Source organism: Canis aureus, chromosome 28 (genome assembly GCF_053574225.1).
Source record: "Canis aureus isolate CA01 chromosome 28, VMU_Caureus_v.1.0, whole genome shotgun sequence".
In the NCBI taxonomy this organism is placed as follows: Eukaryota; Metazoa; Chordata; class Mammalia; order Carnivora; family Canidae; genus Canis; species Canis aureus.
Genome location: NC_135638.1, coordinates 4,341,940 through 4,414,028, shown reverse-complemented (window position 1 = coordinate 4,414,028; position 72,089 = coordinate 4,341,940). Strand labels below are relative to the sequence as shown.

The 72,089-nt window shown below is 39.1% G+C and overlaps 1 long non-coding RNA gene across 3 annotated transcripts; it reads right to left on the bottom strand.

Annotated features, from left to right (window-relative positions):
- Positions 1-14,437: 14,437 nt before the first annotated feature.
- Positions 14,438-57,394, bottom strand: LOC144300163 (uncharacterized). 3 transcript variants are annotated; one of them, XR_013366759.1, is made up of 4 exons: positions 57,249-57,394; positions 56,761-56,886; positions 18,872-18,936; positions 14,438-14,847 (listed from the first exon to the last, which is right to left on the bottom strand). It is a non-coding gene; the product is annotated as an uncharacterized LOC144300163 (long non-coding RNA). The 3 variants fall into 3 exon arrangements; XR_013366757.1 differs by lacking the exons at positions 14,438-14,847; positions 18,872-18,936 and adding an exon at positions 38,465-39,248; XR_013366758.1 differs by lacking the exons at positions 14,438-14,847; positions 18,872-18,936 and adding an exon at positions 55,886-56,221.
- Positions 57,395-72,089: the final 14,695 nt, after the last annotated feature.

The following is a 72,089-nucleotide window of genomic DNA, read 5'->3' as shown; positions in this document are numbered from 1 at the left end:
TGTACCCCTTACAAAGGTGAAGTCTTACTCATCTTTGTACGCCCGGCCCCCAATCTAGTAAGTGATGAGGAAATGCTCCTTGAACCCAAGGAGATGATCTGACCCCATTATTTTATTTTCTGGAGAAGGAAACAGACCCAGAAGGTAAAGCCATTTGCCCAGGTTTCCAAAACAGTCAGTGGTAATGTCCCTTTCCCCTGCAGAAGAGTTTTAAAGAACAGTTTTTATTTTATTTTTTTTCTATCATAGACTATTTGCTCACTCAGTGCTGTGCACGCTCAGCCAGAGAGGAACACATTAAACATATGAGACCAATTGGAGACACCATAAGAGATTTTGGGCAGTGGGACCATCATTTGGCTGGTGATCCTTGGCTCTCCGCATTTCGTTCTCCTAGTCCCAGATGGTAGTGTGATTCCACATGCCCAGAGCCTGGCTCCGTGGGTTTGCCCCAATTCAGTATCACGAAGATAAAGTGATGCAATTTGGGTGGGACAAATAATCTGGAACCTTCAACATAAAGAATCCGGGCTCCTTTAATTAATGAAATGCATTCGTATCTTGCTTATACAAAGAAAGGCGAAGTGCAAATCCACTCTATATTTTTATATCTTCAAATCGAAGTGACTTAATAGTAATTGAAGACCTTTTGGTATTTAAAACCCTTTTTATTTATCCAACAAAATCCTATCAGTTCCCCGTTTGTACGTAGTAAACACGTACACACATACAGAAATATTAATTGTTTTAATAATGTTAAATGTCTTAAAATCAGTATTGCTATTTAGAAGTTTCTCGTACATGGGCTGGAATGTCAGTCACTATTTTGTTACTCTTAGTCTCCTAGGTGATACTATCTTCTAAGACATTATTTGGGAGTATTTCATTACAAGTTTATTCCCCTCGAATATGTAAAATGGTTTTCCTACATAACTAAAGGTTTGATTTACTTTCTATAAAAATAGGGTGTATTATTTGAAATAAAAGACGTTGGTTGTTTTCCAAAAAAATTGGTATCAACTCTTTAGTTCACATCCAAGCTATAATACAGCATTGTTCCTGTTTTGACTGCTGTTTTGACTTAAACAGAATCATTCCCTATTTAATGGCCAACAAATGTTGAATTTGGAGATAGAATTACATACATTGGATTAAATGCAGTATACAAATAAATACAGTATGCTGCTGTTTAAGGACTGCTGGTGCAATCTGCTGCCAATTCTTGCAACATGAAATCCTACTACTCCTCTACTAAATAATAATATAGGCTGGAGGTGCGCCGGAGAATAGGAGGTGATGCAGCTATTGAAATCAACAAAATCATGCATCCAGTCACCAATTTGGGCTGGAAACGTGCCAAGGTAGATTTTATTTTATTTCTTTAACTACTGTTAAAGCTGCCAGAATTAAAATGCACGCGCACACACGCACGCATCCTACCGATAAGGACAAAAATCAACAACAGTCAGGGGGTTATGAACTTTTTTTTTTTTTTTTTTTTTTTTTTTTTTTTTTTATTTATTTATGATAGGCACACAGTGAGAGAGAGAGGCAGAGACACAGGCAGAGGGAGAAGCAGGCTCCATGCACCGGGAGCCCGATGTGGGATTCGATCCCGGGTCTCCAGGATCGCGCCCTGGGCCAAAGGCAGGCGCCAAACCGCTGCGCCACCCAGGGATCCCGGTTATGAACTTTTGGATTCCAGTTTTTTTCCTCATATATTCTACCCTAAATTGCTGTTTGGATCATTTCTTTGTCTTCATTATCAAGATACCTATTTGAATGCAATGGAACTACTTTTAAAGATTTTTAGGCAGTATTTCTCTTTCTGGCTAAAGGCCAATATATAGGTTCAGGTCTATATTGCAGCTTCCCAGTTGGTAAAGCTCCATATCAAATTTGAATAATTTAAAACCAGGGGAAATCTTCATAGAAATAAAAAATGTTGGGGCACCTGGGTAGCTCAGTTAGTTGAACGTCTGACTCTTGATTTCTGCTCAGGTCATGATCTCAGGGTTGTGTGATTAAACCCTGCATTGATCTCTGAACCCAATGGAGAGTCTGCTTGAGATCCTCTCCCTCTCCCTCTGCCTCCTCGCCACTCTGCTTATCCACTTGCATGCTCTTGCTCTCTCAAATAAATAGAATAAATCTTTAAAAAAAAGAAGTAAAAAACGTTGCAAAACTATGCCTCCTTTTCCCCCTTAATAAGCAGGATATAATAGATTCAAAATGTATATCACCTTGAGTGCTTTGTGGTATTTGGGTAGGATTTAGCACAAACAGAGATTCTTGGCATTTCTATGAGCTTTTATTTCTATTATCTCCAATACTTTCAGATTTCAAAGACAGTTTTGGTGCTAATTACCAGATTTTGACTTTTATGAAAACCCCACACCACATGTCCTGATTTTATAGTTGCATGTGGAATCTGAAATGTGGTTTTATCAAAATAAACTCACACTTTGGTGTGTGGAATTTCACTTGTAAAGTAGAGATCATAATTTCAAAAACAAACACAATTTGCACTTGGTTTTGCTTGAAAAAATAAAACGCTTGGCTGTGATCAGATGAAAAATGTTTTACTCAAGTACTAGCTTTTCTCTGAAAAGCATCTCCAGTCAGAGCCAAGTGGTCGTGAACAGTATCATCTTCCATGCAAGCACCTTGGCATCTCCCTACTTAATCAGTATTTTAAAACAGAAGGTTCCCCCCCCGCCACCCTGCTCCTTACCATTATTTTTTTCTTTTTTAGACACTTAAACATCCATTATAACACTTTCTACTTGTTTGGGTCAAGAGAAGTGTTTGTAAGAACCCATTACAGGAAGAAAAGAAGATTATTAAATTACTAATTAAGTCAAAGAAAAGAACTGAATACACCACTGTCCAGTGCAGAAATACCCAGTTATTTCTCTGGCAGGCAGTTGGTATAGGGGAGGACAAATCTGTATTTGAATTCCAGCTCTGCCTCTTCCTAGCTTTTTTACCTTGAGCCAGTTACAAAACCCCGCAATACCTAAGCTTCCTTATCTAGGAAGTGGCAATAATTAAAAGAGTAATTTGGAAAATGAAATGAGAAATGAGACCTATAGCGTTTCTCTAGTTAAGTACCTGGAATAACTGACAGAGAAGCTCCTGGTGCTTGTGACAGCATTTTACATTCATGGAAAAAGAACACAAACAAATGTCATCAAAACACTTGAGTTTCTTAGAGTTTCAAGCTTATATATGTGAAATCTGAAAGCAGTTTTTGCCGGTTGTGCCTATTATCAACTCTAAAAAATTCTGATAGCGTATGCACAGACGCTGTTCCTAAGGAATTAGCCCTCGTGATCAAGCAGGCCCATACCCAAGAAGAGAAGAATGCAAGAAAAACCCCTACAAGAAAAGGGACATGCATTTGGGACTTGTTTTGTTGTCTATAACACACACACACCCCTGGAGGCCTCTGAGGGGAGTATAGAGAACGGAGAGGTATAGAGCGTGGTCCTATTGTCAACAGGTTTGGGTTGAGAGCCACTTCTACTACTTACTGCCATAAAGCTTTCAGCAGACCAATTAACCTCCCAAAGATGAATAGTAGCATTTATCTCAAAGAGTTATTTTAAGAATCAAATGAGATAACACATGTAAATTCTTAGCAAGGTCCCTGGCAGGTGATAAACACTCAAGAGATGGTTTAACTCTCAACACGATTATTAGTCCTTTTTTTCTTTATAGGGCTCTTTCTTGGAGGCACGTACTTGCCTTTCTGGAGGGAACATGAATGGAATAGAATATACTATTATGCTTTTGAAGTTTCTCTTTCTATGCAAGACCTTCTTCATTTTGCAATGATACTGTTCTAGGGTGCCCATGGCCATGTAGACAGTAACCTTCCATCTTGAGAGGACTTATTGGGTCTTAACTCATCGAATTATTTAAACATGATAATCAACCTTCAGTTTCCTTATTTCTTCATCTTTGACATCCTATAGCAGTGTGTACTAGGAGCTGTAGGCCTTTGGACTTCATCATGAACAACCTTTTTATGAGTCTGTTGTTAAACTCTTTATCTTTATGAGATTTATCAAAGTGAGTAACACTGCTAGTTCTGTAAGAGTCTCTTACTCCATGAATGATTTATAACAAAGAGGAGCTACTTTATTAAAAGGTTCTTGTGCTCCAGAGGCTCTTGTGAGCTCAAAGAGCTAAGAGTTGCCATTACTGCATTAGAAGAAATACATGTTTATTCATGAGAAATAAAGAAGCCATGGGAAGTTTATCAGTTGGTTGGGTAGTCCCAATTTTTTCTTAGCGTTCTCTCCCTTTGTTTCTTTTCCCTAATCGCTTTCATTTATTCATTCAGCAAATATTTCTTGAATGTTATAATGTCCTAGGCCTTGGGGGTACAGGTGGATAAAACTGGCAAAGGCTCTGTCCTAAACATGCTACTAACGGTTCTCAAAGTGGGCCGCACATTAGAATCATGTGGGGACCCACACCTCTGATGACATCAGAGTCATCTGGGTGTAGTGAAGAAGACCTTGATGCAGAAGGAGCTTATTTCTACTTGGTGGGGGGGGGTGGTTGAAAAGGAGGTCAGTAGGTTGGACTACAGTGTTCAAGAGGAAGATGGTAAAAGATGCGTGTAGAGGAAAAGCAGGGGGTTGATTTCAGTCCAATTTTCCCACATTCAGAACTGCTACTTAAAATAAAACTGGGTTTAACAAGGCATTTATTCAGATTATCGAGTGCAATCCTTTTTCAATTTTATAATGAGTGAGATATTAAAAAGAGATTTTTGAAGGACTCGTGCCTCATTTCAAATAAATGCTATAATTTGAAATTTGCATAATGTGGTCTTCACATTAATTTTTCAACACAGGGAAAAGGGGGTCTCAAATATCCAGAGTGAAATTTTTTTTAATCGCTTGAACTACAGATGCCAATTCTTTTTATCGCCCTTCCCTTGCAACATTTTGCTAGTAGAATATTTCTGATATCTAAATGCCATCAATTATTAAGTAAGGGCTATGAGCACGCATTTCCCTTTTACTTGGCTCTCTATGCATAGTTTTCTAAGTCCATTTGTTAATTTATCATGTGGCCTCAATGTCATCACTTAGTTACTATGAAGATAAGATGATAAATTAGAGAAACATGACTGTGCTAAAAGTGTGGGATTGGGGAGATTCATCAGTATCATTTTGCTATGTACATTTTCCAAGAATGTTACTTAAAATCATATCTGGATGAAATTATGAGTTGTGATGCTTTTAATCTGCAGCCATGATGTGAATCTGACTTTATTTGATTGCATGTTTAGAAGGATGGATGCATGCATGAAAAAAAATCATCTAATGGTCTATTAGAACATTGATTTGCTTGATTCATTAATACATAATGAAATCTACATTGCAAGGAACTACCGAAACGTATTTCTTTGGCTACAATTCAAGAATGCTTATACGATTGGAAGGATTATTTTTCCAGGAGAATAAAGTTTAATAGTAATCAGATGTTCACTCTGGAAGCACAGGGATAGACGTGATATTGTTGGAAGTGATATTTAAATGTTTACCTCAGCCTGTTGATTTTCCTGCTGCAGAACCACACCACTGTCCAGAATATTTAGAAGAGCAAGTCTTGTTTTTCTGCGTCTTTCTAAGTAAACTTCTTCCAGGGGTCTGAGAAGCCTGAGTGGCTGGCGTTCAATAGAGAAGCCCAAGGAAATCATGATAATACCTACTCACTGTTCTAGCAACATGAACCTAAGTGTGGGGCTTTGCATCATACAGCTCCGTTGGACTGTGCTTGAATTATGCCCCCATTTGTGCCATCCAACAGCGCTACTTAAGCAAAAGCATTTGATTTCTGTGATATATTCCAATCTGTGAGATTTTCACACTACTGCTAAGAGAGTTTTAATGTATTTTTAAATGTTGTACTGTAGTCAATTGGCTACCAGGTGAATCTATGAGCCATGTTTCCTCCATTTAACTGGAGGAAGTGTGAAAGAGACATACTTGATAATGGAGAGGATGCTAGGTTTTAGAAAAATAAATGGAAAAGAAAATCAAGGGAAAGGAATGTCTTGTGCTAGAAACTGACAGCAGGAAGAAAGAATGAAGTCTTGTCGATTCTGTCTCCTTAAATGTCTTGATTCTGATGGGATGGCTCCCCAGGCCCTCCTCTACTTGACCTCATTCATTCATTTATATGTAGACTCAGTGTAGACACTGGAATCTACATATTCCTGGGGTGAAAGTAATCCTACCTAGTGTTCTGTCTGTTTCTTTTCATACCTCCTTGATGCCACTGCTTCAGTTCTTCCAAATTTTTATCAATTATATAATTGTTCTTGCAGACTCCAGTGTTAATCTTATTTGCCCCACGCTCTGCTTCCAGAGTGATCCTCCAGGATAAAATCCAACTTACATTAGGGGTACACTGAGGTTCCTTTATAATCTGGGTCCGGTTACCTTTATGGCTTCTTTTGCTCCTGGCGGTCTAGGTTTCAGGAGTACTTATTGGACTTCCACCTAACACTGATGTTCCTCCTTCTTCCTGGTCCTTTGCAGACTCCGTACCCTCAGTTAATATAAGCAGAACATCACAACTTGATCAGAACATGAGAACATCACTTCCTCCAGGAAGTGCTCCCTGAGAACTCCCATCCCTCCCATAAGAGCTCTGTACAACCTTATTAGAATATCCACTTAGGGGCATTTTAGTCATCTATTGACTGGTGTGTCCTGCCTTACTAGATTTAATCTCTTGAAAACTTGGATTGTGTTTTTCTTTCATCTTAGACGACCAGAATCTCACATAGAGCTTGACATCTATTAATTGCTTAGAAGTCATTTGTAGAAAAAATGAGCAGATGACTGAATAGACAAATAAAGAGTGAATGAAGGAACCAGACAGGAATAGGAAGGTTCTGGAAAGCGAGAGAGAAGGGAAGAGAGAGAGAAAGACAGAAAGAGAGAGGGAGGGAACGAGCATGTGCATGTGTGTGTGAGGGAACAGATTTATTTTTAAGATTTAATTTTTCCCCTCAATTTCTTAGTTTAGAATTTCATAATATTTTTTATTGTGCTGTACAAATTACAGTATCTTTCTCTTGGTCTGAAGTTGGTAAGAAACACGTAGGCTACATACAGCCTAGATATAGCCTATGTGTCCTTCACCAGTTTGACCAAAAATAGCCCTTTCTTCCCTCTTTTGCTTTCTAGAATATATTATATATAACACATATATCTGTTATCAGAGACTTGTTCCATGAGCACAATAATAGTTGCACTGATTTGTCTTCTTCTGAGATAATTTTTTCTTCTTTTTTTATGATAATTTTTTAAAAAAGATTTTATTTATTTATTCATGAAAGACAGCGAGAGAGAGAGACAGAGAGAGAGAGACAGAGAGAGAGAGAGAGAGAGAGAGAGGCAGAGACACAGGCAGAGGGAGAAGCAGGCTCCATGCCCGGGAGCCTGATGCGGGACTCGATCCCAGGACTCCAGCATCACGCCCTGGGCCAAAGGCAGGTGCTAAACCGCTGGGATCCCCTGAAATAATTTTTCTGATGCATATTAATATTCTAGGACTCCCATTATTTCTTTTTTAAAAAAGATATTATTTATTTATTCATGAGAGACACACAGAGAGAGGTAGAGACACAGACAGAGGGAGAAGCGGGTCCCTGTGGGGAGCCTGATGTGGGACTCGATCCCAGGACCCCAGGGTCACACCCTGAGGTGAAGGCAGACGCTTAACTGCTGAGACACCCAGGCATCCTGACTCTTTATCTCGGGAAGAAGTATATGTTCGAGTTTCCAGATAACTTCAAAACAGAAAATACAGGACCTTCAGGACCTTTTAATAAACCACTATGCAACTGTTCATGTTTGGGTGTGGGCTGACCCAGACTGAACTCCCAAAGTATCATTGGGGTAATTGAAGAGGTAGCAATCAGTACCCCTCCCTTTTATCTTGTCCTGTCAATAATCTACGTTTCCTTTTTTTTTTTTGGATCTACATGAATCCTAGTATAGAATTGTTCAAATTATTAAATCTTTACTGGGAAAATTCTATCATGGAGCCAGCTGCCTGTGAAAAAGTAGATGGGGAGGCCAAAAAACGGTGAGAGACATCACTGAGAGGCAAAGCGCAGTGCTATCCCTATGTGCCCCAAAGATTGCTCTTTAAAAGACAGGCTGTTGAAAAGTGAGGATCAAGAAAGACCCCCCTGCTAAGAATGTGTAACAGATCAGTTTATTGGAAACTGCACAGTTTGAATGTGCTTGTGATGTACTACGAAACCCCACAAATGGCAGACGCACGCTTTTGGTTCTACCCACGACTGTGGGTTCTACCCTGATGAGGGTCATCCGGCTGCTTTGTTGTGCTATTTTGCACGTGCCGGACAGATCATAAAGGATGGTTCTAGCATAAAAGTTGACAAGAGTAGACTTGGACTCAGACAAACATTATTTTCACTTCTGTTTACTGCTGAACTAGTAACCATGCAGCCTGGGAGTGGGGGGGGGGTTGGGAAGATACACAAAAATGGACATAGCTTTTCAGTGGTTGCCCAGTTCCTCTCCTCTTGGAGGAGCACCTGAAATTCAGTGATCAGTGTATTTAGCCAAGAGGATTTTGCTCTGGAGCTTGGGATCAAAGGTGTCTGACTTGGCTCCCCCATGGGCTGGAGGTGTAGCTGTGTCAGCACTCAAGTGGCCTGACTCAATACTCTTGAAGACAATTCTTACTACTTGCTGTTATAAACTTCTGGGGCCGGTGCTGCGGTAATCTAACGACAGCTATACGCCTGCCCAGGTATTTCAGTAATATATTTTATTGCTCCAAAACCATCCCTGGGCCAGTGAATAGGACAGATATGAACAGAAATGGACCTCAGTTCCTAAGGTGGAAGTAGCCAAGGGAAACTCGATCCATTATATTTTTATTTTAGCTGGGTTTTTCTGGTTGCCTAGTAGCCTTACTTCTCAATTTTTGTTGGGGATATCTTGCTCACCCTGAATCTTGCCCCTGGCTCTGTGCTGATTGCTTTAGAAGGGGGGCCGCACTCTATTTGGCTGGTAGGACGTGGGGATCCAATCTCAGAACTTTCACTGGCGGCATCTCACTCACTCTTTCTTGCTGGCCTTGGACGGAGGGTGATATGGGGCTGAAGTTGTGTTGGCCAACTTGTCCAGAGGACACGAGTCTTTTTTAAGAACAAAGCCGGCACATTGGAAGAGGAGTCCCAGGGTGGAGACAGGACCCCTGTGGCATCATTTAAGCCTCAATCCAGTCAGTTCTACCCTTTTGCTTGTTCTTTCATGGGTTGATAAGTCTTGTATTGACTTAAGGAAGTTTGGGTTGAGTGTTTGTCCCAAGAACTCTACTTGTAGAGACCTATTGTATCTTAATAGGTGCAGAATGCCCACCCGAAGGAGTATCTGTGGGTCTGGGTCTTGCACAAAAGTGCTGTATACATGCACTATATTTGCTGTCTTACCTGTGACCCTGTCCATGTTCCCACCAATGGCAGCAATTGTGCACCTCCACCAACCATCATCCTATACACAAACTGCCCAAATGAACGGGCTTCATGGACTTTGTGACTCACCGGTCTTGCTGGTCTGCTGCTTGTAAGCTTTCAGAGCTTCAGGTGGCTTTACTTCCTACCAGGGCTGCCACAGCCAGCAGCCCAGGCCTCAAAGACCCCACCAAAGAGGCAGCAGAAGTGCTGGTGTGTTAAAACCCCAGCAATCATGTTCTATGAGAGCCAGAGATGATCCGAGTCATCTGAACAGTCCTCCAGTGCATCTGTCTCGTATGCTGCGTACGATTTGTGAGAAGTATCCCTCCAGTTTTCCTATAAAACTAACATCAGTGTTTACCTATAAACAGACACAGAAGTCACTGCCGACTGTACTCTGCTTTGTATACAATCCTATTATATAAAGAGCTCAAGCAGCATGTCTGTCTGCCTAGATGTGTGTGTTCTCCTTCTCCAGCTGCCAACCACCTAAATTATTCAGCAAGCCCTGATCATGCCAAGTTTTTAGTCAACAATGGAGATCCTGCCAAAGAGCTAATAATGTTAAAAAAAAAAAAAAAAAGCAATGTTTGTGACAATTAACAGAGCCTGCAGCCTGTAATGCGCGTTGGACTCATTTGTAAAGGAAAATTTAAATGATATGCTTCATTATAAATGGTCCCATGCAGCACATTGCTAATCAACCAAAGCAGCTTCTTCTTTCTTCTGCCCCCCACCCCCTCCCCACCCTTCTTTCCTATCTGATAAACCCAAATGGCAGCACTATGTCAAGGCTCTTGGCCACTGCTTGCTGTAGCTATAAACGTGGTGTGGTTATCTATCAGTATTCTAATCAGCTTAGATCAAACTGAGTAATTAGCTCTAACGTGGATGAATAGAGCACCAGCCTCTTATCTTGTCTATTAATAATCACAAGTATAACTTCACAGCCAAATCAAGAGGTATGTTACTGTTCCCCTGAGAGCCTGTTTGGGTAAAACCCCCTGTGACTGCACCAATCTAAGTAGTGCAGATGGGACAGTGAGCCCATAATGACGGGCTGACAGCTGCCAAACCGAGCCATTCCTCCCCCACTCTTGGCAGAGAGAGAGAGAGAGAGACAGAGAGAGAGAGGGAGAAAGAGATTGATTGGGGAAGTGGGGCTGATTCTCCATGCTAAATAACTATTATTTCCCAAATAACGGTTTGAGATAAAGGGAGAGGAAAAGGGAGGAGAGGGGGCAAGAAGACGGTTGCTAGAGCTCCAAATTCCAGACTCAGTGAATGAGATGAAGCTGCACAGCCCAGCCCGGCTCCTGCCGGGCACCTGAGCACCACGTGCCTCTGCTCGCTGTTCCTACCACTCAGACGTCTCACATAACTAGGTTTTCCAGGCCACGAGCGTGTTTCCTTTACAGAAGTGATCCCTCTGCAAGTGTGCCTTTTGAACGTAAAAGGTCACAGTAGTTTATAAGAAAGGACATCATATTTGTAGTGTCTTTCATTTGTACAAACAAGTTCTCTTGTTCACTGGGGCACCTCTCCCACCTTGCTTTAATTCGTACGTGTCAATTTGTTGAAAGCTGTAGGCCTTCTCCTCAGAAAAATAATGCTTATATGGAAATTTACACAAAAGTTTGCATAAGGATTCATGGGGGAGAGGGGTGGTAATCACAGTCTTAAGACCATCTGTGAATTTTTAAGGGGTCTATAGGCACCAGTGTAAGAACACCTGGCTTAAGCGTGGAAACTAATAACGAAGATTTCAAGAATAGAAGTAGAGTTCTTAATTGTGGTGTGAACTATATTTTCATGAAGCATTTGGTCCATGTAGCTTTGGTAAATCGGTGTTTCATGGGGTGATGAGATGGGGGCTGGGACTTCCTAGTCCGCCATCCTGTTGGTGCCACTCCTAGTCAACTGTGTTTTAAATGCTTACGTGTAATTTGAGTTTTAGAAATCGGGAAAGTATTTTCCATTGAAACAATATTGATGAAATTCCATCTGCCTATCCATCCATCCATCCATCCATCCATCCATTCATCATACTGCTCCCTCTCTCACCTGCTCTCCACTCCACATTCCTACTTGGACTGTGTGTTGGGCATACAGGGCTGAACATCTGGGTGATTAAGAACCTTACAGTCCAGTGGAGTTTAGCACCATGTTTAAACGTGTTTACAACATAACATGAGAAAGGTGATCGCTCTGCTAGTGTCCACCTGTTGCCACAGGAGGAAGTAATTCATTCTGCTCAATCATTGATGAGGGGAGAGAGAAGTGGGCGGGGGGGAGAGAGAGAGAGAGAGAGAGGAAGAGAGAGGTTACCATGAAGGGATTTCCAAAAAAAGAGCTAAGGTGCAAGTTTCCTTTTAAAGGACGAGCAGAAGTTCTCCAGGCCGACCAAGGGCATTCCTTCCATACAGAAGGAGCTTGAAGATATGCGCAAAGACGAGGAAATGGGACACAGCATGATGCACTCACAGAACTGTAGAGGGCTTGGCACCTGTGAAGGTGTGTGATGTGGTGCAGAGTGTTGAACAATGACACGATTCAGTAGTCAGGCTTAGACTGCAAGTGTCTCATATGCTTCGTCATCTCAGTAGGCCATTGAAAATTTACTACCGAGTTTTAAGCATACAAGGAACAAGTGTGTCTTGGAAAGATTATTTTGAAAACTGTGGAAAATGTTTTGGAGGCCATGGGTCTTTAAATAGGCTATAGCCCCAGGTCTTTCCTACACAGGTCTATTTAACCCCAGTAAATCCATAAGGAATCACGTTTGTTGGGTGTAGGGTCCAGTGTGAACAGCAGACAGATGATCGTGCTTGGGCAACAGGAGGGTGGTCAAGGACATTAACAGGTTGTCAGTGGCTTGGTGGGAGGAAAACCTGACTTAAGGGGGTTGAGAAGAGAAAGGGGTGAGAAAGTAAATGCAGATAGGAGAAATGACTGTGTCCTAATGATGGTGAGATGAACCAACAGAAAGGGGAAGATGATGATGCAGGAAAAGAATCTCTTTGTGGGAGTACAAACCTTGAGTTGAAAAGGGCCAGGGCTAGAGTCTGGTGTAGGAATATAGGGATTGGTTTTACTCGGGGTATATATGTATGTTTCGCCCATTCGTTATACCTAATGGAAAAAATCGGGTCTGGAGTTACAGATGAGAGAACGGAGAGAGAAAAATAAAGCATGACAAGAAGGTCATCTAGAAACTACAAGTGACTCTGACTTCCCCAGTGCCTAGCTAACCCTTCAAACTCTCCTGGGGTCCCCTCTCCACTCCCAGGTCCTCCCTCAGGCTAGGAGATTCACCATCAGTTACTGAGATTGGACTTGCTCAGAAAACTTAAAGTTTTCCAGATGTACATTATGGAGAAACTCAAGGTGAACCTGAATTTCTAACCCCTATTGATGATTTGATCTTTTAGCTGAGATGCTTAAGGGGATCTTTCTTTATATTTGAAATCCAGTTCCTTTACCAGACAATATTCATTTGTATCATTTTTTTTTTCCTGTCTGGAATATAGTTTGCCTTTTTTATCTAAAAATTCAAACCCTTTTTTCCTAGGACATTTTCTTGTTTTAAACTTTTGACATTTTTATTTCATTTGTTCGAATTTTTAATTTTTAAAAAGAATATCAGTGATTCATATATGGAATCCCCTTTTGTCATATTTGTACCTATTATTGTCTCTTTAATCATTTTTACATCCAAGTTCATTTCCACTTATTTTTGTTCAATTCTCTCACTTCTGATTTCCATATACCTAACAGTACCCTCATCACTATCTACCTTCTCTTGAGTTGCTTATCATGTGACCATTGGTTCTAGTTCTCTGTTCCATTCCTCATCTTAGGCTTTGTTGCATTATTTATATATCCTTCAGGTACGTTTTATCCTGTCTTTCCTAAGTTCTTCTACTGAGTTCATGGAAACATATTTAATTATGGTTTGATCTGTTCAATGGTACTTACAAATATGTAACCATATATATATAAATTATGTAACTATATATAAAATTATATAAACGTATAAAATTATATAAATATATATAAAATTATAAAATCATACATAATGATTATATGTAATTTTATGCTGATTGTTCTTTGCCCTTTCTATATCCTACTACTTATAGTATTTTTATGTAGATACTATTGTGATAATTTTGGATAGTCATTTTTGAATTATAGGAATACTACCTGAATCTTTTATTTATAGGAGCACAATGAGGGGAACAGATTTATGGGGTATTCTGGGCTGATGTTCTTGGCTTGTGTCGAAGACTCTTGTGCATATGTGTATGTGTTGGGAGTAGAGGTTGTCCTATATTTTATTCTGAGCCAATAAAAACATGTAACTCCAGGGATGCTTATAATTTAGAATCATAATCCTCTAGGAAGACTCACGTATAGACTGATTCCTAAAAAAAGAGGCTGAACATACATTTCTTCATCTGTCCACCTAGCTACTTTTCATACCACACTGCACATAGCACATCCATGCACAATGTATCTTTGGCCCAGTAAATACTTTTGCTTCCTTGTGCTCATCATCAGGGTATATTAACTATTTTGGAGAAGTGGGTTCCCCTTTTTTCCTTTGAAATTAGTAGTTGCCAATGCCTTGATTTTTACTTTTCTCACTTATTATATTTGGGGACAACACATAACAATCTCATTTGAGAGAGATTTTGTCTTTCTACTCCCACTCCCAGAGAACCTTAATCCTATGGAAATAAAAATTTCTTTGTACATTCTATTTTAAAAAAGCCTTCTAATTGTTTAGGAAGATTTCCAAGAGGAGAAGAAGACACATGGTATTTACTCCGACATCATCAAACCAGAAGTCAGAAATCTTTTCCTAATACTTGTTTATTGCAGGAGATAGTTATGCTTGAACTGGTATCTCAGAGTTTTCCCAGTGTCGTGGAAAACTGAGGGAGGAGAATATTTGGGCCAGGGGCACTTTTAATCTTTTTAACTTGACATCTGGCAGAGAGTAGCCATTATATTTATTCATCCAGTGGGTGTACTATGTTGTTCAGAATTTATTTTGCTTAAAGAGAAAGAAACCAAAGTCAAAATATTTTAGCCAAAATGAGGGATTTGTTGCTTCATATGATCAGATTATGGGGAGATCAGAAGTTGAGTTGGCCTTGTGAACAAATGGAGCTGGAGACTTGAATGCTATCAGGCTTTCTTTTGCTCCATCTCTCATCCTTGTTTCTTTTTGTGTCGGTTTCAATTTCCCAGACCAGCCAAAGCCATATAAAAGGATCAGTGATCAGTAGCTCAAACTTGCATCTTTATAGTATCTGAAAGAAAAAAAAAAAAAGACTATTTTTTTTCTGTCAACACCAGAGTGAAAATTCCCCTGGAGGAACAATTCTGATCAAGCTGGATGGATCCCAGTGCCTGTGTCTTGGAGCTCTTACTGTGGCCAGACTTTGCCTTATCTATTGTCCAACCTCTACTCAGGAGTGGCACTGTCTATTAGTGGAAGAAGGTAGGGGGGAGGAAGGGCTAAAAAGGCCATAGACAATAGCCACTGCACAAATCTAATTATGGTTGTAAGGCGCTGTTGAATTGTTGCGTGTTTTTTTCTCATGCTGCTTTTCCAAGAACCATGTTGTATTACTTCAAGTTTCCTCTGCGTACTTACACAAATACTTGCAGGAGCATACTTTATCGTTATCTCACACAAATGTGACAAAACTATTTTTCTTTGAGCTGATAGGAAAAGCATAAACACATAAATATGCATTCATTTGACGACTACTTTATTCCTTTTAAAACCACTTAAGGTTGTTTCTGGCCAGACTGACTATTCACTAATTGAGACAAATGCTGAAGGGGGCCCTCCAAAAGTACTACTCAGTCCCTAGAAATGTAAAGAAGTCCTTTACTAAATACACACACTTTAGTTTATCTCAGTAGATAAGAATTGAGCAAGAAAAAAATGGTTATACCATTGCAGGGACCTGGGGGTGGGGTGGGGGAAACTAATGCAAAAACCCACCCCGTTTAATTGCCCAGGATTCACTGAGAGATCAGAGTGTGTCTTTGCTTTTTTTTTTTTTTTTTGGTAAAGATAGATTTATTTATTTATTTATTTATTTATTTATTTATTTATTTTAATAATAAATGTATTTTTTATTGGTGTTCAATTTGCCAACATACAGAATAACACCCAGTGCTCATCCCGTCAAGTGCCCCTACTTTTTATGCTATCAAAACAAAAGGTGACCCATGGAATTTGTAAACCATCTTTATCTTTTAGAAATCTCTTTAAGTACATTTCCAAAGTATTGATGCCTATATGAAATACTCTAATTTCAGAGTGTGCGACAAATCAGCAGCTAAAAGAAGGCGAGATGATTGCTAGCTCTCAAAAGAAAGAAATATTTGAATTTTATTTTATTTTATATTGCTCCTTTGAATAGCAATGTAACTTCTTCCCAATCAGTCATGGAGTAGTTTCATTCTATTTATCAGGATAATGGAAGTCTCAAAATTTCTTCTTTCAGGGAAAAGCAGCTGGAAAGAAGTAAAGTGAGCAATGTTTTCTTGTTCTTTTGTGAATTTTATAGAGATAGTAACTTGGCACAGACCCATGTTTCCAACATCTTACCCCTAAGGAGCTAGTTAGTGTTAAAAAAGAGAAAGAGAAAAAGAAAAAAAACCCACTTGGGCAAATGCAAGCACCAATTCCCTCTCTCAAAAACAAGGGAAGGGGAAAATAATCCATTTTTTATGGTATATTACCTACAAGTGCAGACATGACTTTGGTAATCACGCTTTTGTTGCACACAGACTGTAAAATATTTATGGAGACAATGTGATTTGGGTCAAGACATTAAATAAAGTAAAAGTTGCTTTATTCAATATGTGATGAACAGTATCCATATTAAAAACCATTGGGAAAAGTGTTCAAATGAAAAAATATGCTTAAAACAAATTCATCTGTTCAATGTTCATAAATGTTTTAAGAAATGCAGACAAACAAGTCTTGAAATCTATATTTACTGTACACAGTTGAGAAACTAATAGTATTTATTTAATCCAGAGGGGGAAGTGACTCAAAATTTGGCTTTTAATGATCAACAGGAAATACTTTTCCTAAGAAATTACCGAAGTGTTTGTTGTCAACCAAGCTACAATAGGGTTATCACTCTTCTCCTGGCAAATTGCTAATGCTATTAGACTAGCATTGATTTACAAAGGAAAGGTTTCTTCCAGACCTGCAGAAAATCTTAAGTCCTGACTAAAAATACTGTCTAGATAGAAGGAATGTGTGTGAGGAATGCAAAGCCGAGTGTTTACTTGAGGTTTGGGTATTGCTCAATGGCTATTATGCAGCAAATTAAGTAATATATTCACTCAGGGATATTATCTAGTGCTGATTAGGGTCAAACTGTGAGGTCTTGGTTCTGCTGGGTCATTCTCTATGTGTGTTTAGGATGAAAAAGAAAAGCAGCTTGATAATTTAAAGAGAGAAGTAAAATACAGCCACCCAGCTTAACCGTCTATGAAATCCGTCCTCTGGAGCCTGAGCTCTGAGTTAGCCAGTGAATTTAAGGTCGAGTTGATTGTCACTGTTTCACTCATTCACTCATTCTGTGCTGGCTAATTATTTTTAAAGATTTCATTGATTTATTTGAGAGAGAGAGAGAGCTCACAGGCTGGAGAAGGGGCAGAGGAAGGGGAGAAGCAGTCTTCCCACTGAGTAGGAAGCCCGACGGCAGGGTGGGGGGAGCTCAATTCCAGGACCCCAGGGTTATGACCTGTGCAGAAAGCAGGCACTTAACTGACTGAGCCACCCAGGCATCCCAGGTATGCTAGTCATCGGTGAATTCCTTCTTTGAGAAAATCAGTTATCCATTTCCACCAAAGCCAACTTCACATAGGTGTGAATCCAAATTCAGCCTTAAGAACTATGCAAATCAGTGCATGCTTTACTTTCTTGCTTGGGTAAATAAAGATGTGGAATAGCCTATATGACTTGGTTCAGGCAAATTCGAGGCAAACTTTGAGAAATCATATCAATAATATAAGCCAACATTTATTAATAGCCAATAATATATTGCCTCTTGGGCTCATTCTACCTGTCAGGCACTGTTCTAGGTGATCAAAGCAGTTAAAAAAAAAAAAAAAAAGCAGTTCAAGTAATGTGCCTTGAGTGAATCATAAAATTTAACATAATATAACATAACAGAAATTATCCATTTTTTGGTCTACTCCTTACGGGTGCAATGAGACATTATCAACTAATCATAGGTGTGATGACTGACTGTCTGTGAGAGGTTTCATGGAAGAATAAGGTGAAAAGAAGCCTAAAGAATCCATGCAAAAATAACCAAAATTATTGGCACTCAAAGGAAATCTAAATATCAAGTCCTAGCAATTGTCCCTTAGCATTCTGAATACCATAAGGATCTGAGGTTAAAAAGTGAAGCGTGAAGAGACAGAAAATTTTTATAGTCTGCTTAAAAAAGACTTTCTGTCCCAAATCCTCCATGTGTCTGTGGTTCTCCCAGAAGAATTAGAACAAAGAGTGCAACAAAATACATTAGTATCTTTAATTTTCCTTTATTGGCAACTTTTTTTTTTCTATTCCGGAGGTTGGCAAACTATGGTTCATGAACCAAATCCAGCCTGACGCCTGCTTTTATGTAGCCTGTAGCTAGTCGTGGTTTTTAAAACTTTTTTTTTTTTAGTTTAAAAAATGGTTGGAAAAAATGCATTTCATTACATGTGAAATTAAAGATAATTCAAAATTCATTATCCATAAATAAAGTTGTATAAGAACACAACCATGCTTGTTCCTTTATGTATTGTCTATGGTGCTTTTGTTCTAGAACAGCAGAGTTAGGCAGCAGCAAAAGAGAATGTCAGGCTTGCAAAGCCCTAAAATATTTTCCTCTCTGGCTGGCCGTCTAAGAAAACATTGGCCAATCCCTAGTCTAACCCAATCAAGTGATAGGTTCATTACTCACTTGTACTAAATCCAGCTAGTTGTTTGGGATTCATCCTCAACGTGATGCATCTGGTTGTCAAGAACTGTGAAGTGTTAGATATTTTACTCCCCTTGTAAACTCATAAGTTGACCTGACACATTTCATTAATGCAGGTAGAAGCCATGACGCTCCTGGGTGGGGAGCAAAAGGCAGTTGATTCCTCACAGTTTTAGCAGGAGCCAGAGCATCAGCATTTCTGAGCTGGTTCTCCAGGCCCCCAAGGCTCAGGTGAGGTCTGCATGCACGGCCAGTGGGTTGCATTGCAGGGAAAGGACTCTGAGCTTAAGGAAACAGAGTCTCTTATAATTGGTGGTACATGTACCTGAGGTTTACTTCGGAGAAGAATGATATTTCTACCTCCCAAGGCTGGTCACACCACAACCATCCCTGAAAACAAAGGAACAAAGGGAAGTCAGTGCCTTCCTTGCCAGACATGGAGAAATACATGAGAGCTATGCTGCATCAGGTCCAACACTGATTCTTCTCATTACCTGTAGCGATGAGACCAAAGAAACATTGCAAAACTGTTTAGGAAAATAACTAAAAAAAAAAATTAAAATTGTACTTGACAAATTCCAACAATGCAAATACTTTTAATTTTTTTTTTTTTCTATAAACGTTTAGCACCTAAAGGGTAGGTAAAGCAAAGTGAGAATTGGATGTTTTTATAAACATAGTTGCAAATGCACATTCTGGCCAATAGAGCTCAAGATCAAATGTCTCACTATTTCTAATAGGTGGTGAGCTTTACAGTTTACATTATAGTGCAATTATTTCCCCTCCCTGTGGTTTTGTTTTCAGAGTGGAATTTTATTGTTTGGTAGAATTTAGCAGTCTTCCAAAAAAAAAAAAAAATGCAGGTTACTCTTATTATTGTATTTCCGTGTGGCTATTAGAATCCTCATAGAAATGTTTCAGTCTCTTTATCTCCAAAGTAGAAATTCATTGTTAGCTCATTGTTTACCAGCATGTGAGGGCACTAAACTACGGCCCCAGACTGGAATCCAGGAGCAGAGGAGTCAAGCTGGCAAGGCGGCTGCATCAGAATCAGAAAATTACAGGAGAAATGTCTTTCAAAAGTACAAATGCTTCCCTTCCCAAACACCACTTTCTGTCTTAGAAGGAAAAGAATCTTAAACCCAGATAGGTAAATGATATTAAGGGTTTGACAAAATAACTCTGGAGATTCAAGTCCATTTAAAGGAAGTGATGATTATTTCCTAAGTATGTTGAAAAATAATTTAATAACTTAAAATATAATAGAAAATGACTTTGCTAAACATGTTACCTGCTTATTGTCTGAGAAGCAGTCTTTTCTGGAGGAATCAGTCAATACATTTTATGTTCCTTTCCACTAACTAGATCGTCCTTAGTCTCTGAAAGGCTGACTGCCTTGAATAGATGCCATCAGGTATAACCCCAAACTTTTTGTGTATATTTTCATCTTTGTCTTCTTTTTTAACCAACGTTTTCTTTTCTGGTTAATTATTATTAAAAGTAAATAGAACAATTTTTAAGACAAGTTAGTCTCAATGATGAATAACTCACTACCCAAACTGTCCTTTTAAAATGGTCATTTCATTTTATTTTTACTGCAAATTTTTAAAAAAATGTTAAAAATTGAAACTGCCTGAAGTCATATAATTGGTGATGCAAATATATTTTCTTTCTTATCACTCTTACTGGATGGAAGGCGAGTTTTGAGATGCTTTAAATCACAAAGCATTTAAGATATGCTGAATTAAATTTTGGATCACCTTGGCGACAGTGTTCTGAAAGGAGGTTTTATATCATTAGTTCTAAGAAACTTAGTGGTAGGAATGGCTTCTGATCAGTTCTTTGAAACAGTGACAGGTGGAGGTGGAAGTGAGAAGTCTGGGACATCATAGAATGTATTTGGGGTAGTTTTTATTAATCTTGAATTTGAAGAATGTCATTTATACATAATATCTTGTATTTTGTGGTAACAAGAATTTGTGGTAGTATTTTCCAGTTAAATACATTGACCTCCTTTAACTCCCAGCAATCCTGCTCCATCCGACTGGCAGAGAATAGAAGCTGGATGACCAAGGCTTCATGTTTTTAACCTTCTAAAAGATAGAGGCTGTTCAACCTGGAGATCGCCATCAGCATCTGAAATTTCTTCTTCACCTACATTTTATTGGAGGATGTCATCTTGAAGTTGGTGATAGGGAGAGGATCTTAGCAATGTTACAGGATCAGAGTTGTTTTGTTTTGATATGAGCTTTGGTTCAGGTGCTAAGTAGTACACACACCATTTTCCACCCAGAAGACATTACAGTGGTAGACTATGATATATGGGAGCTTAACCATTCCAAATGGATTCCATTCTAGTCTTAAAAATTATGCTATTACTTGAGGATTAAAAATGACTTATAGTCTCAGTTTTTGGCTTCACATAGAGAATCTTAAGATGCACAATGATTTAAAAATATTGAGAGTTTACAGAGATAAAGACATTTTCTTATTACAAAATTAGTTGGTGGATTTCTCTTTTACCCTTAGCTAAATTTTCAAAAGAAATCTAGTTACATTCCCAAACCTAGCTGAAACTGTATAATTATCTTTGTAATATTCCACTGTTAGAGATTTAACATAGAGATGTTTGAGAATTGAGACAAGAAAGAGAAAGTAAAGTAGTAAGCAAGTATATTAAAGAAGTGTGCTTCTTACAACTCTTAAATTTTTTCTGATTTTGTATTGCTGATTTTACGATTCAGTAGTGTTGAACTGAATTTTAAAATATTGCGTTTTAACTATTTCTACTGTGTTGTTAGATTGTGCAATACAACGATTAATCAAAAATGGACTTTGCCTTAGGGGACCTGGGTGGCTCAGTCAGTTAAGCATTCAACTCTTGATTTTGGCTCAGGTCATGATCTCAGGGTCCAGATCAAGGCCTGCCTAGGGCTCGATGCTGGGTGTGGAGCCTTCTGAGGATTCTCTTTCTTCCTCTCCTTCTGCCCCTCTTCCCACCTTGCTCACGCAATACTCTCTCTTGCTCTCTTTCTCTCTCTCTAAAAAGAGGAAGAAGAAAGAAGGAGGAGGAGGAGGAGAGGAAGGAGAAGGAGAAGGCGAAGAAGAAATGGTCCTTGGCATTGGTGGGCTATTAGTCTAGGAAAATAGACAGATAGATACACAGATGAATAATTGCAATATATTAAATTTGTGCTAGCAGATAAATTCCCCTTTCTATATTTTTAATATTGTAGTAGGGACTCAAACAGTTGTGGAGGGACTGTTTAGGAACATGCTAAAAACATTGGTTAATTTGACATGGGGAGGGGAGTGCAGCCCAAATAGTCTTCAGAGAGGAGGTGCTGATTGAAGCCATTCTTGAGGGCTGGCTACAACAAGCTAGAAAATATACAGATGTTGATGGGGCGGGGCGGTTATCTAGGAGAGCACTGTAGGTAGAGAGAGAAGCAAAGAAAAAGACACAAAATAGGAAACAGTAGTGCAAATTCTCCAAGAAATTTAGTATAGTTTGAGCAGAGAGTCTGTGTTTGAGAGAGAAATAAGGCCTGAAAGGTGCCAGAGACAATAGCTTAAAGGGCCTTGTATCCCATTTAAATCTTTGGACTTAATCTTGAACGAGAAAAGGAAAACACTGAATTATTTTAAGTTTAGAAGGGATGTGATCAGCTTTATGTTTTAGAAAGTTTAATCATCATGTTGTCATGAAGGACAGATTGGAGAAGTGGCAAACCGAAAAGCTGGAAACTAACCGGGAAGAATTTGTAAAAACTCTGGCATGAACCAAGGAAGCACCAGCTACGATGGAAAGCATAGGTCATATGGAGGTATTTAAGAGCTAGAGTGAATGGGTTTTATGATTGGTTAGATGTGGGTGTTACAGAGAAGGACTAGGATTAATCCTAGGGCAGTAGCACCATTAACAAACTTGGGGAACCAGAAGTTGATCAATTTTGAGGGGAAAGTTGCATTATACGTTGTGGAGCATCAAAGTGCAACTATCCAGGCTGAAAAGACAATTGGAATGGAAGCAGTAGCAGTCAGACAGTTTAGGTTATGATGAGTAACAGACATCCCTGAAATCTTAGTGACTTAAAAACAACACTTCTATTTTCTGCTCGTGTTATGTATCCCTTTAGTCCTCACTCCTCAAAATCAGATGAAGGATTCTTCATCAACTGGAAAGTTGCTGGTCCTTGAGGAGGAGCTTTATAAAATTGCAGACTGTCTTTTACAAACGTCTCTCTAGAAGTCACTCTGGCTACAGTTCTACCGGCCAAAGCAAGTCCCACAGACAGGTGTAGCTTCAAAGGAGTGGAAAAACACAATCCCATTCATGTACATATATGCCTAGAGGAAAAGGGAGGAACCAGGACATACGTGGACAGTGACATAAATTGGAAACCATCAATACCAATAAGTATTTGAAGAAATTACAGTAGGTAAAATCATCTCTGGAATTATATATAGCTTGAAATTAAAGCCAAAAACAGAATTTTGGGGTGCACAGACATTTAAGTACAAGAAGAGTCCTTAGGGAAGGTGACTAAAAAAGGAGACACCAGAGAGCTAGATGAAAAATCAACCACAAAAACTCAAGTAAAACCATCAAATAGACGTGAGAAAGCAATTTTTATATAGGAAATTATTTCTTAATTCCCATTCAATAGTTTGAGACTCTAAGAGCTTGAATAATTAAATTTTATTCTACGGAGCTGAACTTGTGTGTTTCGATATTATCCAAGTGACTTGTTCTTTCACAGACTGTGAAAAGTAGGTATCATTAGGACAATGAAGCTTTTTTTTTTCTAAAAAACATAAAGAGCAGGTTTAATGAAAGATAAGAACGTATCACTAAATGTGCCAAAAACAAACAAACTCCAAGTAAATAAAGAAATAGGCACAAGAAATGATAGGGTTTGCCATTATATATATATATATATATATATATATATATATATATATATATATGATATCAGGGTGTCCCTTATATATTATTTATTTGTCTGCTCAGAAGTGGCCAGGGAGGGGTACCTGGGTGGCTTAGTGGTTGAGCATCTGCCTTTGGCTCAGGTCGTGATCCCGGGGTCCTGGGATCAAGTCCCACATCGGGCTCCCTGCAGGGCTCCTTGCTTCTCTCTCTGCCTGTGTCTCTGCCTTTCTCTCTGTGTCTCCCATGAATAAATAAATACAATCTTAAAAAAAAAATGGCCAGGGAATCACTCCATGAGTATATAGGTAGGATTTTTACAGTGATAGTAACCTTCCAGTACTATTTCCTTATGATAATTTCCCAGAAGTGAAATAATAAGGTAAAAGAATGGTATATTTTTACACTTCATATCTATATTTGTGAAGCCTCAAGGAAGATTATATTCATCTATGCTTATATCAATGGTATATGAAAGTGCCTATTCTTGAATTGTTGTAACACTAGTTTTCATGTTTTAAAAGTATAAATAATGGCATATAATGTTTTGAATGCCAACTAATACTTTAGTTGGCATTTCTAGTGAAATAGGACATTTGTGTATATGCTTTTGTTTGCCTGTATTTCTTTTTTTATGAGTACAATTGCCTGTTCGTGTTTTTCTCTGATTTTCTTTTGGGTTTCTATCATTTTTCTTTTGATTTTTAAAAGTTTTGATAAATACATAGTACATGTGGCAAATACACATATATATTTGTCTAATAATATGGAATATTAAAAATTAATATGGCATAAATTTTCATATATTTAAACAAAATATGTTTAGTCCACAGATTTCCAGATATGGAGATAGATATTGGGGATATGATGGTGAGCAAAGCAGAAATGGGCCCCGTTCTCATTGATTTGATGACCAAGAAGGGTAGATAGGTAAGAAACAAATAAGCAATTAAAATAAGTGATTGTAATTGTAACAAGTGCCCAGAGAGAAATAACAAAATACCTGATGAGAATAACTGAGGGGTTGAGGGACTCTTCTACAGATCATATGGTCAAGAAATCTTTTTTTGAGTAAAGGATATTTAAAATCAGAGCTGTGGGATGAGAGGTAGCGTACAAAGAACATTCCAGGTTGAAAGAACACTCTGTTCAAAGTTTCTAAAGTGGAGAAGAGAGGCTTAAAAAAATGTCCATGTGGCTGGAGTGTGGTACCTGAGCGGAAAGAGCCAATAAGTAAGGAGCTGGATACAAGGCAGGAGTCCCATGTCCAGAGTTTATAGGCCATGCGGAGAAAATTGAATTTTAGTCCAAAACAACAGGGAAGCCATCAAAATGTTTTACAGAGGAAAAGAACGGGATCTGATTTCCATTTTAAAAAGATTGCTCTGGGGATCCCTGGGTGGCTCAGTGGTTTAGCGCCTGCCTTTGGCTCAGGGTGTGATCCTGGAGTCCCAGGATCGAGTCCCATGTCAGGCTCCCGGCATGGAGCCTGCTTCTCCCTCTGCCTGTGTCTCTGCCTCTCTCTCTGTGTCTCTCTATGTATATCATGAATAAATTTATTTAACAAATAAATTTAATAAATAAATAAATATTAATTGATTTAATAAATATTAAATTAATTATTTACATTAATTTAATAAATAAATATAATCCTTTAAAAAATAAAAAGATTGCTCTGGTTGATGGATATAAAATAATAGAAGGGTGAAGAATAAGTTTAACGTTCGCATGCGGGTGCATGTGTGTGTCTCTCTCCGTGATAGGATGTTGTGTCAGCTTACTACTGCTGCATAATAAGCTTCCCTGAAATCTGTTTGCTTAAAACAACAACGGTCTCTCAAGCCTATAAAGAGGACTACTGGGAAATTCTGTTGAGTTGGGTCCATTTGCTTCAAGTTTGCTGCAGTCTACTAGCCTAAGCCAGTCACACAGCCAAATCCAGAGTCAGTGTGTGAAGGTGCAACAGAAGAGCACAAACACCGGGATGCCATGAAAAATTTGGGCCATATATTCCGCTTACAACAAATAGCTTTAAGTGAAAAAGGTACGCTATACTAAGGGAAAATAATAATCAAGCAATATATTTAAAGTGATATTTTAAAAGGAAATTTAAAAAACGAACTGGAAAGATATGTATCAATATGTAACTGTGATTATCTTTTGGGGGTGGGATGTGGGGTGGTTTGAATACTTTATTTTTCTGACAAATTTTCTGTGTTGAGTTGTATTAATTTTGTAATAAGATGCTACTTTAAAATTAAAAAAAAAGTTTTATCATGACAAGTGGAGATTTGGGAATAAAAAGGAAAGAAAGAGAAGAACTGGGTTCATTTCTCAGAGGTCAGCTTTATCCTGATGACATCCCAACTTCCTTATCTGTCAAATAAATCTACCCAAGTGCACGTATTACCTTATTATGTCAGCTTCCTATTTCTTGCAGGTAGCCCTACAAAAATCTACTCAACAAAATATGTTTATTTTATGGAGCAGAATCACAGTGTTTCTGCTTTCAGATTTCGGTGTATAATAAAATGACTCTCGGATGCATGCACCATAGGTACTATCAGCATACAAATTTTCATTGTCTGTGAATCAATTTGTCCATTATCTTGTTCTGAAATCCCCCCATGCCTCATCCATTAGCATCTGGAAGTGGGTGGTATTTATTAGAGGAGAAGCTGGTCAGTGCATTATGAGAAAAGTATGGTCTGCAGGGCGAGAAAGTCTGTGTTTGAACTATTTGATCACATAGACAACTATTTTTATCTCTGGGATCTCAGTATTTTTATTTGGAAAAAAGGAGGATAAAGGAATAATGAAACACCATCTACATATGGTTACTCAGAGGAACAAATGTGATTCCCATATGTAAAAATTATTTTTAAGTTAATGCTTTCAAAATCCTTAGTCTTTCTTGGTACCACCTATTATTTGAATTGACATTTATCGTTTTGTTGTCCTCCTAATTTTTTTTTAATTTTAAAGATTTTATTTATTTATTCATGAGAGACACACAGAGAAAGAGGCAGAGACTTAGGCAGAGGGAAAAGCAGGCTCCATGCAGGGAGCCCGATGTGGGACTTGATCCCAGGATCCTGGGGTCACGCCCTGAGCCAAAGGCAGAAGCTTAACCACTGAGACAATCATGGGCCCCTGTTGTCCTCTTTTAGAGGTCAAACAACCCTGAGAGGGGTAAGATCTTATGATGGATGTTACATAGTATGTCATACATATACATAATAATAAAGACCTTGCTATCAGAGAAGGAGAAATGTGCCACATTGGATTCCAAAGCTAAGAAGATAGAGAGCGGAGCCAAACTTTGCCTGATCTAAAGTTTTCTGAAGGCTGACTTTCACTTTCTTGGTCGAAATTTGGGGTGTTGGTTGGGAGTACATTCAGTAGAGGAGGTCAATGAAATTTATAGTGTTTTGGAGAAATTTGCTCTTGGTCAAGGCTGTCTTGCCTTATAGTTACACAATGATGTCAATGTCAATGGGTCTATCAACAAACAAATAATCTTTATAATTGCCAATTAGGTTCTGATGAGAGCATACAAAGCATTTTGAGGCCTGGCCCAGACAATCAGAAACGGTATGAAGTGTACACTGCACCATTAAATATACTTGAAGGCAGTTAAGTCAAACAAGTGCACTTTTTATTTTGACCTTGTTCTAGATATAAAGGAAACTCCAGGAGCCCTGCTATTCCCCATCAGCCCAGACGAAATGATTGATTTCTTTTCAGTTGCAGTGAAAGCTTGTTTTAATTATTTTTAAAATTGTCCAGACAATCATAACTTTCAAGCTATCAGAGAAAGCAGAACCGTGACAAGAAAAATAATGCTTAATTCAGGTGTTCTATTGTATGTAAGCATGTGCACCTTGGTTTTCATGGGGTAGGAGGGAGAAAAGAAGTAATATCGATGATGAAACACATGAACTGCTGATCTAATCCCAGATGGAAACTTCTCAGTGAGGTTGTAGGCGAGGAGACCTTCGGCAAAAATTAAATTCCTATATGAGAGGTTCACTGTCGAAGACCTGCGCTGACTGAATGTAGCCTGAGCACGGGGTTCCTCGATGCCTGTTATAGGCTGAGGTCTCCTTTGGGCCCTGTCATGTGCTAGCTTTGTGATGTGGGTCAAGTATTTAATTTCTGAAAAAGTCAGTTTCCTGCTCTGCAAAAATCTACTTATGGCACTACAAAAATACGGAGTGCCTGTGTACAAGGTTCCTGACATCCATTATTTCCTTTGACTCTCACAATAGTCCTAGGAGTACCGAAGTGGAGGCTGGATAGAAAATAAACTTGCCCAAGATCACAGAGCTGATAGGTGGCTAAATTGGATCAATCTTAATTTAAATCTTATGGCACTTTACTAGATCACACGGCCCATCAGGAACATGGCATAAAACAAACACTTCTCAAATGAAAAACATCTCTTTGTTCCCTCCTACAAAGCCCATCGTTATTGAGGTGAGATTCTCAGTAAGATTGTCTCAGGAGAAAAATCTGTGAGGGTGAGGAAAGAACACTCTTCCTGGGAGTCTCTGTGGGCTTCCTTCCAGAATACGCAACGTGAGGATGGATGGTGGTCAGAGAAGCCATCAGATACCCTAAGTATCTGACAGTGGGCCCCTAGGGTTGGTCGGTGGATGAACAAAACCCTTTAGAGATGGTAAGGAGTGACAGGACACTTGGAAGAAGCGAAGGAGCAAAGAGAGAGATAATATGAAAAGTATAGGGGTGGAGGGAGATGGTCAGGGATAAAGGAATATTTTAGCAGAAACTTTTGAGTTTGAAACTCTAGGGGAACAGAGCAATGTCTGAGGAGAAAATGTAAGCAGCTTCTCTGTGTGAAGAACTGCACGAAACCCCTACAACCCCATTTAAAAGAAGCTCAAAACAAGAATCTGCCTTATTGTCAGAGAATATGGACTTGAATTGTTGGGTTGAGTTGTCGTCGTTGTTGCTGCTGTTCAGTGAGCTTTGGGGCGGATGCTGGGCTAGTGCCTTCCTGTCTCACAGGGGGCCACCGCATGGTTTTGATCACCGACAGCAATACTTAAGGGGATATAACTGGAAAGGATGGGGAGGTAGTGGAGGAGCAGTGAGGGGAAGAGCAGACAGAGTTCAAGTCCCAGACTTTATTGTTAGAGCCACGTAATAGAGTCCTTTGTACACGGGGGTCGTAATATCTGTCCTAGAGAGATGTGAGGCTCAGGTGGGGTGATGGTGCTCTATGCACAGTAACTACTCCACGAATAGCAGTTCTGATTCCTCTGCAGCTCCTCCATTTATAGGTTTTCAAGCAGTTCTATGATGGCCAAGCACAGTCTTACTCAATGGTACACTTGGATTTTCCTGTGTCTCAGAACTCAGTGCTTTCTGTGACTTACCAGGTGTTCTATGTGTCTGTCTTCAATAAGGCCTGGAGAGGCAGGAAGTGTGGGGAATTGCGCTGTGGGAGCATGTTCTGATGGTAAGTCAGACGGCAATGATCACATTTTCTGAACCCAAATTGAAGACATATGGTCAGACAACAGAACAGAATATTTGAAACAGGGTGTGTCTGGAAAAATCTAGGATCATCGGTCACCAGAGCTATACACTGGCATTGCCAGCAAGGACTCTACAAGCCCTTCATTTTCAAGGTCTCTACTGGAGGGCAAAATTCCAAGTTTACAAAGGAGTGCACTACAAGGCTTTTAATTTCCCCTTCTGCACCCAGGGGGACAAATAATTAGTGCTTTCATAGGTCTAAAGAGGAGACCAGAGCCCAGAAATTCTGCTATCAATGCGTGCTTACTAGGGAAAGACATGCTTGTGCCATGCATCACTAAGGATTATAACAGATTAGCAACTAAATTTGAGTTAATTAAAAATAATCAACTATAATAAGAAGAGAGTTTCCAGAAAATTACCATATTGATCAAGTTGCTGTCTAAACAACTTGGAAAACACAGTACAAATTTTGGAGGCCCAATGCCAAGTATCTGAAGAGGCTCATTAAAATTTACTTAAAAATATCACAAAACTCAATTTTATTAATAATGATCATAAAAATACCTGACAAATAAATAGCTGGGGGGAAGTTTAAGCTTAACAGTCTACATAATTATGCAAAACTTAAAACATAATATGCAACATGACTTTAAGAACTTAGAAGTGAATCTGAAAAGGTGAAGATTTTCCTTTTAAATGGAAATAACAATGTTTGACAATAAATAAAACTGTTTGATGTGTTACGAAGTGCTTGAAAGGTGACCTACATCTTGAAGTAGACCATACTGTGTTTTAGAAAATGAATTCTCTTACATTAAGGGGCCACAAAGCTTATCATTAGATTATTCAGAGGGAAAAACCTATAAAAATGAATCTAAAGTGTTTTGATTACTAGTTACGATCTAGTTACAGATTTTTAAAAAGTCTTCTCTTAAAACGCAGTTACTTGGGAAACTTAATTTGTCATAGTGAATGTCTCCTCGACAAAATAAAATGTTTGTTATGTGAAGCTTTTAGGGTTTTTAAATGCATGAAAGTAGATTTGGTGAAATGGATTTCCTGGTTTCGTTTCCGAAATTGTCCTAAGACACATCGGATGACACAAATAAACCAAAGTTAAAATGTTCCTGCTGGTGTGAAATCTATTAATCTCCGTTTCATTTGTTGGATTTACTCCCATCCATCTATTTCCCCAAAGAATTTATGATTACTGCTTCCTTTATAGGTATGTCCTGAATACTGTTGGCTGCTCCCTTGTTTAATTTTTGTGACTCGAGTTCTCCTATTCAATAAAAATAGACACGGACAAAGTTGATTGAGAAAACAAGCTATCTAGGAAAGAAAGGCAGAAGCCAGCCTTGGAGGATAACCTCTGCCAAAAGTTATAAGCAAACTTTTCTTTTGCCCCAGCGGCTCGGAGCTCACTCATAACCCATAAAGTGAAGATATCCATCACTCAGCGAGGCGGTACCTGCACCAGCGGGAGGGTGAGAGCCAGTGATTGCTATTGCTGGCTGCTGAGCTCTGGCAATAATCTCATAACTATAATGGGAGTTAGGTGCCCAAAGGAGAAAAAGACAAATACAGACCCAGGACACCTTAGTAAGTTATTTCAGAAATAGGAGAAAGACTGATACAGAAATTAGAACTTGATATCATGAACAGATAAACAGTCAGTTCTCATTCCCTCCAAGTTGTCTAGGTGATTTGCAGAAGACTGGGGAATTGCTTGATTCCCCTTTACTTTCAGAAAGAGATGAAGTAATTAAAAATCTTCCCCAAGAGAAAGTTCTTGGCCCTGGTGGAGCTACAGGAGATTTCTATAAAACCTTTGGCTTAGCCCTCTCTGTACATTTGCTTGACGAGCTCAATCACTTGAGGGACTCAGGTGGATTCATCCTTGCCAGCCCTTATATCCAGATTATCTTAATTGCTAAAAGGGATAAAGATACAGAAGACTGTACCACATTTAGGTTCAAACCCCTGATTAAAGTGGATATCAACTCTTGGAAAGGATCCTGACAGCTCCCATCATTATTTGGAATCTGGGGCACGGTGATCAGGCAATTGTTTGAGAACGGGTCGTTTTTTGTATAAGATGATATATTTTTTTAAAACCTGGATCTCGGTTGTTAGAATCACAGGGCACTGGCCACTCTTTTCATTGTTTTTCTACTAAAGGATACTTTTTATTTTTTAGTAGCAGTGAGTATCAGGTATGTACCATGGGCTCAGAAATCCCAAGCCCTCATTATTTAATAATAGCTCTTTCTTGGTGTTCCAAATGAGCAGGACAATCTAAATTTCTCTAATTTCTCAATGTTCTTAGGGCTGAAGTGGGGAAGCTGACATTACATTATACCATTAACTTTTTTTTTTTTTATTGTCACACACACACACACGAAGGTGTGGAAGGATAAATAAAAATACATCTTGTAGGATGGTTCCAATCATATGACATTCTGGAAAAGGCAAAAGTATGCATATAGTAAAAAGATCAGAGGTTGCCAGGTGATAGGGTGAGGGAGGGATTAATAGGTAGAGCACAGAGGCTTTTTAGGGAAGTGAAACTATTCAGTGGGATTCTACAACTGAATTTATGTTGTTACAAATTTGTACAAATGTACAGACTGTACCACACCAAGAGTGAACTCTGAGGTAAACTACGGAGTTTGGGTGGGGGTGAATGGGTGACGGGCACTGAGGGGGGCACTTGACGGTATGAGCACTGGGTGTTATTCTGTAAGTTGGCAAATTGAACACCAATAAAAATAAATTTATTATTAAAAAAAGAAAAAAAAATTATGATGTGTCAATGTAAGGCCATCAGTTGTAACACATGTGCCACTCTGCTGGGGCTTATTGATGATGGAATAGGCTATGCAGTTGTGTAGGCAGGGACGTTTGGGAAATCTTTGTAACTTATACTCTAAACTGCTATGCGACTAAAACTTCTCTGAAAAATAAAGTCTATTAAAAACGCCTTGCAAAATATTGTTGTTCTTAAAAGTAAAATAGAACCCTCAGGCAACCTTCTGCGGAATGAATGTCAAAATATGTGTTTCCCAGACCATCCAGATGACTGAGGCAAAAGCTTTTTTTTACATGAAATTTCTATTTAATTGCATTTTTTTTCTCAGCATGATGCCCTGGCCGAGTATTCTAAAAAGACTTGCTTTACTAAAGAAGCGTCTCTAGATGCTCGTCATACCTACAGGCCTCTCCTCAGACATTGCCCCATCTACTCATGGGGGAAGCTATGCTAAGTGATTCCTTACATACGGTTGTCATCTTCTATGCCAAGTGACCCAATCATCCTGACTACATGTCATTTGAGCCAGGAAAGGTAACTCACCTGAGGACATTCAATGGCCAGTGGTCTTTAAAGAATCCCGGCATGAAAGTTCTACCCAACAAGGACAATAGGGGAATTTGGATGTAAGAAATTCAAAGGGAAAGCGAGGCGGTTGTAATGGAAACGTAAGATACGTGGAGAAGGGGAAACAGAAGAATAGCTGAGTTAACAGCTGACGTTTGAAATTACTGAATTTCAGCTGTTGATGGGATGACAAAATAAGTTACTAGCTATGGTGGATTCCCAACGATCTCCAAAAAGATGTCTAGGTTTTCATAAAACAAAGCAAAACAGAATAAAGCATTAAAAATAGTTTCTGTTTCTTTTTAAGGTCTTTCTGTGTGGGTATCCTGAGCTCCTGTGTGGAATGGTCATCCGACATGATTCCTCTCTCGTGGAGACTCTAGTCTAGTGAGCTTGGTGAGGCACATTACTAACTGGTGGATTTAGGACGGTGCTAGGAAGAAGTGTAGGCTATGAGGCTTTTGGCAGGATGCTCTAGCATAGTCAGGAGGGAAAGAGCTTTCTGAGGTTAAGATTCTTGTCTCTCTTAGCCCCATGAGATCCTTAGAATAAGCTCACTTTTACCTGAGTACTGACAAAGCAAAACCAATATGTTTGTCAATAAAATCATCAATTCATCAATAAATATAAAAAAGTACAAATTGGCAGTTAGGAAGACTTGGTGGGAATACCTCGATCTTACAAAGATAGCCAATATAGCAACATGAGAGGAATATTTCTAGTGGACATCTATTTCTGTGGCTCTTCAAAGTCAACACGAGGTTACCTTAAATGAAATAATCACCTTTCCCCTAAACGACCCTTCAACTTCTGTTTTACGAAGCTAGCATTACCATTTTCTCGTATTTCAAACATACCACACTCATTCTAGGCTCTGTCCTCTCACCCTCGCTAACCAGATGGGTTTCACCTCAACAACGAATCTCACAATCAGCCTCTCCTCTCCATCCTTGCTGTAACTTTAATCTAGACCAGAGGTCGATAAACTATAACCAGGCCAAATTTGGCCGTAATGCCTGTTTTTGTCAATAAAGTTTTATCAGAACGTTGCCATGTCCACTTAAATATTGTTTATGGCTTGTTTTCATGCCACAACAGCAGAGCTGAGTAGAGGCCATGAGACAGAGGCCATGAGGCCAACAAAGCCTAAAATATTTGCTATCTGGCTCTTTACAGAGAAGTTTCTGGACCCCTTGTCTAAGAACATCATCCGTTGCTTCAACTATTAAAGTATCTCAGTTCTTTCCTCCTGTCAGCATCTCTCCTCGCTCCATTATGGGTCCAACACTACGGTTTCTAAAACACTGATATGATTGTCACTTACCTTCTCCCAGTTCACCATGAGAACACTTTGCCAAAGGAAAATCACCCTAAAAGGCATGAGGGCCTTCAGGAGGAGCTTAAACAAGCCAAGTCAGCCTTGGCAGTTTCCCACTACCCTGCTCCTATTACAACGACCCCTTGGTACTCCTTCACTCCGCACGTGCTATTCATGCCACCAAGAATGTCCACTCCTCTTTCCATCTCCACCCAGCCCTTGAAAGGTCACCGGCAAGATTCATATTGTTTCTTAAAAATCAGATCAGCTGCCACTTCCCATGTGAAACCTTGACATCTGTTGCCTGGGCTTCCTCCCTAGGATCCCTTTGTCTTCTGGGCTTCTCTAGGGCCGAGTTCCCACATCTACCACCGCACTCACTATGCTCCTTGGTGATTTATTTAAGTGCTGCCTGCTTTCATGGATCTCATCTCACTTCGTTGTGCATCAAGAGCAGTTGGCATAGGGTCCAGCACCCCTCTGGCATCTAGTTAATACTTTCCTCTCTAGTGTGTTACTGATAGTACAACTCAACATTGTTTAGATTCACATTTTTCTTAGAATTCTGGAAAACCTGGAGAGATCAAAAGATATATAGATATTTTCTATTTATTTTTTTCCAGTCTTAATTACTAAGCTATAATAACTCAATTCAAGAAGTTAATTGATCTATTTGCAGAAATGAAATGGATCTAGATGTAAATAATCTAATATGAGAGAGAACTCAAATAAGAGATGGAGGGATTTTTTTTTTTTAAGATTTTATTTATTTATGAGAGACACAGAGAGAGAGAGGCAGAGAGAGAAGCAGGCTCCATGCACGGAGCCTGTTGTGGGACTCGATCCCAGAACCCCAGGATCACACCCTGGGCCACAGGCAGATGCTCAACTGCTGAGCCACCCAGATGTCCAGAGAGGGAGGGATTTTGAGGTGTGGGGGTTTCAGTGAGGACTGGATATGACGAAAATAGTTTTATAGAGGAGATATGACTGTTTTTCCAGCGCTTAATGGATAGCATTGGGCAAACATTCAGTTTAGAAAATGCTTCACCATTCATTCATTCATTCATTCATTCATTCATTCATTCATTCACTGTCTCCTCCTTTTGTTTTCCACACCTAAGTAGTATCTTTTTCTCCTACCCTAAACCGTGGAGTGTCTTTCTCTTCACTTGGCTTAGCTTGCTGTGTTATCTTCTTAACTTTCAATTTCAGCAAACCCAAGTTTTGAGTTCAGTGAACTTTTCCCTTCACAGAGAGATAGAAATAAATGCTTGCATGTTTGATTATCATCTCTCCAAACTGTAAAATGTGGTCAGGACCATGTTTTTCTAGTTTACCTAGAGTGACTGGCACATAGTGGACACATTTGATTCTTTTGCTTTTCATTCTTTTCACAGATCCTTATTGGGTACCTCCTATAGGCCAAGGCACTGGAGTTAATGTAGGTAAAGCTTTAGGGTAGGAACCGAATCTGTAGTAGGAGGAAAAGATTCTGGAAAACAGTTACATGGATAAGATGTACGTATGGCTGCAATGTAACTCTCTTTAAGCCAAGAAGAATCACATCTTGCACTCATAAAATCTTATTTGTCTTTATAACCTCTATTCGGGAATGGAATATGAAGAGACAGTGCTGGCAAGTGGTGGTTGAGTGAATGAGTTCATACACGAGGGTAGTTTTGTGGTCTTCAAAATTCCTGCCTCTAATTCCTGCCTCTATTCAGAGTCCCTCTTTTTATACCCACTCTGAAACAGCTGACAACTAGTAGAAATCTCAGAATCTGAGATTTTCAAGTTCTTACCCAAACTAGAATGGTTTGACAGGGGAGGGGCTACTGCTAGCCAGTTCTGTGTCACAAGTGATCCAGTGTTCCCAGCTCTGTTTTCAAAAGTTTTGGTGTTTTGTTTTGAAGCTAGAGTTAAAACACTGGCATAGAAATATGAGTGGAAAGGGAAAAGAATAAGCTAAAGACCAGAAACATCCGCTGCCACCAGCAAAACTGTTAACTATTTATAACTCTTTTCAAAATTTGTGAGATGCCAATAGCCATACCACTGGGGTTAAGGCTCGACAGATATAGGTATCTAAAAATGGTCTCACTTTATAAGCGTTTGGGGGGAGATTCTCCAAGGAGAAGCATGAAACACGAGGGATATAGTCTTGCTTAAAGAATCTTTTCTTAGGAATTTGGACTGTGAGCCACACAATTTTTTTTTTTTTTGAGAAATTATCTTTCAAATTGACATCAAATGGGTGTCGAGACGGTACGTGTGGGGATAATCTCAATCTTCTGTGTGGTTACCAAGTTCTCTAGGCCTTAGCTTGCAAAGGGATTTTTGTAGACACTGTTCCAAATTCCAAAAGTGAAGGGCTTTATCCAAGGCTCTGTGGTTTAATAAATTTGGCTCCAGAAACAGCATAAGACTTTTCTAGCTTGAGGACATAAGAGGCTAGTATGATTAATAAAATATTTATTTTTAAAGAGTGATTTGGTAGCACAGTCTAGATTCCCCTTTTGCTATAATATTCTGATTTTAATTATTTGTGTGAAGTTTCTGATTTTAACTATTTGTGTGAAGCCAACTGGATATTAGTTATAATTGGGCACAGAATAGACAAGGACTCAAATTTCAGGGGTGCAAGTTCTTCAGAGGTTGAGGCTAGATTCCAACTAGGGGAGGGCCTCTAAGGTAAGAGTTGGGGATGTAAGATCAAAATTAGAGCACGAATCTGGAGATTTGGAGAGCCAGTAAGGGAGTGAGAGCCAAATAAAAATTCAAAATGAGGCTGGGGTGTGGGAAATCCCACAAAATGGAGGGAAGGTTTTGGGGGATCAAGAACTTACTGTAACTAGGATGAGACCAGATGAATTTTGACAGTTCAGGACTTAACCGGAATGTTAGGCTCATTTAAATATTCCAAGTGGGGAAAAATCAGGCTTTTCATATATTGTTAAGTAAGTATTTTGAGGATATTCAAGGTTGAGAAGGGGTCTATTTACTCCCCTGGAAGGTTCCTCTGATGTTCTCCTCTGATCACTGGTATGTGATTCCTTTTAGGGACTAATCTGAATGAATGGGAACCTTGGGATCTAGTCCATTTATATATGAGCAAGTACGGCCTGCCTTGTCCTCACACCTTTTGTATTTAATCTCTTTCTGTTGGATTCTATTCCGTATGCTGCTGCCAGGAGCTCTTCCATCATAGGGCTGCTCAGCTCATGAACTTAAAGTGGCTTCCTATTGCTTCAAATCCAATATTCCCATAGCCAGGATCTCTGTGAACTCCAACGACTCTTTATTGGCTTCACAAGCTCTTCCACTCTAGCAAGGTGAGTGAGTCATTTTCTTTCCACCCGTTTGTACGTGTTCTCACGATGCTTTCCCCTGTACTGTCCTTCACCCAAAGCCTCCTTTTTGTTCAATGCTCAATTTTTGTGATTCTGAATAGTCTATAAAAATAATTCTATAAATTTCTATTGCTTGAAGTTATAGTGTACTTTGTCTTAGCATATGGATTTCAGAGTAAATTATTTTGATTTTGCCAACATCTCGGCCCTAAATATCTGACTAGCCATTTATTCGGGGTGAAGAAGAGTCAGGCAGTTGTTCTGGCAGTAGGAGTGTACCCCAGAATTTAATGAAGTTGGACTACATATAAGCATGAATGGATTTTAGATTAATTCAGTGGGGTATCATTTTCCAAAGCTAAGTGTCTGGATAGAAGGAGCTGTTGATCTATGGAACCCTATTCTAGGTGTATAGGATATAAGTAGGTAGGTATATAGATAGACAGATGGACATGGAATATAAACTCTTGTAGATGTCTATGAGGAGAACCTCTTTTTTCCTATGCAGCTGTCCTATTTGTTGTCAAATCTTTGGTTAGGCAAAAGGTTGTTGTGTGGTCTTTTATCAATGTCACTGAGACTCTAATAACTTTTTAAGGATGACTTGCTTCTATACCCCAGATCTTATTTCCTTGTGTTTCAACCCAACACTGAGTATTCTATTAATGACTGTTCTGCATATTGAATAGAGAGTGTTTTGTTGAGAGAGACCTATTTTTTTTTTTTCGAACCAGTAAGGATATCATGTGCCAGATGGTTAATTCCCATGGGTTAATGAGTGTACCCACACACTTCATGATTTGAAATATCCTGCGGACATTTCCTTTGGTGAAAGGATTGCTAGATTTTAATTTACATTTGTATGAAGTACACATTTGCTTTTTTCTGTTCATACCTAGAAAAATAGATTTTTATCCTTCTGATGTATGGGACTTAAATAATTTACAGAAATATAAGTTCTGGTAAAATTTTAATATTACATTTTAATTATCAATTGCATATAAATTAGAGAGAACCCAGCTTTCTGCTGTGCGTGTAAGGGGCAATAGTTGGTAGTATTCAAAGGAATCATTCTTGCATCCCTGTTTCAATAAGATTTATATTTTTAACTGATGGGAGTCCTTTATGTTGTCATGTCCAATTAATAGGCTAATAATTTATAACTATTTAAGAGGAAGGAGATTCTTGTAAAGCGGTAATGCTAAAATGTCCACAAAGATAGGCATAAGTAGAAAATTGCATTTGAATCTGCCTTGAGAAAAACCCCAAACAAAAGCCATCGTAATTTTATATATTTTCAAGTAGTTGGGTAATGATAGTTCATCCATATAGCTGAGTTATATCACAGTTTATGTTTTAGGGATTGCAAGATATAAACGGTAACCACAGAAACCAAATAAAGTCATAACACAAATTATTTGTACCAACAATACATTTATAGGTTTTTAAACATAAATAATAAAATGATATTTTTATAGCACTCTATAAACAACTATAATTTGTATATGCAACAAAATTATATGGGCCATTAGCAGCCCTGCCACGACCTCTGTTGCTGAGCAAGTTACTCAAAAGTTGCAGAGTCTCAAAGCGCCTGGGTGGCTCAGTCCATTAAGTGTCCGGCTCTTGTTTTCAGCTCAGGCCAGGATCTCAGGGTCATAATGTTGAGTCCCAGGTGGTCTCCATGCTCAGGTGGGGGGTCTGCTGGAGGTTCTCCCTCTCCCTCTGTCTCTGCTCTTCCCCTTGCTTTCTCATTCTCAATCTCTGTCTCTCTCTCTCTCTCTCTCAAATAAGCTAATAAATCTGAAAAAAAAAAAAAAGTTACAGAGTCTCAAGGCCAGAGTTACCTCTGGAAGTCACTTCAGGTGTTACATCCAGATTCACTTCATAGTAACTTAAACTGCTATTCTTTTGTTAGGTGAGAATGAAGAGGTGTCATCTTCTCATTAGATGAAGATGTGGTGGGTAATACCACCTAAATTTATTCAGTGCACTGACCAAGCAGTCCAGATTGCTGCTAGTCAGAGGATTTCAGGTAACCCAAAACCGGTAGGAGTCAATTAAAGCACTAGCTGAAGATGGGTCGACAGATAAAATAAAATCTGGGGTATTTCTTGGGTAAATAGTTGAGATGTGAAGTTCCTCCACCATTTTGCACATATAGGACAAACTCCAAATGAGAAATAATAACATGGTATCCTGTGTCTTATGCATCTGAAAATAAAGGACAGGAAAGAGAATTTGCAGATAAAGTTTGAGTTTAGGGAAAATAAATATAATAAATATAATAAATATAATGTAATAGAACTTTTCCAAGAAAAAAAGAGCACAGCTTAATGAAATTAAGTGATTCTCCTGAACATTTTAACATAGACATGTTAAAGGATGTGCTAAAGGTATTTAATAAGATAAAGTAAAATCAAGTAACATTCAGAGTAAAGTGGAAGAAAAATGCTTCACATTAGAGAACTTTAAAGTTATGAAATGTCATTCAGAGCAAAATGAATGAAACAGGATTTTTTTGGAATCCATTTAATGCTAGACTTTAAAAAAGATTGGTTAATAACTGGCTGGGGAGATAAAACTAGAAGCCACACGGGTTTTTTTTTTTTTTGACTCATCCATATCTCACATATCATGTAAGAATCAATTCACATATCTGCAAAGAGAACACATTATGATATCAAAGCTTTATTTTTTTCATATTTTTACTTTGCATTTAAAACCAAAATCAGATTATAGATATATCACATTAAAGAATCCATTTCCCACTGGATTCTGGCTATTTCGCTCTAATATTTTCAACTACTTTATTCCTCCCGTATTACATTTTACTTGTCTTTCATCTTCCCCACCCCCCATCTGTACATTTCTTTGCTTCATCCAGCTCAATTTACTCTGCTAATGTTTAGAAAGAATATTATAACTCAACCTCCATGTAATGGTTTATAACCTCTTGGTTTTGTGATCTTTTTAAGGGCTGTTATATTGACAAGTAAATTATACTTACTTCAGCCAATTGTATGTACTTATGTCACTTTAAATTTAACTTTATCACTATTTGTCAAATTCTCCCCTGTGGCCTTTTTAATGTTATGATGTATTTGGCAATATATTTTTTTATTGACATTTCAATTTTGTTTTGTAGCGTGCTAAAGTTACAAGAAAACAAATGACTAAGAGTTAAACCTGAGCCAATCTAGGCTAAAGTTAAGTTTTAGGAGATTCTTTGGGAGGTTGTTGCTTTTGCTGAATGCACTGACCTCTGGACCCACTAGCGCACAGAACCATTCCATCGAGATCTGGATGGTGAACCCTATTTGGTAGGGCATAAGAACAGGAAAAGAGATCTTCACAAAATAAGTCCAAGATTTAGATGTTCTTACTGGCTTTATGTTTTCGTTGCTTGTATTGTGGTCAGTGAAAGAAATCCCAAATCATTTAAACATTTAGGTTTGTTAGTATTTACCATTTTCCTTTAATGTGTTATTTTGTTTGTTTGCTATGTTTCTTATTCCTTGATCAATTCATCCCAGGTGCTATAAATTGTTTGTACAACCTTGTTTATCTTGATCTCTGTGATTTTCTCCTGCTCCTGGTACCATAGTGCCTACTAGATACTGGATACGTGTTTGATGACATACTGCGTCTGACACGGACAACCTACATGTAAGTAGATGTATAAACAGATATATGGAATGCACACTGTAGATTATCATTGGTATGTTTTTCCCTTAATTTTTATTAAATTGGGAAAACAAAAGCAGTGAACCCTTTCGATTTGATACTTGAATTGGCTAACTGTACTGTGTAAACTCCTTAGATCTGCACTAATACAGCAGTGACTAGTCACATGTGGCTATATAAATTTAATTAAAGTTAAATGAAATTTAAAATTCATTCTTTCTACTATACCTGACACATTTCAAATACGCAATAGCCACATGCGACTGTTAGTTACCATGTATTGAAGAATGCACCTTCATTGCTGTAGAAACTTCTTTTGGACAGTGTTGCCTTAGAATGCTCTTTAGAAGAGCACCCTGGGTAGATTACTGCAGAATGATAAAAAAAAAAAAAATTCTTTCCTTTATGGTTTCATATTGCTTTAGGAAATGTCTGCTAGCTCAGATCTTCAACAATATAGGCAGGACCATTCCTGGTGCTAAGTGGATCAAAATGACATTAAATGGACTGTTACCAAAATCACAGAGTAAGATTAAAATGCCAGGAGCTATAGCTGTCAAATGACTTTGTAGTGGCTCTCTTGGTTCTTTTCCTAGCAGTCTGAAACATACACCAATGTCTTTAGAAATTGGCTTGGCCTTTCTCTGTAAGGAATTGCTGTTGGATGATGGAGAACTTCATACACATGGCAGGTTTTCTGGATAGTCTGTCCTCAAATAGAGACAAAATTCACTGGGAATATAGACAGTAGATACCTCACTGCTTACCCTACCCCCCTTAGATGCTGCAGGCAAGCGTTCAAAGGAAGTGTTCTGGTATCCATGTCTCTGCCTCAGGAGAAGCTCATTTTCCAGTTTAGATTTGTATCAGGAAATTATGCTTCCTGCCAAAAGGAGATTTAAGGACTGCACCCTCCCTGTATCACCAAAAAGAAAACAGATCACCCACGACCCAGACAGAGATAACAAACAGATCACTCTAATTAAGAAAAAAAAAAAAAAAAAGATGCAGCATTCTACAAACAGAGTCCAAGCACTTCTGGGCTGTAAAAAAGAGTGAACTTTGGAGAGGTTTCTGGTTGAGGCCCTTAAAATGAATTTTTAATAAATTATACATGTTGACTAAGATTAAGGTCTTCATATGGAAAAGTGACTTTCTATGGCAGACCAGCAAAGGCCTAGAAAGGTGTGGGATGTTGAAAAATAAAAAGCAGGAAAAGATACAGATGGAACCAGAACATAAATGCTTCTGTTTGCCCTACGAGCTGCAAGGTTTTCACGAGTTCTCAGTGAGTCGGAGCTAGAGGTTGATATTAGAATTCCACCATTCTGTTGTTTATATTTATGCTGCTATTTCTAAAATGTGTTCTGAAGAACCGTTAACTGGCTACGGGAGAAAGTTTCCGTGGAAATAAGTTTAGGAAGTACCTGGGTTAAATAAGATTAAATATGTCTTAAAAATAATCACAAGACTTCTTAAGACTTTTACTATGTCACTATGTGTTGTGAGTCTCTAAAAGGTTGTGAGAGGGATAAAGAATTTGTTAAGCTTTTGTAATAAGCATTTGGGATTTTAGGTAAAGCCCCAAGGCAGAGAAAAAAATTGGTGTAAGTAGCGTCATATTATAAAGAGTAGCTACTAAACATGTGGCCGTAGGGCTGAAAGGGTGACAAAATGCAGATGATGGCGTGGACATTTGATGAGTGAATATTTACAAAACTTTTAGAGCACTGCCTTGCATGTGGTGCTTAAAAGGCAATAGTTATTGTATTGTTTTGGGACTTCATGGGCTATTAGTGGAGAAGTCCCTCTTGGCCTCCCTGTAGAAGATATTGAGACGCTCTTGGCCAATCGGAAGCAAGGATGCTGCACAGGCCCTAATGACATGAAGTCCAAGATTGCAGAGTGTCCTCACAGGGCCTGGCTCATGCCTGCTCTGGTAGTAATCACTACGTCCCCTCCCACGTGTGAGGCTGAGTGATGGTCGTGGATCGCCTAACGAGCCTAGTGGGGAGTAGCGGTTGGTGGTAGTTTGGGGGTAGCTGACTGGTGAGGAAACAAGCCAAGGGCTGCAACTAGAGGTGAGCTTAAAAGCCAATGGAAGTGATAAACTTTGACAGTAAAACTGACCTCATCTCTTGGCAGCAGTGAAAAAGCTCTCATCTAGTGATTTTAATATTGGAGCAAAATAAGCACGCCAGACTTTGGTATATATTTATCCCATGTTGAAACAGCAGGGGAAGAAAATCAGATATCATCTTCACATTTTTCTACTCTGATTTTTCAGTTTCAATTGCACTTGAGAAGTCTGACCCAATCTTTCACTCCCGAGTCGCCCTCACTGAGCCTCTCTAGGTGGGATGATTGGGGAACAAAGTTTTGGTTGAGATTTATTGGAGAGGAGTAAGCCCGGCTCCGTAACAGATCAGGCTCTGAAAGGGAAAAGCAAATGCAGCAGAAGGACTCCACAGGAATTCAGTCCTGGAGGGAAGGAGGGTAGCAGGATTCAGCGGGAGGTTGAGAACTGGGCCCAGGAATCTCTCTCTTTTCTTTCCTCCTCTTTTAAATATCCAACTGTATGTTCCTACGGCTTTCAGTATTGTCTTCTACCCATACGTCTTCTCCCCGTACTCTGGTCCTAAAGGCAATTCCTGCTCCAATTGATGTTGGCCCAATTGACTTGAGGAATTGAAAATGAATTATAAACATAAAAGATTCCCACCAACCTAAGAAATAAAAATCAAAACAATAAGATAACCTGAAAGTATCTTAAACAGATGAAAGATATCTTCAGAATGTTCTCTAAATGAGGACAAACTTGCTAAAATCAATATTGTATTGTAGCATTGACTCTCTGGGTGAGGCTAGAGGCATAAAGGATTTAGATTTTAGATTTTTTAATAAACAGAAGGCATAACATGGCACCAATAAAGATGATATTTTGGCACTTAAAGAGAGCATAAATACAGATGAGTAAGAACGAGGCTGGAATTGTTTCTACCACTGGCTCATGGATAGCCTTTAAATAAATGGTGATATTCCTTCTGTGTATTCTCTGTCTTGTTTTTTGACCCCTGTATCAGCTTTTTCTTGCAACGTGATAAACCAGCTCAAGCCACTGTTGCTTAAAATGTCAACAAGTCTTTACTTGTGTTGCCTGGGCAATTTTTTGCTGTCCTCACTTAGCTTCAGTTGGTTGCAGGACTGGGTTCAGTGGATGGTTGCAAGGGCTGGGGCTCTTCACATGTCATTGCACCCATGGTGTCGTCACCACATGGTGGTCTCAGGTTCCAAGCCAGCAAGGGCAGAAGCTTCAAGGTCTCCCTAGACAGAATTCCTTGGAATTCACACCACATCACGCCCACCATATTCCATTAATCAAAGCCACTCCAAATGCTGGCCCAGATTCAGAGGAAGGGGAAAGAGATTCTAACTCTTGATGAGAAGAGTCACAAAGCCACATTGCAGACTCACATGTCTAAGGAAAGAAAGATTTTGTGGTCGTCTTTCCAAATAGTTGACCACAGCCCCCAAACCATTACTGAGGAGTAGGAAGGGGACTTGAAAATAAGGAGATGGGTAGAGAGAAGTTTCTTTCTAAGCAACCATTTTGCCTCTGTTTGTCCTGAAAACCTGAAACTTTAGACCTTTAGCTTCAGAGGGTCATCCACATCTGATAATGCTGATTGTAATTTTTATATTGATGTGTAAGCAGTAGAACTGTAGTATCCATCTGTACCCAGGAAGGAGAAGAATTTCTTCCAAGTGTGTGCTGGTAACTTATATTTTATAAGAACGATGCAGTGGCCGAGTTAGTGCAGGAGAAGGAGAAGAGCTAAAGGCAGAGCTTTTGAAACTGGATCACTCATCGTAGGCATCGGAATCGCTTGGGGTGCTTGTTGAACATTGAGAACCTTGCATCCTCCTAAATCAGAATCATAAATGACCCACCAGCCTACGAGTCCTGAAGTAGATGGGAATTTGAGGACGTGTGCATCATGACATATTTCTTAAGTGTAACATTAAAAGGATTTTTAATTGAACACCCTACAGGTTAGGCAGAATTTGGAAAACACTGAGCATCACAAAGGTGCTTATAAACTTGCCCGTTAGTGAATTTTGTTAGATTGTAAGTTCTTTGAAGGAAAACCAAAAACATGGCATCTTCTAAACTCAACAACATTACAAAAAGCCAAAAACTAGACATTGAATTAAATTGTATTTCGATTCGGTAACTTTGAAAAGCAGAAATATCAGGTAGGGCACCTGCTATTTATACAGTAGATTTGTATTCTGGTCCTAAAGGCAATTCCTATAATCAATTAGTATTGTATGAAGAAGTAAAAATTCCATCAACTTCTAGCCCTAAGATTAATTGTATGTGTGGTTTAGCCAATTTTATAGCATTTCCTTGGGAAGCTTACCTATAAGAATTTCTATCTTAGGGGGTTACTGTAAATATTAAATAAGGTAGGATATGGAAAAAAGTTTAAAAAATAGCTTTTCTTAAAATACACTTTATAATAAAATCTGTATCAAAGTATCAATCACTTGTTTATTTTTTGCTCAGAAGCATTTAGTTAAGTGGGTGCTTATTTAAAATCTGTAAATCTTTTCTCTCTATTTAGACTCTTAATAACTATCCATTTAATGAGAGAATGATGTGATGTCGGACCCATTTCCTGCAAAATATGCAGCTGTTTTCATGGCACTCTGAGCCTTATTAAAGTGATATTTTGAGAATTATTTCACATTGCTATTCAATTACTATATGGTTTTAGAAAATACACTTTCACCTCATCAGGATGTTGCTGATTTATTTTATCAGGACAATAGCAAAACTAAAAAAAAATTACCCACCATCATTGGATTTAGTAACAAATTGATAATCTTATAGTTGCTCTTTTAATAGTGTATATAGATTCTCACCCTCCCTTAAAATTTCAGTTCTTAAAATACCCCTGTTTATCTTGCCTTTTGTTTTTTATGGGTGTTTGTTTGTTGGCTTTTCTCCCTTAATTCTGCTATATTTTCCGCAGGCCAAGACTAAAGAGGGTCCAATGTTATGCCTTCTGTCTGATGAGGAATACAGTTGGTCTGTCTGGACTTGACACTTTCCTACCCATACACAACCCCCAGGTGGACGCTGGGAGAGGAAAGGAAAGATAAAGAGTCACAGGTAGAAAGAGGGCAGAGCTACAACTTCCCCATGGCTCCCACTGGTTCCCTGGATGATTGAAGGGCACTGCTTTCTGGCCTCATCTGTCTGGAGGGGGAAGGGAGGAAGCTCTCAGGCAATGGCCATTCTTCCCTCTTCCTGGGGAATCACCTCAGGGGATACACCCCCCATCATGGGACCTACCCACGGCCCCATCACTGCTGCTCTATGGATCAAAACGGAAGTGTCAGAGGCCTTGGAGCAGGTTTCCTAGCTCTGACCTGTGCAAGATTGAGAGAAAAAGAAGGAAATTAACCAGGCATTGATGTTCTGCTATTGAATAGATAGTCTGCTAAGGGGTTTGCATATTTTGGCCACAGCCTTGTGAAGTGGCTATTCTTACTTTTTCATTGGTAAAGAGATAATCTAAGCTCAGAGTTTAATCAGCGTGGTTAAATCACACAGCTAGTAAGAAATAGAGCTATAATTAAACTAAATATAAGGACTGGAATCGTGGAGTGCCTGGGTGGCTCAATCGGTTGAGCCACCCACCGACTCTTGGTTTTGGCTCAGGTCACCATCTCATGGAGGGTGGGATTGAGCCCCACATCAGGCTTCATGGTCAGCAGGGAGTCTGCTTGAAGATTCTCTCCCTCTGCCCCTATCCCATTTGTGCTCTTTCTTTCATATATATATATATATTTTTTTTTAACTTAAAATAACTCCCAAAATTCTGATAGTCATACACACTCTGCAAAATGATCCAAGTAAGTAGCTTTTAGAATTGTGCATATAGTAAATGTTAATAGGCCCTGGCCAACGGCCAGGCTGCCCCTTCAATGAGTAAAGTTCTCATATACCAAAAACAAAGCAGACAAAACAAAACCCATAACTTTCAAGGCGCACGGTCTTTGGGTTATTGACCCTGTTTTCCATTTCAGGAACTGTCATGATACTAAGTCCAAACAATGTTTTTGTTTTACACTTAGCCAAGGATTATCAAGCATTTTTTTTTGGACTACAACCAGTGAATATTACACAGTATGTTACCTCATTATTCCCCCAACCCATGCCTGCCCCAAAGGGAATTTTACACCATTCATTGTATTGCTAGGAATAAATTCAATTTCAAAACCTGTGCCAGCATAGATACTTCTTTTGTTTTTAGGTGCCTGATTCCCATGCAGTCCTATAGTTAGCAATGTGTACTTAATGATTAATACAAAGCTTTTCCATTTATGAAAAGGAGGAAAAAAACTCATCTTCCATGTATTTAAGGTCTACACAAAGAAAACTATGCAGTGCATAGTGTTACATAATTTAGATAGAATACGTTTAGGGCTGACCCTTGGGGAAATTGGGAAGGGGTGAAACTCACCTTTCAACATTCTTAGCCTCCCACCTTCCAAATTCTTTGTAGCATCCTATGCCAGATATCATTATTTTTAATGACTGGCCCCTTGAGGCAGCCAAATGAATGAATCTCTACTTGTGAAATGCATCAAATAAAAGGAGATATTTGGGAAACGGTTAATTTGTTCTGAAATCACAGCAGGGAGGCAAGGATTTGTGAGAAAGGGTTATCCCTCAGCATTTGCCTCCCACTATCCCAGAGGTGAGATCCCACGTTTAAGCAGACAAGCAGATAACCAAGGAGAAGAAACACCGAAACAATTCTTCGGAAAATGGAACCCGGCCAAGGGGGCATTTGTTGATTCACTTCTAGCAGAGCTAGAGACAGAGGCCCCTCCCGTGTCCGTTCTGTTGGCCAAGGCACCCAGGGTTTTCTCTTTACAGTTGCTGTCAAAAATGCATGAGAAGAAACTCCACTCTTCTCCAAAAAATTTTCTTCTTATGGAGGTAAGAACGGAAATCTTAGTTCAAGGTCTTCTATTAATATTCCGGAATAAGTAGGTAGAGTTGTGAAAGGTTCTATAAACCTTTAAATTGCTATTAGCTAATCAGAATCATTGTTCAGTGATCATTATCTGTCATTAAATGACCACTGAATCAGAATGTTCATACTGCTTTTCAATTAAAATGTAGAATAGCCAGGACGGGCTCAATAGCACACAGAGCAGCAGCCATGGGACCCAGTGAGGCTGCCATTACCCAGAGGTAATTGACCACTTAAGAACTTAAGTTAACTTCTTGATGCAGCTGGCTATTTCTGCCAATGTCATTTCTAAAGGCTTTTCCTACAGAAAGAGCACTCGTATAAACAATATGCCTTGTAATGGGGTGTTCAAGATAAAAACCGCTCACGATTTTTAAAATTCCATCCAAGTATGATGCCCTGTCGGTTGTTAGGGATTCACGCAATAGCCTACAGAAGAAAGAGATGAAGAAATGTGATGGCAGGATAGAGGCCACGTAGGTAGCTCAGGTTATGATCAGGAAAGGATTTCGCTTTGAGCTAAAGTGTATTTACACACGCACTCACCCAGAGACACACACGACTGTGTGCGTGATCTATGAAACATCAAAGCAACTGATGGCTAAATGAAAAATTCAGTCCGTCAGTCAACTCAAACACGACAGTAGACGACGTTTGGCTATTTCTTTTTCTCTCACATGATTAACAATTTCCATGAAAAGCAGAGAGATCCTAAAGACAAGATAGGACGGGCTAGTTATGGAAGAGTTAAGTTTTCCATAAGAAAGAGAAACACAGTTAAATACTACATCACAAATTACCATTTTTATGTCACTACCCCACGATGACTTTAGCACTAAGCCTGCTACATCTTCACACTCTCATTAGGATATAATGCATATTCATGGTCCTGATTATATAGCCACTTTCTTGACTTGTTTTAATTGTGCATAAAGACACTGTGACAGGAGACCTGACCTTTTCAAGATCATTTTCTCTCCATTGCTTTTCACAAAGCTATTAACTTGTCTCCTTCCCAAAGATTGCAATAATTTATTTCCCATTAATAAAAAATTCCTGGTGCCATGCAAATTAAAATTTATTCAGCAAATAGAATTCTTTGGATTATTTTCTAATGGCTTTAAATACTTCCAGCTTAGAAAGAAAAATAATATTAATGGGTACAGGCTGAGTGGATAATTGCATACATCGGAGAAAAACGAATATACAGCCAATGCTGTAGCTTACCTCACATCAATTACCTAGAAGAGTTGCTTTACTTCTTTTTTCAAAAAATATATTAAATAATTTATTTCAGGGGGTATCATTATGGTCTTGAAATGATCCCTATTACATGAAAAGCTCAGCAACTTACACGTATAAACAACACATGTTGGTATAAGAAAACCAGACCAAGTTAAAAAAAAATAAAAAAGAAGTGTGTAGGTGTAAATGACATTATTTAAGGGGGTCACTTAGCTGAAGTGGCAGTGAATTACAATATAACATGAGCAAGGAATAAATGAAATGCAAGGAATTAGATTCCTTTTCTTACTAAATGGCACCTGTCTTGCTCTTTGTAATTGGTACTCTGTGAGAGAACCAAATTTCCAGAGGATGTTGCCTTTGAACTTCATTATTCTGACAGAAGTTAAGAATATCTTCTTCGTGCTACGTACTTTTCCCCTGTTCTTTGCATTTTAGGTTAATTGATGAAAATCGGGTGTTAAAATGTTTATATACAAAATGTTTTAGACCTAAAGTTCTGTGGGTAGCACATAATAATTACTGTCAACCTATTTGCTCCATATAAAAATAATGCCAGTGCCTAAAGGTTGACATTTTAACTTTGGGCCATCATAAACATAACTCTTTCTGGTTCTTGACGTAGTAATTGCATTGGACAGGAGGGATTAGAACACCCAGGAGAACTTTGTGGGTTTGAAATTTTCCAATGGAAACAAAGCTCTTTGAGTATTTTCTTCATAGTCTAGGAAATTAGAAAAGGAAGGAGTGGGTGGGCAATCTAGTTAACCTGCCAAATGGGGCAATTTTTCCCCTTAAATAGAAGACTTCATTGTCTGTTCCAATCTAATTTTAAAGATTTCTTTTCCTGTCCTCTCTATAATCCAAAAGGGAAAAAAAAAAGATCGGAGAAAAGAACTACTATTTTGATGCTATTTGGTAGATAATGAGATTTTTATACCGATTATTTCACTGGACCCTCAGATGATTTTTTGAGCCCGGTAAGGTCATTTTTCACACCTTGCTTCACAGGAAAGGAAACTGAAGGCCCATAGAAATGAAACTATGTGCCCAGAGTTACAGGCTAATAAATTAAGAAGCCAGGACTCAACCTAAGATTCTGTGGCTCTTCCTAAGCGCCTACCAAATTAACTCAAATAAGCTAGACTTAACCTCTGTAGTGATGGTTGTCAAGTGGGGGCAATATTGCCCTCCAGGAAACATTAACAATGTTTGGAAATGTTTTTGGTTGTCACAACTTGTATATGTGTGTTAGAGGCTGCTGTTGGCAGCTAGTGGGTAAAAGCCAAGGTAAACACCTCACATTGCCCAGAACAGTCTTCCAAAAGTCAGAATTATTTGGTTCAAAATGTAATGGTACCCTTGCTAAGGCATTCTGTTCTATAAACATGCGATAAAAAAAAAAAAAAGAAGTAAACAACTTTATAGATACTTGCATTTTTAGTTTGAAAGCATTGGGTTATCTCTCTACAACAACGGAAAGAAAAGTAGGAGAGAGCCAAAAGCAAACAAAGCCAGAAAATAAGGCAAAAACAGTCCTTAGGTGAAGACAAAAATTAAAATAATTCTATAATTATTAAACGATTCATCATTGAATGACATAAATATTAAATGTTTAATCACTTAATTCAATAATTATTAAATGATTAATCACTTAATTAATTAAAATAAAATAGTAAAGGGAGAATGTTTAGATGAAGGACGCAGGAAGGTCCTAGAGCACACAGCAGATGAGAAAGCTCTAAAATGCATCCGGAAATAAACACCAAAGATGATGCGGATCACTGGATGGCGAGGAAAGGACACTGTCATAAAAATACAAATAGTTGACACCTGCCATGAGACACCCAGTAACTGTGTTAGGCGAGCCAGTCAGAGAAATGCTCAGAAGGAGAGCAGAGAGACTCTAGAAAATACTCCTCAATGCAGGACACAGAATCAGCATTTCTAGTGTGAAAAGCTTGACGATGAGTGAAAAAGAGAGCAGTTCCCTGGACTACCAATAACGGTAAGGCTGGAAAATCAAGAGAGGAGTTTAAATAGGAGTTTAAACTCAGCACAGAGCACTCTTTCTCTGGGAATTCATCTTCCTTGTTCTGAAACCTTTAGCTGCTATGTATTGTAATCAACGTAGGAGGAGGAGTATATTTTACCCTGTTCAGTCATTTTAATAAAACGAAGCATTACAGAATATTCCGGTGTTTTGTGAAATTTAAGGCAGTCCTGGGATTTCCAGCCTTACTAGGAAATTAAAATTAACAAGGCTCAATAAAATTATGATGTGTGTGTGTGTGTGTTTTTTAAACAAGGCAGAGCAGCTTCGTCGAAAAAAGATTCTCAACAACGGGTAGCTCTTTTGGGTTTCTGGACCCAATTGCAACATGTGGGGCGGGCACCCCCCAAACTATCAGCAATTCTTCATCACCTGCAGGAAGATACAGCATCACGACACTCCCTGAACACAGCACCAGATTCCACAGGTTGAGGGCTCAGCCTTACGAGACCGGCCTCCACCAGCCCCAGTTCGGCTGCCAATGGCAAGCCCGAGCTGCTACTTTTCCTTCTGACCAACCGGGTATAAATCGGAGGTTCCAACCACCCTCTCCAACTCAGGATGCCAATCTCAAGACCGTACTGCTGACCCCCTTGGTATAAATCAGCACAACCACAACCTGCTCCTCGGGTTTGATTAATTTGCTAGAGCAGCTCACAGAACTCAGAGAAACATCTTACTTACTGGATCACTGATTTATTAGAAAAGAATATAACCTGGGAACAGCCAGATGGAAGAGACGCATAGGGCAGTTCACAGAGCTTCCATGCCCCGTCCGGGGCACCATTCTCCCAGTAGCTGCATGTGTTCACCAACCCAGAAGCAATCTGAACCCCGTCCTTTTTGGAGTTTTATGGAGAATTTATTCAATAGGTACAATTGATTAAATCATTGGCCTCTGGTGACTGAACGCAATCTCCAGCCCCTCCCCCTTCCCAGGAAGTCAGGAGACTGGACTGGAGGCTCCAACCCCTTTAATCACAAGGTTGGCCATCCTGGCAGCCAGTCCTCTGCTCTTCGGTGCTTTCCAAATCTCACCTCATTAACACAACACTACGCATCTTTATTGCTCTCATCACAAGGGTTTCAGGGGCTCTGTGCCAGGCGAGGGGACAAAGACCAAATATATAGTTCTTGTAAATCATAATATCACGGCAACCTCAGCTAAACCTTAGTTGCCTCTTAGCAATCTTGTTGAAAACTATGAGAAAAAGCTGATGAAAGATGAATAGTTTAGGAGTCAGACAACCTGAGAAGAGGATTTGAAGTCTATCTCTCCAGCTCTTACTGGCTTACCTATGGCAAAGATTCCCAAACTTTGCAAACATCAGTTTCCTATTTGGCAGACGAGGAACAATAACAACTATCTCTCGGGTGGTATTAAAAATACTTCACGACTAGCAAACCATGGATCCGGATCAAAAAGAATGGGTGCACTGACCAATGAGAATGGACACGAGCTATAAACAACCAATATGACCACAGGGGTCACTGATGGTCATCCCTGCCTTGCACACAGAGTTCTGTAGAGAATTACATAATTTTGTTTATTTAGTTATTCATCTATTTATTACACGTGTACCGGGATCTAGATGCCCGCCATATTGGGTCCTGGGGATATAGAAGTGATCAAACACAATTTCATGTCTTTGAAAGACTTAAAGTCTAATGAGACCAATAAGATTAATATAATTGCATATGTGTTGGGTATTATTAATATTGAGCTTTATTCAGTTATAGGTCTTTTGAGGTTCTACCCACTTGCAAGTCTCCAGCCTTAACTTTTTCTGGGTGTCTAGTCCTGGGCTTTCAGCTGCCTGTTGGACATCTGTGGCTGGATGCAGGTATCTCAAACAACACAACCATCCCAAACCAAATTTGCCACTGTCTGTGCCAAACAATTTTTTCTACCTCATGCCTCAGGATGATCCTATTATTTGCCTCTGTTGCCAGGCCTCAAATTGTGAGGTCATTACTGAGAATTTGCTATATCATTCAGGGCCCCTGTATCATTCTCAGCCAATCCTGTGGACACATCTGATCTGATTCCCTCCATGCCTTTCCCAGGCTCATACTAATCCAAAATATGTTACCTCCTACCTGGCTTCCTTGCTAGGCCCTCTGCTTTTGCTTCTATGACATATACTCCTAATTCCTAACTTTTTTTTCTATCACCAATGACTAAATTCTGTTTGTTCTTTAAGACCTGTCATATCACTGTGTGCTGTTTTCTATGGATTACTGCTTTCTGAAATGAACTTGTTCATGTATTTTCTTACATGGTCAGGTCTTCTCATCCTCTTTCCCCTCCTGAGCTACCTATTAGCTACATGACTGCAAAAACTGAGCTCATCATAGACATTCGGTAACTATGTGTTGAACAAAAGGAAAGCCCCGCTCTGGGTTCTCACAGGTTAGTGTCTCTTAGCATCTTGCCAATTGTTGCTTTTAGGATCAAGAACCACACCCAAAGTCAATGGCACAAATAGTTCTCCCTATAACTAAAAAATATGTTGTGTCACTAGTTTTTTTTTTTCTACCTGTACCTACCCATTGCTGCTGAACCAAAACTCTGTGACTTTAAAAATTGTTTAGCTTCGACAGTAAAAAGAAACCTTAGCTTTAGTCCATTAGAACAACCTGCCCAAACCTCATTTTCTCCTGCACCTAGATGAAAGTAAATTAAAGAATGTAGATTAAAACAAAAGTGCGTAAACCCTGCTGTTTCTCATTTGCTGTGTTAATCAAGGCTGCAGGAAGAACTTTCTGCCTCCATTAGCCTATGTTTTCATTTTCTGTTTCTCCCTCCTTTCTCTCTGTTCTTGTATTCTCTGCCACCCATCTGAGCCTTTGATACCTTTCCAGAATAAAAATGGATCTTATTCAAACATAAACTATTCAAAACACTTGTGTTAATTGTACAGTAACAGAGAATCATTGTACGTCACAGAGTAAACTGTTTTCTTTTTATTAACTTCTTTTCCCCTGAATGAAAAAAAAAACTGTTAATTTTTTAGGAAATCTGAAGACTTACAAAGAAGGGACCATTTCAGACGGTACATCAGAAGGGCCAGATTCCTGGTGCTGACAGTGAATATTTGGGCAGTACTTTGATGATTGATTTCCAAATAAATTGAACATGAATTGATGCTATGAAGTTCAGAGGAAAGGGAACCCTGACCTGTACTACCCGGAAGGAGACACCTCTGGCCTCACCAATCTTAATTTACCTACATTCTAATCGCATTTCAAAAAAAGTTCCCTACTTAGCTCCCTTTTTTTTTTCCTTTTTTTTTTTTTCAGCTCCCTTTCTTACTCTTCATTTTCTCATAGCTTTTGACTCATTGCATAATTTTATATTAGTGTTAAACAAAATCCTCCTTATCACAGAAACTGAGTTGCAAGATGCCACAGTGACTTAGTGCATCTGTTTGGGAAATTTATTTCATCAAAGGCAGAGCTACCATGGGTCATTTTTGTTGAAAGTGATTTTGCAATCATTATTCAGGAGATAGTCATGGAATATTTTTTTTCCCAGCAGGCTCTTATGGTACCCTAATTTATGTGGCCATTTAAATGTATTGATTATTGCCTAGTGGCACTGGAGATATGCATCCTGAAATCAGGACTGAGTTATGGATTAGTTAGCTGAAAATTTATGCTGTGGATGCATATCTGCTTAATTAAATAGAAGTCATATCCTCTTAAGTGAGACACTCTTTAAAGCTGTGCCTATCAAAACAAGAATAAAAAAACAAAGATATCCCCTTATGTAGAGGAAAGGCATCTTACTATAAGAAAACTGTAGCTGTTGGTCAGCCTCAAGCACAGAAACCCCATGTCATCTGATGCACCCAGCTGAGTCATTACTGTTGGAGTTCCACTCTTACCTCTGCTGGGAATTGCCTTAGCACTTCCTGATGTACCTGAATAATGAGGTTGTTGCACCTGTGAAATAATCATCACACAACCCACAACCACCCATGGGATGCTCGGCACAGCAGATGTTCCAACTCATCATCTACTGGTGGGCTGTCTTCCTCCTCAGACCTTGTCCCACTTCTCTCCAGCGTGGAGCATGTTATTTAACCAAATGAAGACTAAACTCAGCAAACAGCATGAAATTCAGCTGCACTGTCTTCAAACCAACACTGTGTTCAACTGTCCCCATCTCCAGTGTTCTGTTTGAAATATGGAATGAGTATAGGACAGTCACAGTTATCGGCACCCAAACCGCTCTACCAAAGAGAAAGTGTGTCAAATCGTATTATTTGTAAAGAGAATCAACAAATAATGAAATCATTTTGTTCTCTTACCCTGAGAAAATGGCAATTTAGTTCAAGACTAAAATTTAGAGTGATCTAAACATTTCCATTCAGTTCTCATGAAAACTTTCTACACACAAATGGGATGTTTTTGAACTCCAGGACATGAAAAGCTCCATTGTTAGCTTAATTTTCACATGCACATACATGGAAAATAGTGATGTTTTATGTTCACAGTGATGGCTTTAGTGCTGTAGTAACTGTAGTAACTGCAATAAATAACAGTAACTGCAATAAATGCGTGCGGTAGAAACTGTTTGAATGTTAACCCATTCTGAATTTCTGAAAATTAATTCGTAATAATACATCAATGGTTGACGTTCTGAGGATCCTTCCTTGTCCATTATAACCTTCTAGTTGGGGGATTAGAAAGTTGAAAACTACATTTCTTATGCTGCCTCACCACCATGGTTCCAGTTGCAAATCAGTTTCTACCCTTTATATTCAATAAGACATGTGAAAGGTAGACTTGAGGGGATGGCCACCTTCTGATATCTCTAGGCCAGTGGTTCTCTGAGTTTGGTCCCTGGACCACCAGCAGTACTAGGGCTAGGGACTTAGTAGATATACAAATTCCTGAGCCCACTTTCAACCTACTGAATCAGAAATTGTTGAGGTGGGTTTAGCAAACGGTGTTTTAATATGCCATCCATTGGATTCTGAAGCATATTCAAATTTGAAATTCACTACTAGGCTTCTGGCTACTGATTAACAAGATGGTGGATACCAGAGGCTTCCTTGCACAGCACTTCATTCCCCAACTTCCTGACTGTGGAGATGTGGTGGCGGCAGTGACATCTTGATTTTGATCTTCTTTACTTCCTAATGGAAAATATGGGTGTCCATTATCTGGTTTCGATCCATTATCTGGATGTGAGAGATGGTTATGCCCCTTGCACTGATGTCCTGTGTTTAGCACAGCTCTAGAGGCAGCCTCCAGAATAGGAGTTGCTTTAGTAGATCACCTGTATTGTTTTGGAAGTCATTTGGGGAAGACTTGCTCCTTCTGTCTTTCCTGTAATCTCATGAGCATCTGCCTACACTAAACTTTCTGCTTCAAATATCTAGAACAGGGTCTGTTTCTTACACAAAACCATGTCTGAGACATTGTTTCAGGCAGTTTTGAAACATGGCCCCAGATTCTTTGAACCGCTTCTCATCAAGAGGCGGGATGTCTGTGCCTTTGAAGCCCTTGAATTTGGGCTCCAGGACTGCTTGACCAGTTACATACAGTAGAAGTGATACAGTGCTCAGGTTTTAAGAAATTAGCAACTTCTACTTCCTGTCTCCAGGGACATTCGCTCTTGTGACCCAGACACTAGTCTGTGAGGAAGCCAAACTATAGCCAGAAACCAACTTACCAACCATATAAGGGAGACATTTTGGATGTGGCTTCTTCAGGCCCAGGCAAGCTGCCCCAACTGATGGCACAAATGACAGAAATTAATCTTCCCTGCGGAGCTCTGCCCAAAGAGAAGATTCATGAGCTAAAAATCAATAAATCAATAAATCAATAAATCAATAAAATCAATAAAATCAATTAAATAATATTAAAAAAGGTTATTCAGTTGATAGCAAATGTCATTTTTCCTAAAAGTCTGATGTTCTTTGATTTGTTTATTATAACTAATTACAGGGTTTAAAAAAATATTGTATTTATTTATTCCTGAGAGACACAGAGAGAGGCAGAGACATAGGCAGAGGGAGAAGCAGGCTCCCTGTGGGGAGCTCAGTGTGGGACTCGATCTCAGAACCCTGGGATCAAGCCCTGAGACAAAGGGAGATGCTCAACCGCTGAGCCACCCAGGTGCCCCTAATTACAGGATATTGTAATGGACATTACACTTACATAAGGTGAAACTAACTGAATGTGAACATTTTGTTCTTCTTCTTCAGATAAAGATCTCAGAAGACCCTGTGGTTGCTTTTAGCCACTGGGTTTTGCCGTGATCAGTTATGCAGCAATAGATATCTGGAAGAGTCCCTAAGCCAGAATATTTGTAGAATCAGAACAAAGATTTCAAATCTAGGCCAAAGTGATGTCACAGTTAGAATTTCCCTAAAGCAGATCCAGATGTGAGGTGGTTGGGGTACGATGATAAGAACTAGACAGTAGGGAATTTTGAAGACGTGAGGCCCTCCTGTCAATTTCACATCCTATCACAGAACTGGTTTCAGTATTTTCCCCGTTTAAGTTTGATGATGTAAAAATATCATGTTTTCTGCCATGGAGACTCTTACATAAAAGAAAGAACTTATATATACACATATGTACGTTTTTAATCTTTCAGCTTTATATTTAAGTGTGAATTTATAGAACAAAGCACTGGAATTAGGGGCAATACAAGGCAAATCAAGGGATGTCAACTTTTTTACCAGCAAGAGGTCATTTGCTGTAACCTGAGCTACTTCTCAGCTGTTCAGTCTTACAATGTCACATTTCCCCATGCAGGACCTGATTGTCCTACTAGATTTTTCTTTATAGATAAACATCTCACATATTTTTAAGTAAGAATGATTATTCTCTTTTCCAGATGAAGAAGTGGAAGCACAGTGGTGAGATAACTCTTACAACATCATATAGTCAATTGGGGAATGAAATGATTAGGTCCCTGGCCCTGGTCTCTCCATATCCTAAGCAATATTCAATCATACAGAAAACAGTGAGGTAGAGACTTGACCATTCTTACTGAAACTATAGATTTTCCTAGGGTGATTGGGCAAAGGAGATGATTCAAGATTATAATATTAAAACAAATTATTTATATTTATAAAGCATTATCATTTTAAATAATTCACACATATTTTATTTGGTCTTCACAAAAACTTTATGGGATAGGTAGGGCAGGGATTGAGTTTCATGTAACTTTTTTTTTTTTTGTAGTTTAGAATAATAAGACTCAGAATGTATATGTGATTTGTCCAAATCAATGTTTGACCTGTGTCATCTATTTTGATTATGAACATGGAGCAAATTTCCTGGATAATTTCTAATTTTCCACCATCAAGGCATAACAAATAGGTCATTTTAGAATGCTTTGTTAACAATTCACTGCTTTATATTTTAATGACTTTTTCCTTTGAAATTCTTTACTTAATTCACTGAAGTCAAGGATTAAGTATAATAGTAATTTGGAACTCTTAATTTCTAAAAGTTTTTTTTTTAAATCCAAGAACCTTAGAACTTTAAAATTTGGAAAACAGCTTTAAGAAAATATTTGAAAATGCTCCTTTTTACAAATGAAGACATGAGAACGAAGTGATGTTTCAGCAGTCATGGCTAGTCTATGCAGAGTTGGATCTAGGTCCCACACTTTCTGTTTCCCTCAAAGACAGCTACCCTCACATGCTGTGATCTTCAGTGCTGTGTGCCGCGGCACCTGCTGCAATGTGGGGTCTGGGATGTTTGCTGGATAAATATGCACCATCAGAACTGACTTGGCTTCTATCATAAGCCACTTGAAGGCAAGAATTATGTTTTATTTACTTTATATTTCCTACCCTTCCTAGGACAGATTTTAAGTTCGAATCAAATACCCAAGAAGATGGGTGGGATTTGGTTTGGCAATGAGGATGACGGCATCAGACGGATGGTAGACAATAGTAAACCATTTTTTTCTCTTCCTTCCCTCAAGAAATTTGCATTTTAATGTACGCCGTCTCCACAAGCACTTGTAGTTGCCACAGAATAGTAACAATGAACATTTGTGTGTCTCCTTCCAAAATGCTCTTGCAAACATGCTTTTATTTGATTGTGTTGTAGCCACGTGAAGGTTTATATGTGAAGGGAGCGCATTTGGGAGAGGTCAATGGGTTTGTTCAAAGCCTTACAGGGTACACACGTAGAGCAGGGGATTGGAAGTTGGGCTTCCCACTCCAGAAGTCATGCTCTTTTCAGGTCCTATCTTGAACCAAGGGACCACCTAGGAGATCAGCCAGTTAGGAGGATGGCTAAAAAAAATCAAGAAGTCACATTTGAAAGACAGTTTTATCAAACATATTCTGTAACCTTCGGCAATCTTTGATGTTCCTAATTCGTTCACGGAAAAACATCTCTTCAGACAATCCCAGGAGGACCAAAAACAAGTGTGGAACAAATAGATACTTTCCCCCTTTGTATGTGGCAAATACCACCCTTTGTTTCTAAACACTTCAGTGCAAGATGGGAAACCCTAAATCTCCCGAAGGGCCTTGACATTTCAAACTATTCTCGAACACAGGTACCCGATTCAATTCGAAATAGGAAATGATATCGTATGTGGCCATTCGATTCTAGCCAGATACTTTTTTTTTTTTTAACAAAATAAAAATGTGAGAATACTAGTTCATGGTTTGTGTTGCAAGAATATTGCTTTCATTTCTTCCAGAGGATAAATAGGTGCACATCCGTGTTCCATCTACTCCGCTGTTATCACTTGATTTGCAGTATGTAATAAAACCCAAGGAGACAACTCTTTTGTTCACAGTGTGACTCTGCGAAAGAGAGAACGTATCTGTTGGCCACTCTGATATTCCAATGGAGAAGGGCTGTCATTAAAATCTTGCATACTATCAAGTAGGAAAGCAGACTTATATTGCAATTACTTTCCTATTAGCTGCTGCCCATTGCTCCTGACAGGTATAAATTAGATCTCGCTAGGTTGCCTACAGATTAATGAGTTCCAGAATTGGCATTCAATTGTTTGGGAGTGAAAGGCAGAAAAGGGAGGTAGATGCCAAATCTTTATACACCTGTGATTAGAGGATATTTTCTTTCATTTCATATTTTTCTTCCTTCCTCGGCATCGCTTGGGTGATAACTGACACTTCTAGCAGAGGATTCCTTTCCGCGCAGCAGAAACTTGCAGCTGAGGCGAGGCCAGAATTAATAATTTGCGTGAGCAAACACACAGCTGCTGTTTGTGGAGAGAGATTCTATTAACGAACAGTGAATTCTCATAATTAGCCGAGCGGTTTCTGCAGCTGCCCGCCTGACCCCCAGACTACACAAATTGTGGGTGGTGTTCGGCCTCGAAATCAATCTTACCTAATTACTATAAGCATGTTCCTCCAGTCCTAATGACTGCAAAAAATTAGACATTTCTTACTCATTCAAATGCTCTTCTTATTAGATTTTCCTTTGTACCTAAATTTATATTTGTCTATTAGCATTTCTAAGAGTGTACAGGTGTAGTTACAAATCAGACGCAGAGAAGTATAATTCGCGTTCCTGCAAGCTTGCACCCAAAACCGTCAGCTCTACAAACAGAAGCAAGGGCTGCGCTCCCCTGAAAGCCGCATTTCCCCAGCAGCATGTAGACACCGCTCGGTGGGTTCCTTGAAGAGCTGCTTCTCTTCTGTGCCTCGGCCCCCTTGCATTCATCTGCCACTGCTCTCTGGCCCCCCACCCCGCCCAACTTTCCAAAACTCTATTCAATTAAAATACAAGAAATTGTGCACGCCACCTAAGCCCTGATCTCAGGGGAACCGGCCTTCTATTTGCCATTCTGGCACCCTGAACTCAGACCAACTTATTTGACATTGAGTTGCTTGACGAGGGTGTGGCCTAGTGTCGCCTGCTCGGTCCTGCCCACCTACCCTGCAGCGATTTATGAGGCAGGTCTAGGGTTCACTGGTGCCGGGAACTCACTGCATTTTCTCTGCAGATGCAGACTTTGAACAAAGTCCGTTGTCCTCCACATGCATAGCACCGGGAGTTCCATCTGCTACTACAGTGGGGCACATGCCCACAGCCTGGGCGTGTCTCAGCTACAGCACTTTCCCCTGAACTTTCAGATGTAAAAGTGCTGTTGTGAAGTAAGGTGGTTACACCCGGGCTGCGTAGCGCAGGTTGGGCCATATCTTCAATCTACACTTGGAAAATGGGGTTTGAGTTTTTTCCTCCATGCACAATATCATCCAGGTCTGAGATGAATGAGGCTAGGGTGCTTGCTCCTGGAGCCATAACCTCTTTTTGGTCATCTACCAAATCATTCAGTATTGATTTAGTTGGTTTTTTTCCTTCCTTCCTTCCTTCCTTCCTTCCTTCCTTCCTTCCTTCCTTCCTTCCTATTCCTCTTCCATCCTTTCTTCCTCCCTTCATTAAGTGCCTATCTCTGCCAAATATTATGCTAGGTAAGATGTATACATTAAGGGACAGAACCAATAAAACCCCTCACCTTATGGTACTTCTACTCATGAGAGGGAGACAGACCATTATCAAGTAAATAAATACATACATATACAATTACCAATGGCGAGAGACCGTGGTGTTATGTGAAGAGTATGAGTTTTAGAATCAGATTCTGTGGGTTCAGCTTGTGGATCTAAGATTTATTTGCAGTTTGATTTTGAACAGGTTATTAACCCTTTCATTCCTTAATGTCTTCCTTTTCAACATAATAAAAATAGATATATTCTTATGGTTAAGGTGAGAATTAAATAAACTGATATTTGAAAAAAAAAAAAAAACTTGGAACCTGGTCTGGTGTATAGGAAGGACACATTCCATGTTACCTATTATTTTAATTGTCAGGCAGGAATAAAATAATTTCCTGTAAGAAGTAACAGGGGGATCTGTCATAAATTGGATGAAAAGGGAAGACCTCTTGTTGGAGCTAACATCCAGCAGAGTCTTGGAGACTGTGGAGAAGCTAACTGTGAGGAGAGCAATAGGTGTGTTCTAAGCATTGAATCCACATATGCAACGGTTCTGAGGGAGGATATGCTTAGTGTGTTCCCAGAACAAATCAAAGGCCAGAGTGGCAAGGAATCCAACACAGGTTAGATTATGAGATTTGGAGGACCAAATGCTCCAAAGAGTAAGCATGAGGAATGCTTTCAAACATCCTTTTGAGAAAACAATGTCACAAATCCATAGTTATTACAAACTCTATTAGAATCTTTGGTCTAAGGATGAAAGACCTCAGAATCCTCCAAAATGGCGCCCTGAGAGAAATGGATGTGATTTGATAAAGCAGGTAGTCAAGTTATTACTTTTTTTTTCTTTTTCATTAAGCCCTAAGTCCATTTGTCTTAATGGCAGCTACATATAAAGAAAGTTTGTGTGATAAGTCTTTACTGAAGTAAAGAGTTGAAAATCACATCAGAGGGATGCCTGGATGTGCAGTGGTTGAACATCTGCCTTCGGCTCAGGTCGTGATCCTGGGGTCCTGGGATCGAGTTTCACATCAGGCTTCCCACAGGGAGCCTGCTTCTCCCTCTGCCTATGTCTCTTCCTCTCTCTCTGTGTCTGTCATGAATAAATAAATAAAATCTTAAAAAAAAAAAAAAGAAAATCACATCAGAACTCAAAGGGAAGGAACAGAAGGAATTTTGCAAATCAGATCTAGTAAACCCTCGGGTGTGGAAGAGAGAACATCCCCTTCTCCCAACCCAAGTCAAAGGCTAGCACTCACAGCCTGAATCTTGAGAGCAACCTTGATATAAATAGGCATAAGCGGATGTAGGAAGGTCTACCTCACTTATCTCAATTAAGGAGGACTTTAATATCTTGCATGGAAGGATCAGAAACGAAGGAGCACTGGCTTCCAATTGCTCAGTTTGGAAATGATCAGGCGCTAACAAATGCTGATGTATAATTGCTCTGCAAGGGGGAGGTCATAGTAGCATAACAACTTCATGCATCTCCCTCCTGGCCTCAGGGATTTGGGGCTCCAGGTGAGGTGATTTCCTGTGGCCTTATGAACAGAAAAAGAAAGTATATTTTTAAACAGGCTGCTGCCACCCCCCTGAAGTAATTAATTTACCATTAAATATATAGGCAGTATTATGTAATGTTTTAAAGTATATGAACACTCCAAAATCATCAATTCATATTTGGTCATAAGCCAAAACCAGCTCTTTAAAGCAGAATTTAATTAACTGCTCAGTAAACAGTGGTAAGATAAAGGAAATGAGGTCTGAGACTTCCTCTGCTGGAGGTGATCTAGGAACTAAGTGGCATCACTGCCTGGCTCCCTTCTACCAAGAGGGCTGCACATGACTGAAAGTCAAAGGCAATCGGGGCTCGGATGGGATCCTGGGACATATATTCCCATAGGAGAAGCCATTTAAAGGGTTTTTACTGCAGGCTGTTGTAGCTGGAATTTATGGCTAGGGCCTAAGTTTCCAGGGATGATTCTTAAAGTGTGATTTCTGTACTGGCATTGGAAGCACTCGAAATGCAGAGCAGTTAAGATGCAGATTTATAGGCCTACGACTCACCACGTAAACCATCTTCCAAGCAGATCAGGGAAGAAGGCTGGCCCAGGAATTCCTAGTGATTTTTGATTCTCACCACAGTTTGAGGATGCTGCTTGAGGTTAGAATACGGGGTTCATATCATTTACTCCAGAGAAATGAAGGAAACTCAACTTTAAATTTAAGAATGTGACAGAAATTTAAAATTTTTATCTTCAAGAAAATATTTCAACCTAGAATTTTTTAAAATTTACATTCTGAACTCACCTTGTGTGGGTGATTCACAGAGTAATCACGAGTCTCGATAATAATAATAAAAAAAAAATCAGCCATCTGGAACACTGACAACACCAAATGCTGGTGAGGATGTGTAGCACCAGGAACTCGCACTTCTTGGTGATGGGGAATGCAAAAATGGTGCAACCACTTGGGAAGACAGTTTGGCCGTTTCCTACAGAACTAATCATACTCTTACCATATGATCCAGCTCTCACAGTGCTTGGCATTTACCCAAAGGAGTTGAAAACTTATGTCCACACACAAACCTGCACATGGATATTTAGAACAGCTTTATTCATAATTGCCAAAACTTGGAAACAACCAAGATGTCTTTCTGTAGGTGAATGAATAAATAAACCGTGGTGCATCCAGACTATGCTCAAAAGAATGAGCTATGAAACCTTGGATAAAACCAAGGAACTGCAAATGCCCATCACTAAGCGAAAGAAGTCATTCTTAAAGGCTACGTGCTGTGTGATTCCAACTATGTGACATTGTGGAAAAGGCAAAACTGGAGACAGTGAAAAGACCAGTGGTTGCCATGGGTTGTAGGGGGGCGGTGGTGTGGGGAGGAGGGATGAATAAGTGGAGCACAGAGGCGTTTTAGGGCGGTGAAGGTACTCTGTAAGATATTGTAATGGTGGATATACGTTGCTATGCATTTGTCCAGACCTGTACATTCTACTGTTCTGAGCGTGGACCCTGCAGCAAACTCTGAACTCTAGGTGACAGTGATGTGTCGGTGCAGGTTCATCAATTATAAGACACACCCCACTCTGGCAGAGGGAGTTGATAATGGGAGAGGCTGTGCATATGTGGGGCCAGGGATAGATGTGAAATTTCTCTGTCTTCTGCTCAATTTTGTTACCAACACAAAACCTCTCTAAAGATAAAAATAAATGAAAAAAATTAAAACTTCCATAAAAACTATTGAGCTACTCAGAAGGAGTAGTTGGGTCTTTGCTACCTGAGACATCACATTAGGTGCTAACATCACGAGCTCTCAGATTCCAGTCCCTAGCACAAGGTCTTGTACCAAGCAGTTTTCAGAGGTATTGATTAAATTGACGTTGGGGGCTTGAATCTGTGATTCTGCAATGTCTGAATCAGAAACTGGATATTTCATTACTTCATCTATTTTTTTTTTAATTTGAGAAAGAACTATGTAAATCAGGATACTTCCCTGCAAAATGAATATATTTTTGGTCAAGCTATTCATCTACTTCTGAGACTCAATTTCTCCATTTTATTTTTATTTTTATTTTTTATTTTTTTATCAGAGAGAGTAAGAGAGTGGGAGCTCGAACATATAGATAATAAGCTTTGTACATAGTTGATGCTTGATCATTTTATAAGTGCCAGCTTGATTTAATTAGGAGCTGAAGTGTATGTTCTTAATACTTAATACTTTTGCCCAGCTGGTATAAACTTTTGGAAGATGGCTCAGGCTTCCCATATCTAAAATTGAGGGTTTGTGAACCTCTTTAGGTTTCTTCCATAAAATACTTACCTTTTCCTCTGCCCCATTCACAAATAGAAAAGTCTTGGGGCAGAGGAAAAGTAAGTGGGGAATAGGAGGTCCTGACAAATCAAGGGGGGCTTCTAGAGAGGCTAATTCATGGAGGTTTTTGGTGGAGAAACAGAAATTGGCCAGAGGGGCATTGCAGGGAGGTTAGGGTGAAGCGAAGGAGAAGAAGGTCATTCCAGAGAGAGGAAGACAAATTGGCAGAGAGCATTATCACGGTTACATTGGGCAGAAGAGGCGAGTAGGCAGAAGAAGAGACCAGGCTGGAGAAGGTGGTGGGCTGTTTGCCATCCCAAGAATTCCAGATGTTACCTGCAAGGCTTGAGGAGACACCCAGGAGGCTGTTAAGCAGGAAGCAACTTAGGTTTGTGTTTTTTTTTTTTTTTTTAAATTATTTATTTATGATAGTCACAGAGAGAGAGAGAGAGGCGCAGAGACACAGGCAGAGGGAGAAGCAGGCTCCATGCACCGGGAGCCCGACGTGGGATTCGATCCCGGGTCTCCAGGATCACGCCCTGGGCCAAAGGCAGGCGCCAAACCGCTGCGCCACCCAGGGATCCCTAGGTTTGTGTTTAACAGTGGTGGGCAACATCTTTGTGAAATACGAATTGAAACGAGCAAGTTGAGGAGTACCACAGCCAGTTTGGAGGATATTGCCAACTATCCAAGAGAAAGATGATGGAGGTGGGAACCAAGGCTGTGGGTGTGAGATTGGAGAGAAGGAATGGGTTCAGGGTTAACAAGATTGAATCCAGCAGTGATTGGGTGTGAACTCACATTACTGTTGAGCATTTAGAAGGACTCAAGTTTCAGGATTGGCTCAAGGGCAACAGGGTGAATAGGTCAACACAGTCTGCTGAGATTAGAAAACAGGAGAGGAGTGGCAGGTTGGAATGGGGTGGGGCGAGATTGTGAGTGAAGGTGCCTACGAAGGTGCCATCATCCCCAGGGGGAGATGTGTACTTAGACGTCCCAAGGGTTCAGAGCAAGATATAAGCTAAAAATAATCAGGAGACATTAGCAAACAGTTGAAAATGGAAGCAATGCGAGGGGCTACATAATTTGCAAATTGAGAGTTATGATGAGAAGCAAGGATCAAAGACAGATACTTGGGGGAGTAGCTTCATTTCTGGCCAGAGATAGAGAAAGAATAGCAGTTTCCATGGTAGACACACACACACACACACACACACACACACACACAAAGTTTCAAGAAGGAGCGTGTGGTTGATAGAACAATTATTTCAGAGATGTAGCAGAAGATAGAGACTACTGGGTGTCGCTCGTTTTCAAACAAAGAAAAAAGTAATTGATAAATGAGAAGAAAAATATTCTGACAGCTTTCAGGGCACCGAGAATCAGTGCAAGGTGCATAATATGTGGCAACCTCAGTGTCTGATGTACAGTAAGTGCCTTTACACCAAGATATTTTTCTGAGAAATTTTAGATCTCTGACATTTCTGGAAGCATTTTAATTATTATTTCTGGAGACTCATTATATTATTTTATTTTATCTTATTTTATTATTTTATTTTATTTATTTTATTTTATTTTATTTTATTTTATTCATTATTTTATTTTAGTAATGACCATATCCATGTGATTTTAATAATCAGATATTGTAGACTCCGGTCTTTGGAAAAAAACTGTGCATTTTTAGAAACACTTATGACCTTCAGTGACAGAAAAGGGATTTTTAAAAGTCTGCTCATGGGGCACCTGGGTGGCTCAGTGATTGAGTGTCTGCCTTTGGCTCAGGTCATGATCCTGGGGTCCTGGGATCAAGTCCCACATCGGGCTCCCCGTGGGGAGCCTGCTTCTCTCTATGCCTGTGTCTCTGTCTTTTTCTGTGTCTCTCATGAATAAATAAATAAAATCTTTAAAAAAACCCCAAAAGTTTGTTCATGTGTTTTTATTAAATTATGGAAATTTTTTTTCAAATAATTTAACTAGAATTTTAATGAGGAAATACAAGAACCTAAATTATGGTATAAATGACTTTTGAAATATCTTTTTTAGTGATACTTTAAAATATCAACATTTAAAATGTCTTCACTGGAAAATAAAGAAAGGATAGTGGCCTTTGCTTCATACATTTCATGTTTTGAACACCAATGAAACCAAACTTCTCTCTGTTTCCAATTTGACATAGAGAATGATACTCAAGTTTGAGGAGTTACTTCAAGTTTAGAGAGATTTACCCAGGACACAAAATCTAAACGAATCCTTTATTTCAGATATTACAAAAGGTGTAAATACAAGACTTGTGATGAAAAGCGACTGTAAATATTATTTTGTTTCATAGGCATTAATGAAAAGGTCCTGGAGATTCAGCAATTTTTCCCTCTCAAAGTGTGCTTAAAATATTGCATACAAGAAACTCAGTTTTAAAGTCCTATTTATTGAGTTTTACATCTTTTATTATAGAATGTGTGTGCATTTTTGGGGGGGCAGGGAAGTCATCACTGTCTACATGGGGCAGCGGTAGCTATTCTGGGTACCCTTTTTTCCATCTCATCATTGGCCCCCAACTATCACTCTCTGGAGCTGATGAACCAAAGAGGTACGAAATTCTCAGAAAGAAAAATTCTTTTTTTTTTTAGAAAGAAAATTCTTAACCCTGGCTATGCATTACAAATAACTGGTAAGTTTTTAAAATATCGAAGCAGGGGCCTCGACTAGAAATTCTGATACATTTTGTCTAGATTAGGACTTGAGTATTGAAATTTTTTAAACTCTCTTAGATATAGAGATTCTAATATGTAATGGGATTAAGAACCATTAGGCTAGAAGCAGTTTGCACCTATTCTTCAAAGAGAAAGATCATCCCATAGTGCCATCAGTTTAGAGTGAGGCTCTTGGGTGAATTTGAGAGCTTCTGATAATGCGGCCAACACACTCACTGTAGAGTTATGCAATTGTTTTCTCACTTTTAGCTTAAAAAGAACCCTTTTGATTCCAAGATAAGAACTAGGAAAAAGCAGCCTACCTAGATGAGCTTTGGCTCCTGCTTTAAAAATTATTAATGCTACCGTGTCAGAAATCTTTAAGTGGGGGTCTTGTTCAATATTAAAGTCTTAGGGTGTGCGTGTGCACGCGTGTGTGGTTGCATGTTCTCATAAAATTATGGTGCAAGTTTTCTCTGCATGGTTTCTGCAAGGTAATTTTCATCAGTGAATTTAATATCAAGGGGTTAATATTAAGCTGCTGTTTCTTAGGATGCGATGTTCTGTTCTTAAAATTCTTCACTCTTGAGATAATGCCGTGACAAAGACGCAGTAAGAAAAAATGAATATCCAATGGAGGTTGGCTTGTGTCCATTTGAAAGAAAACGTTTGGAAACAACTATGTTTTTTTTTTTTTTTTTTTTTTTTTTCCTGGTTTTCTTACCTGAACAGGAAGAGTGTTGATCACCATTCTCTTTCCAAGAGTTTTCTCCTATGCAGGAATGGGCATCATCTCCTTCTGGGCTGGCAAGCGTAGTTTCTCTGGGCATATCAACCAGCGACCCTTCTGCAGGAGAAGTAGGGAGAAGAGACATTTCCTTCATCTTTATTTTTCAGCATTAGTCAAGGAACTAGAGTGTTCCCATTTTTCACATTTGAGACAGAGTGCCACATGCTTCAGGGATCCTTTAAGGGCTCCAGTTTGAGGGTGTATTATTCATAGTAAAAACATCTGTAATGCAAACATCCACCGATTAACATAAGAGTAATTTGTTGGGCTAGTTGTGGATGTTTGCTTTGCAGATTTGTACACTGGGCAGACATCCGTGCATGAAAATCAGTTCTTTGTGATGTTTCGTGGCAAGAAGAGCCTATTTTCCCTGACCATGAGAAGATGGATGCTAGCTTTTATGTGCGTCCTGCTTTAGGCTTCGGGGCAGTCTAGGATTTCACAAGATCTGTGAAATCCTTTTTTCCTCACCCTCTCTTTATTCATGGGAAATAATTCATTGAGGCCTCATCTGATAGCCTTTTTCTCAGCAGAGGTGTTAAACCCAATGGTATTTGATGATGGGACACATTGCCTTGGGCCAGAGTATTTTAATCATGTGGGCAGATCAACATTTATCCGTCATTTCCTTCCATTTCAATTCCAAGGAAAGAAAGGCAATGCAAGGTAGGTGATTTCCCCTAAGTATATCCCAGGCCCCAAATCGGCTGGTTTCCTTTGTTCTGAATGGTATAACAAGAATTATAAAGACTTATTGAAACCTCCCCAAACAAGCTGCGGTTCTATCTCATTTGTGGGTGCCATTGGGTGAGCAATAGAATTTTTATTAGTATCGTGGCAATATTATTTTTTCTCTCCTTTCATCTTCACGATGGACATACCCTCTCATCCATGACATGTTTCAACAAAAGTTATGTGGATTTTATCTCCTGCTTCAGTGAAATCCGATATAATTTTTGAAAATAGTTTTAGATTTCATAAAATGTATCCGTAGCACAATTAAGGTTGGGTTTGAAAGGAAAGCCATCTAAATAAAAACTGGCCTGAGCGGTCTGAGCTATTACACACGTCAGAATCCTCCCTGGATGACTGAAGTGAGTTTGAATGAGTTAGCACCCACTCAAATCCTCAGTACATGGAACATGAATCTTTGAGACCCACGTGTGTTTACACATGAAAAAGCAAAATACTATTTCAGAGGGAAAAATCACAACCATCAAAAAGCTTTTGGACATCAAATAGATTTTAAAAATCAACAATTTGATGAGTTAACTCAAAATGAATCAGAAACATATGGATTAAATTTCTCTTACCAAACACATGGGTTTAAAAGGGAAAGAGAACTTGGAAAATGTGTTTTGAGTTTACTCAAAACCAAAATGTTTGAAAAATAATTTGAGGCAATCGGTGGAATCAAATGTGCTTGACTTCTCCCAAATCTCAAGTACACCCACTTACTGAGACTGCAGTGATAACATTTCATTTTTAAAATGAATAACAAATACTAAAGGAGAGTCAGAATCTTCTGGATTTTCCCACAACGTATGAACAATGGGGTTGAAAATTGCCTAGCCAGTCTCCTTTTATAATTACTAAGAGTTATTTTGAAATGTCTATAGAAAATAACTCATACTTTTTCTTTTGCACACATTTTATTTTCAATATGGATTAGCTGAAAAGGAGGAGTTAAATTCTGCTGGTGGTAGTACATGCAGCTTACAGTGCTGTGGGCTGATAATCAACCAACTTTTTAAGACCCTGTGCTCGGAGTGTTGGCATAAGTCCTCGAGGTGATGTACATATTTTCACACGCTAGGATATGTTATCTATCACGTCAAATATGAAGCTCTTGAATTGCAATCACATTTTTGATGTCATTTTGAGAATTCTTGGTTTCTGCCTTAGTCCTAAAATAACCACACAAGGTTATTGAAATTTTATTTGGTGCTTGCTCACGGTTGATATCTGAATTCTTGTCTCTATTGAACTAAGGCAGAGATTGATTTTTTTTTTTTTTTGGTTTTCTAATAGCAATGCAATAGAACCCACTGACCCACCGAATGCTTCACACGGTTTGCCTTTATAATAATGAAGAATGCTATTGATGGCTTAATGAGAGTCAAAGAGGAGTTTTGTATTCAGATTATGTGTCTTCTGTAGAAGAACCGTGGGGTTGTCTTTACTCCAAATGAAGACAGGTGTGGCCATGCTTCTTTTCAAAAGTTTCCATTAACCTGGTATGACCTCTGTACTGACACGCACCATGGATCCACAGTGGAAGCCACGAGGTGACTCGACATGTCAGGTAGTGCTTAAGGGCATGAGTGCTAGGTCCACCCGGTGTCATCACTTACAATCTGTGTGCTCTGGAGTGAGGTCCCTAAGCTTTTCAAGCTTTGGCATTTTTCATCTATAAAATGGGGATAATAGTAACATTGATCTCATGGTGAAAATGCTGTGAGTAACAAATAAGATAATGCATGAAAAATGCTTAGAAAGGTGCATTTTTAGGTATCTATGAAATCATCAGAGGTTAGCTTTTAATACTATTGATTAAGAAATGAACCAGGATTGGAGGAATTAAATGAGCTAATATACATGAGAAAAGTAGATTTAATTTCTAAATTACTATACAAAATAACAAATATTCTCTGAGAATCAGCTAGAAGTTTCGTTTCATGTTGGGGGAGCAGACGAGAATGAATGTGAGAAAGAACAAATAAGAGATTTCTGATGTTATTGAACCAGTTCACGCATCCCTTCTAGACCACTTAATACAAGACACTTATCTGTAGAAAGGGTAATGAATTCTGGTGTAAATTTTAATAATTGCAGCAGTGATTACCTTTAGATCCTGTGAGTTCATTATTGGCTGAACAATTCCAGAGGCTCTCGTTAAATGGCCCATGGAATGAATCAGGCATGGAATTAACCTATCTTTAGTTCCCTAAAGCTTCATGTCCCATGAAGGAGTGCTCATATTGCTTTGTGCCTATACATTCTATACCCTTGATCCTTTTGAAAACAAAATTATTTAAAGGGGTTAAACCCAGAATTCTAGGGGAACTGACCCTTAAGTGATTAAAAGTGAAAAGGAAAAAATTCCAGTGGCAGAAATTATTTTAAATGACTACCATCTTTCCCTTGCAGCTACTTTAACTGCAAATCATTATTGGCTATGCCCTGTGGTTTGGATGCCAATTGCAAGGCGGCTGCCCTGTCCCAGCCTGGGAATTCTCTGCAGGGGAT